Source organism: Amblyomma americanum, chromosome 9 (genome assembly GCF_052857255.1).
Source record: "Amblyomma americanum isolate KBUSLIRL-KWMA chromosome 9, ASM5285725v1, whole genome shotgun sequence".
Lineage (NCBI taxonomy): Eukaryota > Metazoa > Arthropoda > Arachnida > Ixodida > Ixodidae > Amblyomma > Amblyomma americanum.
In genome coordinates, this window is record NC_135505.1 from 92,254,709 (window position 1) to 92,326,797 (window position 72,089).

General features: G+C 45.9%; 1 protein-coding gene and 2 long non-coding RNA genes across 3 annotated transcripts; all 3 read left to right on the forward strand.

Moving 5' to 3' along the window:
- Window positions 1-1,726: 1,726 nt before the first annotated feature.
- LOC144105028 (uncharacterized) lies at window positions 1,727-7,367 on the forward strand. The gene is made up of 3 exons (XR_013308694.1): window positions 1,727-1,972; window positions 6,217-6,309; window positions 7,300-7,367. It is a non-coding gene; the product is annotated as an uncharacterized LOC144105028 (long non-coding RNA).
- An 18,632-nt stretch (window positions 7,368-25,999) lies between these two features.
- LOC144103509 (A disintegrin and metalloproteinase with thrombospondin motifs like) lies at window positions 26,000-45,732 on the forward strand. Its single transcript, XM_077636209.1, has 6 exons — window positions 26,000-26,021; window positions 26,450-26,521; window positions 32,841-32,962; window positions 39,781-39,830; window positions 41,912-42,020; window positions 45,561-45,732. Exons 1-6 carry the CDS (start codon window positions 26,010-26,012, stop codon window positions 45,730-45,732), a joined length of 537 nt encoding a protein of 178 aa, XP_077492335.1. The 5' UTR covers window positions 26,000-26,009.
- A 2,845-nt stretch (window positions 45,733-48,577) lies between these two features.
- LOC144104051 (uncharacterized) lies at window positions 48,578-55,232 on the forward strand. The gene is made up of 3 exons (XR_013308422.1): window positions 48,578-48,697; window positions 53,233-53,349; window positions 55,213-55,232. It is a non-coding gene; the product is annotated as an uncharacterized LOC144104051 (long non-coding RNA).
- The last annotated feature ends 16,857 nt before the right edge of the window (window positions 55,233-72,089 follow it).

Below are 72,089 nucleotides of genomic sequence, written 5' to 3' on the forward strand. Positions count from 1 at the left end.
GGGGAGCCTAATTGAAAAGGTACAGGTATTGATGTGTCACGAAAGAAAATCTACCCAGCGCATCTTCCTATAAAGAACTTGGGCGACACGCGAGGGTTAGTGAAACAGAAGAGCTGCACCGACTGTCTGTGGAAAGTTGCAAGGTTACAGGAACGATCACTTAAAAATTAAACGAAATCTCTAGCACTGAAGGTTATTAGGTCGAAATCACGCCTGTAATGTCAAACTTACACTTCCCCAACTGAGAAGACCAGCGAAATTCCGGGGCCCATTTATTGAAACTAACTAAATCGGCACGTGATTAAACAAAAAATAGGTTAGGTTACTAAGGGGTGAGAGAAATGAAGCGTCCGCCTGGAAATTGTAGCTTTTATAGAGTGTGCATGCTTAGTTTGCCGTTTGCGACAGTACTTCACCTTTTTCTCCTCTTTATCGAATTGCTTAGTGCCAGAGCACAATGTTTCTACTCTCTTCAAAATGGCTGCTCTTGCAATAGTCAATCTGGCAATAGATCCTTATGTGCGCAGTTCTTGAGGAGGCTTAAAACGTTTTCGAGATAGTTGATAAGAACGCACATCACATACATTGGGTCGCCATAGCGTTTGGAATGGTCACCTATCGCAGCAATCCAACAGTTCCAGCTTTCGTGCCACTGCTGGAGAGCAGCCCGCACGTAACTTAATTCGCGGTGGGTACCGGCAATGTGTGAAAATGGCGACCCATGAGCTATATCTTCATCCTCGGGAATGGAAAGTTAGCAGGTGTGAACTCTCGCACGTAGGATCGGTATGAAATCGTTAACGTATTGTGAGCCACAAGAAATTCACGAGAAATTAGTGCTCTGAGAGTGGTACATACTCTGAAACGTTCATCCTTCAGCTCACGGGTCAGTGATCGGATGACAAAACTGGCAGTTACTCCATGCATGCTGGATTCTGACGTTAGGGTTATCGGCATTGATCCATACAATGCACTAACAATGTCTGTCGACATTCTCTATGATCATTCTCTGATGCTCCAACGGCGCGAGTCGTTCAAGAGGCTCTATGCTTTCTGGGATGTAGCTCGTGGAAGGTCTAGATTACTCGTCTTCATAACTGGACACACTTTTACACCTCAAGCGCCTCTGCAACCTAAAACATTGCGTGAAGCTCAGTTTTTATTTCTTTCACGCCTGCCGAAACATTTTTGACGTCTCTAAGGCTGGTCTATCCAGTTCGACACAAAATTCTCGGCTGGATTCTTCATTCAATTGTTTTTTTTTTTCATAATTGAATAGTATACGCTACACATGTCCTTCAGTAACCACCTCAGAACAACTCCGGGCACTGCTGAAGTGATCTCCAATCAACCCTGTCTCTATCCACGTGTGCACATTCGTCTGGCGCAGTTTTTGGCGGCGTACAGAGCGATAGAAGAGATTTTATGACATACCCTTGTATGCCGTACGCGCCCAAAGAAGGTAGTACCGAGAATGCAAGGTGCGTAGTGACTCGCTCAGTTTTCCAAAGCAAAAGAAGGAGCATGGAGTGCGTATCCCAATGCGCCACAAAGCCGTAAATCCCTATGAGGTACGTTAGCCGCGAACCTCGCGAAGAGAATTGTTCTTGACATTTAGCGAAAATCGAAACCGCTCTTTTGTTGCAAAAGAAACCGCATGAAGCGCGAGTCTTATGACCTTTATTTGCGGCGGGTTAGACGACGTCCCGCCTTTTTCTGTACGCGTCGTAAGAGATATGAAATTTTTCTCCCCTCGTCAGTGCAACAGCGGTGGATGCAAACTTGTGGAGAGCATTTTGTTTATCTTGCAGGTTTTCTTGTGTACCCAAGGATTTTGGAAAGTAGAGCTGACGACGGTAGTCTGCTGTTACATATTCACGAGGGTCTAACACTAAGTCTAGAAAAGACTACGATACTGGCAGAAGACCTTACCATCACTTCATCAACGCGCTTCGGCCCTGACGAGATCATTGTAAGTTCCCTGTTATTTCATATTAGTAGATAAAGAAAGCAGTCTTTAAACACAATTTTAGGTCGTTGCACTTTGCAGACCAAACACCCGTAATATTTTTAGGATATATGGGCAACAACGCGCCAGAACACTCGTGGAGCCAAATCCTGAGTGACTCGTCTGCTTTACACGTGAAAATGGATTGTTTATGTGGAGGTTTTTAAGTGGGGATTGGTGGATCGGTATACAATATCAGGGGGTCGGAAAAAAATGCAGTGGTTTTATTGCAACCAACAATATTAAATACTGAAACAATCTTATCCTTCTTGCTAGCCTTGGCTGATAGTGAATTAATCACGGAGTTAAACATACGTGCCTAAGAAGAGCCTAGCTTTCCTTCCGTTTGGGAAGCAAACGTCATGTCTTTTATTCGTTCTGTGTGCAATACGAATGAGCTCCCAAAAAGCTTTTTTAAATCAATGGTTTGTTTTGTTTGCTATTTGGATCAGTTTTGCGTAAGAGCACTTAAGGAGACTAGTCATGTGGGTGAAGCTTGAGTTAGCCCAAACATTTATTGGTGAGGTTTCTGCTTTTAGCAACGACAATTTTGCGAGTATTTTTGGCGTGGGCTCAGCTTAGTAACGTAAGCACACACACGGACTGGCGTTATCAAGTTTTGGTGCTTGATTGCTTCGAGGTACATCAGAGGGGTGAGAAAATTCCTCATCCCTCGTGCTACACTCCCCTAAGTCTAATTTTAACCGATGTTCCTACAAGTGTTTAGGCGTCCTTACTGGATACGCTGGTACTCTTCTTAAGAAAAGTTGTTTTAGGCGACTCTTTCTCATTGTTTACATATTGTTACAGCACAAACTTCATAAATCTACTCATCTGACGATGTTCCAATTGACCTCTTTCTTTTCGTCAGACTCTGCCAGTAACTTCAGCAAATTCATTATTGTCTCATTATATGTTGGCTACGTCAGGCGACGGGCGGTGCATCCTAACTGCGAATAATTTTTGCGGCATAGTTCTCATGCCGCACTGCACTGCACTCTGGGTGTCGGGATTTACTCAGAACACTAAAACATTACCTTGTCCAAGTGGTTCCAAAAAGAAGGCAGATCCTTCTCGGCTGTCATGCAAATGGGACTGGCTATTCCTGAACTGACTCCGAAAGGAAATACCAGTCTCCCACTTGGCCTTCAACTGTAACAAGAATACTCCCAATCAGTGCAAAAATAGAACCAGTTGCCGCAAGCTAGCCTTCACCTAGAAATTGTTAGCGCTCTTAAAACCATTTTATCCGAGCCCAGAAGAATCTTATAAACTGGGGGATAGGCCAGTTACCGAGCACGGCAGGGCCTTTGATATCAACATATCTGTGACAATCTTCATAACAGGTTCTCTTGAATCGGCTGATAGTTGAATTTAAAAGTTCATTTTTCTGCTATGAAAGCTTAGTCGTTAATGTGCCTGGTTCTTTATATGACTTGAAGCTAAATGTCTTAGAAGAATTTTTTGAGAATTTTGTAATCAATGAATATGCTTGTTTTCGAGTATCAGGGTCATGAAAACCTGACCACAGGAGGGCGGTAGGGGTTGCGCTGTAGCAAAACTGCCAGACCACAAATTAATCTTGCCCCATGCGACAGATGGTGGTTTATTCCTTAGTATAGCTCAGCGCCGGCTTGCTTTTTGGCATTTAAAGAAGAAGCGGTACACGTGCAGTCCAGGACAAAAATTTGCTGCTTGTGATTCCTCGCGAAAACAGTTATTGCAGCGTTGCCTTTCTACCAAACTACCTTATGTACGTTTTGGCGGATGGAGTGTGCATTTACCGTCTTTCTTTCAGGCTTTCAAAAAGACTGGTTTTCAACAATGCCGATTTATTTTCCTAGATCATGTATGTCGAGAACGTCTGTCCTGAAATCTAGATTTCCTCGGCGAAAGTTTTTTACGTACTGTAGCTACCTTTTGAACAGATAAAGTTAACACCACCTCGAAATAATAAAATAATATCTAATTGGACTTCTTAAATCTTCCCAGGAGAGGCTGACTTTTCTCATCTTATTCTTGGTTTTATTCTTGGAGTGTTTTCACATCTCGTTGTCATCAAAACATTTTCCGTCTCAACGACATCCCGGAAATGTTCCTACGTAATTCCCGTGTCTGGTTTAGTGCCCAGCTTTATTTGGTCTTGTATAGCATTAGGTCGGCGCATCGGTCATGTGTGGAATATTTCTTTCTCGGCAAATTGCACGGTCACAGTTTATTTGCACGGCCACAGTTTTGTAGACTGTATTACGCAGTATGTGGACATACAGACTGTCAACAGCTGCATGTTTTCACAATGCACAGTGCAGCGCTCAAATATTAAGAATAGCCTCTTCAACCCCATGCTCTACTGTTTCTACAGTCCTAGGCCTATCAAAATGAAGTAACACAAAACTTAGCGCAGCCTCTAAGTAGTAACCTCTAGACACACATTCTACGGCCGAAAAAAAGGCGATATGCGAGCAAAATCATGTCACCACAACTTACCTTTCTAAATCAAATGAGAGGACGCCGGACGGGCGCAAAGCTACAAACAGCCTCACCCAGGACAGAGGTTTTCGTGAAAGATAAAAACTCGCAATAACAAGGAATCTCATAAGAGTCACTGAGCAAGCTCTAGCGGATCGTTTTCAAAAAGAGTGAAATCGGCTTTTCTTTTCTGCTTCAGTACACAAAAATATATACACCAGGAACTTTTTTCATCAGTGTGGCGCGACCATTGACCAGTCGGCCTCTCAGCGCCTTATAACAGCGCAGGGCGGTGAAACATACGAGAATAAGCTCCTATGTTACACTTATTCATTCTTCTTTCGCCGCTCCGCGCCGTGATAAGGAACCGAAAGGCCGGCTGGTCGATCCTCCCATGATACTGTTGAAAAATTCACCAGCTTTACTTAGAGTAACTAATATCGGACAACCGTGCATAAAAAAGTGCAAATTCTAACACCTCAAACAACAAGAAGCCTTCCACCGTGCGGCTTAACTCATGATGACTTGCGACCTCCAATCAAAATAGTCGCTAGGAGATGACAATATAAAACTTTGAGAGATGAAAGGGCGCTTTGTTGAAGTCTAACTTGCAGGTTTAATATTTCAAGAGATGTGTAATCATGTTTTATGGTAGCTAGTTGGTTTACTTCCTTTGTATCGCTCGGGCGCACTTCGAGCCGCACAGGACATCGTTTGAAAGCTTAGCGTCACTCGGTAAGCAAATGACGTTGTTGTTAATGGTGCCAATGTAACCGACAAAATGGTGAACGAGAAAAAAATGTAGACTACCACTAGACGCCCTTGAGGCAAAGGCACTTTTTTTTAAATCACGCAATAAGAAAGGCCACGGGAAATGCACTAACGCATGAGACACTTGCACTCCTCTCGTACTAACATGCAAGCAAAACACCACTAAGTCCCGCGGCTTCTGGCATGAACACTCTTTTCTGCTCCTCGCCGTAGGTCATTATTCCCGGAGTTTCACGCCTGGGACCAAAGTGACTTGTTTTATATATCTTAGTTTTCTAATCAAAACCTTTTTTCTCTTAAAATCATTTATGAATCTTTAATTGAACCAGTGTATATTTGCCGTATTTATATGTCCCGCCCCTAAAGTCTTTAACTGCTTGATAAATGTTTTACGGTGCCGGGACAATGCATTCTTTATTGCCTGTCCTAGGAAGAAATGTTTTTTGCTGTGACTGGGTCGCCGTGTGATAACAAATCATAATGCCTAATCGTATCGATGTGAAAGCGTGACTGCTTTTTTAAAGTTTCCTTCGTTTTAACCTAAAACACCCGTTACTTACGGTTCTTCTAAAAGATTGGAACCACGAACAGGAACAAGCCCTACGTTGTTTTAAGACTGGATTTTTAACCGCAATCCGTGTAAAGCGCTCTGTGCATGTCTCTTCCAAACAAACGCACTGCTGAGAAGTTCATTTGCTGTGCGCCCGCCATCAGCTATCGCACGTCCTCTACATTGCGATTTTCGCTTTATGTATACCGTTTGGTGCTGCATGCCTTCTGTTATCCCCATTTCTGTATTGTGAATTTTCTAGATCCACTGTTACCATGCTTCAGCTACATGCTTCTGCAGAGAGACCAGTTACTTTTGACCTCGTCAGTACATTGAAAACCAGTTTTACCTTTACTGCTATGAAAATCAATGCTTACGTTGGGTCCTTCAATATTTTTCTTTCCTTTTCCTTTAACAGCTATATGGCCGGGAACTCGAGAGCACCTTGTATCACGACCGACGCCATCAGTCCGCTCTTTCTGTTAAGGCATTGGACGGGAATTTAGAAATAGTAGGTATTATTTTTATGCAGTTAGCCTTCCGGAAACAAAAGAGCGCAATAATCAGGATTTGCTCAGCAGAACGACTGTCACTGCAACAGCTGACTAAAGCCGAGCTCTAACAATTATTTCTTATGTCATAATACGCGCATGCAGCCTTATCTTTATTCTGTTGCTCGACCGCCTTTTCCTCAACAATTATAACAGAGTAAACTTTGTGCTTACCGTTCTTTCAAAAACTAAACAATAACACAGGCTCGACACCTTCCTATATAAGTGTAAAAGCTAAATACCAAGTTTCGCATACGCTATCACTCAAGAGCAAAACGTGAGGCCTTACTCGAGAAAGCCGACACCCTCGATGTACAGACCTCGTCACCAATGTGTAGAGCGCTCGGATGGTGCCCTTCTCTGCAAACAAATCAGGATATTGTCGCGGCCGCTAGGTTCGAAGGGCAACGCTTGCGCTGAAGTAGTGCCAGATTGACCCGAAAACATAGTAAACATGGGCATTTTACCCAGAAATCAGGGGCTGCTGTCTAATATCATTTTTTGTTACCATGTGTGCACTGCTCGAGCGCTCTACATAAGGGTGACGTGGATTGTACAATCGCACTCAATATGAGCTCTAAAATAAGAGCTGCGGCTGGAGCCCAGTTCTTGAAGCATTTACAGTCCAGCGCTGCTGGTAAATTGTGCACTTACCCGTTTTTACAATCAACAATGTCACCTTATTGTTCTGCAAGATTGGTTTCCTATATAAAGACCCATTACTTTTTTATAAAGCTGGGCCATCTGCATGTTCACTCGGGACGCGATGCAAGTCATACTGAGTGCGGAAGTACATCAGCTAGTCGGTTTAGCCCGTTTTGCCATAGTAGGCTCGAACAGGGCAATTTTTTTTTCTCTTGGCTGCCCATCCAATGAAGGTATGCCGGGGTAGCTTCTAAAACCTTACGTTGAAAGAGCGACTCAAAGCCGTCGCCTTTTTATTTTTTCAGCGGGGCATGCTTAACTCTCATCTGAGGATTGCTCCAGCTGTCGGTTCCCAAAGCTCACGTGGTGCTGTACAGCACGAAGTTGTTGAAATCAGGGAAAGAACAGACTTTTCGTCACAAGAAGGTAAGCAAGTTCATCATCGCAACGGTATTTGCTTGTTAACAACAATGCAGCTGCATTAGAGTGTCTTTATTTTTGACAAGTTTACACAACCTACGAAATCAGTGCTTCAACAGCGATGCAGTATCGTAACTGTATATGTTCCTTACCGGGGGCGTCCGTGTAGACAGCAAACCAGCCAGCGAAACTCACGAACTTTACTGAGGTTTCGAAAGCCAATCAATTTGACACGCAGGCCAAACGTGTTCCGCATGGCGTTTTTATAGACACCGGAGAATCGGGGTGGGAAAGCGTCGCGCCGAACACGTCTTCAGCGTTGCAGATAACGCGCGTTGCAGACGGTAACATGCGTCCTGAAAAGATAGGTCTCTGTTCAACCCCTTTCTATGGAGAGGTAAACTCGTGTGCAGATCAAGGAAGTTAAAGTGGTAAGGCAATGCGCGAATGCAACACAATCGACCGCGCGAAAAGCAAGGATATAGAAAAAATTGTGCGCTACAAGTGACTTTATTCCACTTGCAAGTATAGCAGCAGTAAGAACTTCTGCTCAATCTGCGTTACCGATATTCATGCCGATAACAGCACATGTAGGCATTTCGACAAAGCAGACGCGATCATGAAACAGTGCGCCCGAGATTCACTTCTTCAGCAAAGTCCTTTTTCTCACACATATCGATACAGCCTAGCGACACAATGTACTTTGATTAACGTCTTCACCTAACCACAACCATGTCTAGCGAACTTCTTATGACCCGGAAGACTCTTCGTAGTCTACGTCTTGCAGTGTAAGGTTGGTCTTCTCAGAAACAAACTACATGTTACCGTCGCCTAAATATTAATAATTTATCTAGTAGTTTAGCAATATAGTAATTTAGCGTTTTCAAGAAAGCGGATGAGAACATATGCAAACCGCACTGTGCTACCTCCACTGACAGGCCGGTGCTATTTTATCAAATGCATGAAGTTATAAAAGACATTACGTAAAGACAATTATTGCACTATCTTCAGAAAGGCGCAGGCTGCAGGAGACGACTTAGACGCCTGGTAGACCAACTCTTTTTATAACAGGGGAGCAACGTCTTGTTTGTTTGTTTGTTTGTTTGTTTGTTTGTTTCCTGCAGCGACTCGGTTACTGAGCCATTGAGCCACGCAGCCAGCGCATCGGGTAACAGTTTACTATTCCGACATTTAGTAGCGCTTCAGGAAAAACTTTACAGAGAATGCTTGTTTTAATTGTAGTCACCAATACTATTAAATCCGCCTGCCTCCTTTCATGAGATCACACCTTTTGCAGCCTTCGTCAACGGGCTCGTCCGATGTGTATATAAGAAATCAATCGCGTTTTTAACCGCTAATAACGATTGCAATGGTACGGAGTTGAGGTTACCTAACATGTTCACTCCAGTGATTTCTGTGCGTCTCTGCACTGCAAAATACTCGCATTTTGTAAATAATTGTGATCTGACTTTTGTGCGTTCTCTGCCAGTGTGATTAAGAACTCTACTGAGCGTACTGAACTTCAGTCTACAGCTCACTTCAACCCCCTTTTAGTTTATTTTTGTTTCCTTAAATTTGTTCACTGCTCTGAACAGACAGCTTCAAAGTACTATGCCAGTAGTATTCTTGGCACATGTGGCTAAAAATGTATGTATCCCTCAAACTTCCTATTAGAGCAGTTATCAATACTCAATTGATTTAATCTGAATTCTCCTTAGGGCACTACTCAGTTTTATTAGTTAGCGTTAGAGCTTACCAACCACGACGCTCAGGCGATGGAAGCGAACGTATACCACACGCTGTATGCAAGCGAGAAGTGCCACGCACGTAAGCATATACTTCCCCTTAACAGTGCTTGAATATGCAGTTTTAAAAAGCGGAAAAAAGCAGAGAACAGTTCAATTAAATAAATTTTCCTTGCAGATATCTTTTTTTTCCGACAGATTTTCGATAGATGCATACACATACATCATTTTTAAGACTTGCAGTCTGAATACAACAGGCAACGACATTGTATATTTGATAACGAGGCATCGGATTCCTAGTGAACGCAAATCTAGCCAACGCGTAAAACAAGGTAACCGAGAGATTATCTATAGCCAATTAAATATATATTCCGAGCCGCCACGGTTGCTGAGTGGTTATGGCACTCTGGTGTTGGCCCGAAATACGCGAGTCGATCCCGGCCACGGCGGTCGAATTTCGATAGAGGCGAAATTCTAGAGGCTCGTGTACTGTGCAATGTCAGTGCACGTTGAAGAAACCCAGGTAGTCGAAATTTCTGGAGCCCTCCACCACGGCGTCTCTCATAGCCTGAGTCGCTTTGGGACGTTAAACCCCCCTAAACCAAAACATATTCCGAATAAACCGAAATGTACAAGAGTAATACGCATTCATAACTGAATCCCTATGTAAAGACTATAGTTAGCTTTTCGCAGTTCCTTGAAATAGATTGTGTGTTAGAGCTATACAAACAAAATATCGCTCCTGAGAGAGCACCAACTTATTCCTTAGCGAGCAGATATTTAAACCAGAGGGAATCATGAACCTTAGTGTATTTTGTATTCTAATGGATTAGGCGCTTCGACTCACAATTCTAAGACGTTGTGAATCATGGCACTAAATTTTTCGCAATAAACAGCCTTAAACCTGTATCCAGCGACACCATCAGTCAGCCTTGGAAAAGGAAATTTGGATTAGTATGATTTGATTTTTTAGCATGTAATAATATGTTTTCTTTTTGTGCGCCGTTAAAGGTAGCTGGTTGTGACAGAGCAAAAAGAAGAGCCCTAGGCGTTATTTACCAACTGGAGTCATTACGTTGATCAGTCTAATTAAACTCAAGTGAATTTTTCCATCATCTTAGTCTATAAAAACTTCTATGTAGGTTAAACATTTTCGCTTTACTATTTAAATACCATTAGCTGCAAAAGAAACGCATAGAGCAAGGCAAATACTCTGTAAGGTAAAGCAGGCACTCTTTGAAAAAATTAGGCAGCGGCTTAGCTATGGTTAAGCCTGAATATATAAGCTAAAAGCTTCAGTTGTGCTTGGTTTCACGTCATGGTTATGCTTTGTAGCTTAGCTGGTATTGTATACACTGTTTATCTATAGGCATAGACTTGGATACTCAATGGCATATGTTTACGAGTAAGACACAGAAGCGACAGTGTTAAAATTCTTTATTTATTATTGTTGGACACGTTGCCTTGCAGTTTCTCTGCAGCCATAAAGACAGCCCGGTGATCCGAGTAGTAGCCAGCGGCTGCCTCTATGGTTTCGCTGTTTTGCAGGCAACTCCCAAGCGAGTACTTCTGAATCGGACGAATTTTGTTTCTCGGCTTTTCTGCGCAGTCTAGCAGCAGCCGCACTCTCCTTCCCTTCTGTGTCGAGTGCGCACGCCTTTTCTCTGGCAAGCACACTATATAGCCTCCTTGGGCCTGCACATGACGCACACGTGCAGTAGCGCGCGGCTGCGCCGAAAGGTCAGGCGACGGAGTCGGCGGCGGCTACGGCAGCGGCGAGGAGCGACCATCTGCGCGGCGCGTGACGCCACTCTTTTTCCCGCGCATAAATCACCAGCCGCCGCCTGCGCCGTGCGTGACGTCACTCGTGCTCCGAGATACGCCGGCTCGCGCGAAGCGCGGTGTTGACTAGCGTAGTGAAGCTTTTCGCTTCAAAAGCGGTCTTTGCTCCTTTGAATGAAAATGAACTTCACTAATATTTGGTCGCTTTCAACTAAGGTGTTGTCTTTCTTCGGTTCACGCATCGGTAATCTTTACATTTCACTTCAGGTTGATATACAATGAAACGTCATTTTAGCAGAAACATTCCCTCATGCAAAATAAAAAGTCGTTCCTAAAAAAACATCTTGCTAACTTCTCAGTTGCAAAACCCTGTTTACAATGTCTTGGCACCCTTAGTACCTGAAAAATCACAAAAAAAGACGAAATTGTTCCAACAATATTTTTCCTACAAAACTTGAAATAATGTGCCGAATATATCGTTCGCATATCGAATGCAAGTAAACAGCAGTGTTTCAACGCAGCTATTAATATGATGAGGCAAATCCATAGAAGAAAAGATGACTTCAAGAGAAAGTGAAGTTAGAATCTTATGTATGCATTACTTTCAACAGTGCAACGGGTCATGAAAACTGCAATGTTTTCTAGCAAGATGAGAAACATTGAACTGTTATCTCAGCTTATTTTCATTTTTTCGCACTGTCTAGCAGAAGAAATGGAAAAAACAGAAGTCCAAGGAGAATACGACTTTTTTCCAGATAATGGTGAGGAGTTAATAAATCATACTTTTGTGCTTTAAAATTTAGTAAGAAAATATGGTACTGCTGTAGCGTCGTGAGCCGCGTCTCTGATGCATTTTGAAAGTTCGCCGAAAAAAAATTATGTGAAAGAGCAAAAATGTGGTGATGTTACAATTAAAGTTATATAAGCTGTATATTTAGCACCGCATTTTGACAGAAAGGTAACTTTGGTTTTACAGAAATCAAAGTCAAATTGCAGGCCTATATTTATTTGTTTTTACTTTTATCACATTATTTAGGTGATGAAATGCGCCCCACCGTTATGGGAAATGGAAAAGGAGAATACTACAGAGAGCTTTGCTACATGTTTAGTGTCCTCTAGTTTTCAATAAAAAATTGCACGTGGCGGTGCTACGCGTGCATGAATTGCATATCGAACTAGCCTTCAGGATCAGCGTAAATGGACAAAAAGTTGTCGCCATGCAAATTTACACACGCCATCTCTTCCGAAATTTTCAGCCGCCGCGGTGGCTGAGTTGTTATGGCGCTCGGCTGCCGGCCCGAAAGACGCGGGTTCGATCCCGGCCGCGGCGGTCGAATTTCGATGGAGGCGAAATTCTAGAGGCCCGTGTGCTGTGCGATGTCAGTGCACGTTAAAGAACCCCAGGTGGTCGAAATTTCGGGAGCCCTTCACTACGGCGTCTCTCATAGCCTGAGTCGCTTTGGGACGTTAAACCACCCTAAATCAAATCAAATCAATCTTCCGAAATTTTTCGCGACCCACGCTTATGCTCAAATCATTCGTCCTTTTTTCCGAAGGACTGAGTTTTGTATTTCTGAAGAGATCAATCGAGACATAGAAGAGCAAATGCACTCATAGCAATTAAAAATGGCTTTGGATTGAAACGTCATTATTTCAATTAGGCCTTTAAGAAGAAAATGTCGTTGCATATATATCTAGCTTGTTTATTGCGTTACCATGGTTAACACAGACATTATAGAGAATTCATAATTCGGCAGCACGAGTAACTGTAACGAATAATTAAAGACTCTTGAAACACAAATGAAGCGGCGATATTTCTTACCTTGCTGCTAAGAAAGGAACATTAGAATCATTCGCTAACAACTCCACAAAGAAATCACTTGAGGTCAAGCTCTGTGCTAGATGTCAGTATTTCCAAGCATATGAGACCCTGTGAATGTGCCACCTTTTTTCTCTGATTTTACACGTTGTGTGTAACACATCCTCAACTGCACCCAGTCGTGTTGCTTACTAGATCGGCGCATCAGTTATGCTTTTTTTTAATATTTGCTGCCGATTTGAACTAATTCTTAGCGACTCATATGCCATTGTAACCATGAAAACCATATCATATATCCTCGCCTGGGCCTTTAAAATAATATTTCATTCTACGTTTTGCGGGCAACGCAGAAAAGCCAGATTTTTTTTTATGCTGGGAGAGAAACTTCCCTACCACTGCTAGAGAGAGACTCCGAAAGGTATATTAAAATTTGTTCTCATGAGAAATGCCACGCAAAACAATAGAGAAGAAGCGAGATGCTTCGGAAACTTTGTAAATGGTTTGTCAAACATTTTCTGGTCACATGGTTGGCTTACCTATAAAGCTGCTAACGTTTTAAGTGGTGAGAATGATGCCTCTGCTGCCAATTACAGACATAATTAGTTTCGTGGGTGGTGTAAATACCCCAGTATAGTGCGAAAAAATCATACCTTATGACCCCTAAATGTTTGACACAAACTATAAAAGTGATCATACGGATACTATGCATGCAGCTCTATATGTCCTGAGTACATAAAAGTATTCCTAGCTCGGTTAACTGAGTGCGTTTTAAGAGCGTACAATTTTCTGCCACATTTCATTGGTTTATTCCTTCACTGTGGCATCATAAACCTATAGTAAGATGTGGACTAATTAGGCGACTTGACTATAGAAAAAAAACGCTCCATAACGTATGCTGATTTTCATTATCAGCATTGAAAATCTAATGAACAAATTATCAAAATTGAAACATTTGAAAAGGACGTCATTACTGCCTTCTCCGCGCAAATCTAAGTATAAACACAATATTCGTTATTTGTAAAGCTCCAAAAGCAATACAGAAGATTATTTATATAATGCTCAAAGCCCGAATTAGTTTTTAAAAGTCAGAGGCGTCAGACGGAGATCTGATTTGTAATAGCAAAATCCTGTATGTAGTGATCATGTGTTGCAAGAACAACCTGGTAATGCAGCATGTGTCCCGTTTCACGAATTTGTTTTAAAGCGAAAGCTTTACTACTCCAGCCAACAAGCCATTTCGGCTCGTCGCGCACTTCAGCCGTTTGCGCGTGGCCTGACCTTGAGCCGCCGTTGCGTAGCAACGCTGCAGCCGCGCTCCAAAAGATGGCGCCGCCGTCGAGGCCGCTGCCGTCGCCACTCGCTCCGCCTGATGCGCTCCGCTGGGGTAAGGGGAGAGGAGGTGTGGCCTCGCGGAATGTATATATATACGGTTTACCTCAGTGTATTGTGGTCGTTATGTAGAGCGCGAATAAGACAAAACAACGACAGAACGAAGCGAGGAAGAAACAACGCGCTCAAGCGACACCAGAAGAGCGCGCCGCACGATTCGAGAAGCATCGTAACGAAGATGCGGCTAGAAGAAGTCGTTCCACGTCCCGGAGTGACTCTTCAACTGCGGAATAGACCGGTTTGAGTTCTCCAGAGCGTCGGGGTGAGACGCTGCGTAGACGAGGTGCCGAGGAAACGAAGCTTTCTCAATTCAACTAGTGTTAATCAGAGCTGAACCACAATTTTTTAAACATCATGGCAGCGCAGGGAGGAGGCAGGAGGTTCTTATAAGACATCTTCATGACTAAAAAAATTAAGAAGGAATGTGATAAAATTATAGTTTACACTTGAAGCTTCTTGCGTTCCTGTCAGCTTCGCCTTTACACATCAACCGGCAGTATTAGCGACACTAATTCCAACGCATTGCTGTACTGTAATGTTAAATCCTGTGTGAAGCGAAATGCTCGTACCAAGTCTCTTTTTATTGTCGCTTAACGCACGCTGCCTAGCGAAGAGCTTTGGTCGTATCCAGCACAATTTTCTGTTCGCACTTTTTTAACACTGCAATGTTGGTTCAGTTGTCTACGAAGTAAAACGTCTTTGCTACAATAACTGTTCCACCCGTTTGATAGTTAATGCTTGCCTTTCAGAAAGTGTATCCACATTTTCTGTCAAACAGAGTTGCCCGTTATCGCCCCTTCGGTTCCCACTCTACTTAGAACCCCTTTCTATGAGCATTATGAGGAGGTTTCCATATCTCAGACAGTGAGCTCCCAACAGCGTATGCAGGTGTTGTAAAGTTTTTGGGCTCAGACAGGCTCAGATCGGATGAAGTAGTTTTCTTAACGAAGTATTAGTACACATTTCCGGAGGAGGAAGAGGAAGAACATTTATTACAAAAGTTTAATCTCGTCTTCTTGAGTGAAGCCCTCAGTCTAGGGATGCATGTGGCACCGCAATCCTGCGTGCCAACCAGAGAAGCAGTACAGGTATTGCGGGTTCGTATCGGTCAGAGGGGTTTCAAGAAGATTTCTTAGTCCATGGCCCCGTTTGCCACCGCTTTTTTTTCGGCCCACTGGATCAGCCGGCGCTTGTCGGTCGGCTCATAAATTTGCTGTCTGTGGTTTGCAGCTGAATATGCTACGTAGCATGGACACGTGTACTATCCAAGTTCATTGGTCTCCCTTTAGGTACGTGCAGGCACAGTGAAAATTATTGGAAAGGCTACGTATCGGTTGTGCAGAACTATGCACAGTCTCATATTATTCCGGTACACAGTCGCGAATTGAACAGGCCGTTGTTCTGTCGCTGGGCAGTGGACGACGACGAGGACGCTGCAGTTAGTGCTTGAGAGACGAGTTTTGCTGTTGTTGCCTTCGTGGCTTGGTGTGTCTCCTGTGTGCGACCTATTGTTTATGCTGCAGAACTATGCCCATGTAAATATGGTCTCTCAATATTCCGCAAACCTATCACCTGGGAAATGTTTCCAGCAACAAAATATTTTGTTTCGCATATTATTCACTACGTGAGTTTTTTTATTCACCACATCCACAACTGCTTTCTAACATTTGAGGGGTTCTTTTATAAAACTCGTGGGACGTTATTACCTTGCTAATTTGGCAACACCGGTTGGATAGGTTTATTTCAAATATGTACGCGGAAGATTGCTTCCGGTTATGTAGGTTTTGGGACATTTCCCAATCAATAATTCGTGTGGTTTTGGAGACATATTTAGTTCATCTTTTACCAACACTGCCTGTGTCCTTAATCTTCTGACACAGCCACTGCTTATGTGGTTTATGAACCAAGTATATTTTGCTGTCTTCTTTCTGGTAGTCGGCTTTTCAAATGAGTTTTTGTTTTCAGTTTCGCGAAACCATACGTACAAAGATTTGACTTCGGTGCATATGCCTCCTCCTATTAGCCGTTCAGTATACTATCACGATCAAACTATCAAAGGCCGCGTTTTCTCGGAAAAGAGTTAATTGCAGTTCCACCTCGCTACCCAGTCGAGTACTATGGTTGCCAGCAGATAGAGCATGAACATTCCCTCATACCTTGACTCACTTCAAGCGACTCGATTACGTAACTGTGCCGAAATAATTTTTTCGCACAATTCTATACAGTTAACTTAGGATTGAAATAGTAATTTGTATTGCCAGGACATGATATATCTGCACGAGTGCGAAAAATGCTGCTTTCAATGTGCACTGACTTACTGCTACAAGCTACGTACCAAAAAATAGCCCCTAAAACCTTGGCTTCACCAAACGGACATTTTTGTGTCGTCTCTGAATTTACGCCTCTCTGAAGACCCTGAAACAGCAGAGCACTTCTTCATCCATTGTAGCGGAGCAATTTTGTTTTTGGATGTCCTGCACCCGACCATGAAAATGCGAATGTAGTTGACTTCTCATGCCATCCGGTAATCTACCGGAGTGCGACATGTTGATGAACCCTTTCTTTTTTTTCTGACTGAACTCCAGAGCTTAGAAAAAACTTGAATGATGGACCGGCTCATTTCTTTCAAGTCGTTTTTCATCTGAAGGAAGAGCGGGAAGAGACCAATTCTAGATCGAAGAGACTCCCCATCTTGGTGGCTTACTCAGCCTTAGCTCCCGTCGGGTTCTCTGTAACTCTGACGTTTTTTAAGACTATTTTGTGCCCTCTCCTACAAGCTTTATAAATAGTTCTTGTAAATGTAACATGCTTTCACTGTGACAGATACCATGCCTATAACAAAACGTAAAGCTCCTTGGTGGCATAGAAGCAGCGCTCCCGCTTTGCCACCCAAGGGTTAGAGACTCGATTTTTCTTATTAATAATCCATTGCTTTGCTTGGTTCAAGAAGCCACCAAACATTGACGTCTTGGCTACGTCACGACCTTTTCGACCCATCGGCACCCTCGATACGAGAACTCAAAACTATGATGAACTGGTATCTGCCTTCTGTGAGCGGTGCTCTGTGATTGCGTGTAGTTGCGGCTCATTTTACCTTGATGACGTCATACCCTTCTCGACTAATCAGATATTATTGTGCCACAAAAAGCGAGCTTTCTCTCCCGAAGACACTTAATGCTATTCCATTAAAATGCCATAAGCACACATGATACCGCTCATCATAGTTACGGTAATTCACCATCATCAGCAGCCTGAGCACGCACACCGCATGGCACAGGCTTCCTCCATGTATTTCTAATTACCTCTGTCTTTTGTCAGCGTATCCCTGCAAGCGTATCCCTGCAAACTTCATAATCTCCTCCGGTCACCTAACTTTCTGCTGCCCCCTGCTACATTTGCCTTCTCTTGGAATACATTTCGTTACTCTTAAGGTCCAGTGGTTATATTGCCTTCGCATTATATTCCTGCTCAAGCCCATTTCTTCCTCTGAGCAATGTTGACGTGACTAACTTTAAATGGCTTTGCACAGATTGAATATACTTCTTAATGTACCATTGACGACAACTGCCTCCAATACGAGTGACAAGCGTTACAAAAGCCTACGTGCCGCGTCTGCGACGAATCCCCTCATTCGGCTACCAGACATGACCACAATTGAGTGGATCTTTCCGCGTGCACAATTATGAAGGCGAAAGCCTTTAATGGCTCCTCGTTCTCCGTCCGACCGCAAAATGTGTCACACTGTAGCTCTCAATCAAACGCGGTGCAGCTTTCCACCGATATATGTGAGACAGGCGTCATTTCTTTTCCTTAAAACCAATATTCATTTCATTTTCGTTCCCTCACGACGCGGTTCGGGTGCCCAGCAATATATGTGAGAGAGGCGTCATTTCTTTTCCTTCAATTTTCCAACAGTCAAGGTGTCGCGCCGATGGCGTTCCGTGGACTCCTCGGTCAACGCTGCAACACTCTGTCGCGCCCTAATGTTTAAGACGAAGCTTAAGCGTCCTCCAATGTGGAAGCAGTGGCGCGCAGCCGCGATCAATCGAGGTAAGCCTGATGGCATTGCAAAGAAAATGATAAAGCCATATGGCTGGTGAGCATGTGACGTCATAGAGTGGCGCCACCATCGCTCGAGAGGAGCGCTCTCCAGTCAAGCTTGCTAGACGCCTCCTGGACGCCGATCTGGAAGAATGTCTCCTAAACGCTCTTTGTTGTCTTTAATCAACATCTTCGCCACACATCAGTGACACAAGCAGCCATACCGCGCTGAAGGCTTTCGTCTCACCTCACTTTACGTCAACAAAGTGCCCCCCCTCCCACTCTAGCTTTTGCTTGGAGCCATCAGTTGATAAGAGAACTATTGGCTTGAGATGATGGTCCTGGAGACTTGTTATGAAATATCATGTGTATTCTTAATCTAAGCTTTGTGATACACATCGCTCTCTCAGATGGATGAACGTGACGACTGCAAGACTGTGCAAATCAACAAGAGATTGTTGCAAGCTCGTTGCGAATACATTAAAACTTGACAGCAATCGCTGCTAAGCGAGGTCCTCACAACAAATTCTAAGTATTTCTAGTTTTGGGTCTTCCTCTTTCGTGTTTACTGAGAGAGACAGTTCTCTACAGCCAGAAAAGCAAGAGACTAACGGTAATGCGCCTTTAAGTAAGCAAGACTTTTACGGCACTCACATGAAATATAAAGACAGGAGTCAATGAAAGTCCAAACTGCCATGTGCCCCTCCAACAAAAAACAATGATTGTTTCGAAGCGCTTTTGTACAGTGCTACCACGTGAACGGAGATCCTACGATGTCATGTTTTTCATGCAGTTTAGCGTGCTGTCATTGGTCGCAACTTTCTTTGAACTGCTCTGACAACGTATGTCACACTTGATTATTAACAAGTGCCCGTTTCTGCAACAACTTAGTGCACAAAAACAACGAAGGCCAAATGTCAAGTGACGACGGATATTCTTTACTCGACAAAGACGATTCTTCATCACCCTCTGGTAAGAATTTTTGAATAACGGTAATCGAATATGAGAGCAATTAGTATTTGACGTACACCCAAGGACAGCCATATGGCTGCAATGTATTCAGAAATCTTATGTATACCAATAAGAAAGGGCGTCAAGCAAGGAGACGCGATGTCGCCAATGCTGTTCACCGCATGTTTACAAGAGGTATTCCCAGGCCTGAATTGGGAACAGTTGGGAATAAGAATAAATGGAGAATACCTAAATAATCTGCCATTCGCTGATGACATTGCCTTGCTGAGTCACTCAGGAGGTGAACTGCAAATCATGATCAATGAGTTAGACAGGCAGAGCAGAACGATGGGTCTAAAAATTAACATGCAGAAAACCAAGGTAATGTTCAACAGCCTAGCAAGGTAACAACAGTTCACAATTGGCAGCGAGAGCCTGGAAGGTGTGACGGAATACGTCTACTTAGGGCAGGTAGTGACAGCTGATCCGGATGATGAGAGGGAGATAACTAGAAGGTTAAGAACGGGGTGGAGCGCATATGGCAAGTTCTCGCAGATCATGAGTGGCAGTTTACCAATTTCTCTCTAGAGAAAAGTGTACAACAGCTTTATCTTACCGGTACTCACCTACGGGGTAGAAACGGGGAGGATAACGAAAAGAGTTCAGCTTAAGTTAAGGACAACGCAGAGAGCCATGGAAAGAAAAATGATAGGTGTAACGTTAAGAGACCGGAAGCGGGCAAAGTGGGTGAGGGAACAAACACGGGTTAATGACATCCTAGTCAAAATCAAGTGGAAGAAATGGGCTTGGGTAGGGCATGTAATGCGAAGGCAAGATAACCGCTGGTCCTAAAGGGTAACGGAGTGGATTCCAAGAGAAAGTAAGCGTAGCAGGAGGCGGCAGAAGGTTAGGTGGGCGGATGAGATTAAGAAGTTTGCAGGCAAAGGGTGGATGCAGTTGGCAAAGGAGAGGGTTAATTGGAGAGACATGGGAGAGGCCTTTGCCCTACAGTGGGTGTAGTAAGGCTGATGACGATGATGATGATGATGATGATGATGTATACCAAACTTTTCTCTGTGCTTTTCTCATACCTTCACCTCTGAGATAACTTCCAGCTTCATGCACAGTGCCCCGAAAACCGTAACGGGGTTCTCGGTGTTCAGAACTGAGTTTCGGAACAAACTTATCAGATTCAGTACGCAGTCTTGTCCACAAGCCACAGATGAATATTGCGATCGACCCGAAGCTTCGTTTGTTTTGCTGTCAAAGTGCTATGCAGCTAATAACATGGGCCTCTGTCCACATCTGTATTTATATCCGAGGATATGAGATTATCATTAACTGTAAGCACTTCCCTCTATCATTAACTTGACTGAAAACGGACCGCACATCCAATCGAAGGAACGCTTACGTCCCAAAGCGGTGAGGTCGATGCTAATGCCACAGGAGATTAGTATGACAACTCACACCCAGTCACCTTCTTTGACTCTCTATTGTGAGCACGCGGTGCTATTCATGTACTCGCCTTCGAGTGGATCGTCTATCTTCTATTGAGAGCAAGACACGGTAAATTCATAGGACTAATCTACACGGTCCCGGCGCGGCGCAATGAAAGAACCCATCATGTCATCAGGTTTGAGGATAAGCTTCTTTCAGATCCAAAAGATCAGGAACTATAACAATGCATGGCTAGGCATCCTAAATTCCCAAAAGGGATACCCTTGGACTCTTTACATCTACCAGAGGCTCTGGATGTACCATTTAAGCAGGCGGAAGCGTTAAGCTGTTGTGAGCGGGGCACTAAGTAATTCGGTGATTACGCTGGCATCGTAGGTTGGGATGAAAAACTCGTATTATGCCACGTTCGTCGTTAACGGTCAGCTAAAATCAGAAAGCAGAAAGACTCCAGAAACAGTACTAAACTAGGAAAAACATGCCATAAAAACCATGGAGATAGCGCAGTGCGGTACCATAACCGGCGAGAAGTGAATGCATTGGAGCAAGTACACAAAAATTCAGACACCTGAATAAACACATTAAAGGAACACGCAGATTAAAGGCAGAAAAATGCGCACGACTTACAAGGATAGGCAAAAGCATTACAAACGAACCGTGGTGGACAGGATAACTACTAACGTGAAAGTGAGGGGGCAAGTAAACGGAAACAAAATAGTAAAGGAGAGAATTCGGAACACAGAAGCACCGAACGGAATGAGTTTACGTTCTGAATTTGACATTTCTAAATCGCTGTGGGGTGCTTTAAGGGAAGCGCTTACTTACAAGGCGAGACTTTGAGTTCAAAAATTGGGAAGGAAGCAAGAGGCACCTCAAGTGGCAAACTATGCGGCAATATTTAGTACCTTAATAAAATGCTGTGTAAATAGCGCAATGGCCATTAAGGCACGTGAGAAATGACATATTGAATGAAATACACGCACCGGAGAGAGCGATGAAGACAAAGGTGGTTGGGACCTCTGGACATTGACATATGTGCTCTGTAGAGGAAGTTTGGACTACCACGAACAACTATGAAAATGACTGCCTTGGCACAAGAAAACATTTATAAACCGTTTAAAAACCACTGCATGGACATACTGAATGCTGAAAAAGGCACATCGCATCAGATAAGGAGAGCAAATAACAGCACAATACATTCCAGAAAGTTGGAACCTTTCGAAATATGACAACATGAGACATGAGGTATCCTAGGACAATTATTTGATAACGTTGAAAACGTGTGAATAACGCATAATTAGCTCTGTGCATTGAACTGACATAAATGAATTCTCAATTTTATTTCCTTGGAATAATCGACGCCCATAATTTTAAACCGTAAGCAACCTGTCTGTGTTTATCTTAGAACATGCGATGCAGGAGAGTCGTCCATTCTTTAGTGCTCTACTTCAGGTTGTGTCGTGTGATGCTAAGCCAGTAAACTGGGCGACGATAAGAAATTACACCACGCATTGCATAACATTAAAATATTTCAAGATGATCATTACTGTACAAGAATGAATTTCAAGGGGTAATGCGTTCACATACGTTGCCATTTCATTGTTTCTTATAAGCTGCAGCCACTGAAGACGAGGACGAGGGAAGTGCAACTAATGGTGAGTTTTCTTGATAATGTAACTGTCCTTATTTATCAGTACCCGTTAAAATACGACTTGCAAATCACAGCAGGTACGTGTGTAGAGTAGCAAAGGCAACGTCTCTACACAGGCTACGAATGATCGCTATTGGCTGAAATTTACGTTTATGACAGCTGAGAATTGTATAAGGTCGTGAGAGTCCAGAATCTTATGAGACGCCAGTCAAACTTATAAATTTTTCTTACCGCCGCTCACTTCAACTGCTGTCAAAGTGGCCCTAGTACCCACAGCATACATCTGCACCGAAATCAGTGCAGGAAAAGAGTCCACATAAAATATGATTGATGGTTCATAAAAGTAGGAATGATGATGATTGATGATTATGGATTTTCATGGCGCAAGGGCAGCTATGGCCAAAGAGCGCCATGTCACAAGGTATTTTTTCTTTTTCTCAAGGTGGGGTCAGAGACCCATTTCCCAAGCATTTCACCCTAAATAAGCCGAGCACCAGACCAGGGGAAAGCTTGTACCCATTGTATCACCGGTGGGTACCCGGCGGCACTGGGGATCGAACCCCGCACCTCCCGCATACGAGGCGGATGCTCAGACCAATAGACCACCGCTGCGGTCTTATAAAAGTAGGAATGCAGAACAGCATTAAGTCATAAGCAAATCCCAGTTGTTTACAATACGAATGTTTACACCATGTGCGTTTCTCAAGGTACTGCCTGTTCTGTCGACGTGAATGTGCGTAAAAATTTGGTTTGGCTGTTAGTCCTATAGTCCGAAGCCGTCTCGTCTGTATTCACGATCTTTTCACTCTGTACGTGCATTCTGTTTGAAAGAGGCCAGCCTTGTGAACAGAAGAGCATCGTAACGGAACGCGGGGTAGACAGCAAGCAATGTGCGACAGGGAAAGACTCGGTCGTTCAACTGATAAGAGCACTGTCAAGAAAACCACCAGCACCACTTAGTCTTCACATGCGTCCCGGTTTTAACAACGGGCATTGATAAAAGAAAAAAACCCTGAATAGTGCAGCACTGCTCAAGAACTTCAGTTTCAGACGAAAATCCTTCCTCGGGGGCACAGCCAAAAAGAATACCTGGTGTTTCGGCAAATACATTCAAAAAGTTTAAAAAAAGGATTCCCGAATAAAATTCGGCTTTTGAGGCATAGTATTGCCAGTGTTGGCAGGCACAAAATTTGGCTGCATTGTGCTAAAATACATGCCCTTCAAAAACATGCAGGCAAAGCGGCCCCTCCAGTGCAGGTAGTTAGTCGAAAAAGCCACATTTTGTCAACCACCGCAGTGGCTCAGTGGTTATGGCGCTAGGCTGCTGACCCGAAAGACGCGAGTTCGATCACAGCCATGGCGGTCGAATTTCGATGGAGGCGAAATGGTAGATTTCCATGTGCTGCGCGATGTCAGTGCACGTTAAAGAACCCCCGGCGGTAAAATTTTCCGGATCCCTTCACTGTCCCTCATGTTTGAGACGTTAAACCACCATAAACCAAACCGAGATAAATTCCGTCGAGCCAAAGCGCCAAGGCTAACCGCGTTTTCGAAATTCTAAACACTGAGGTGGCTATAATTAATGGCCGGAAACAAATCTTTAATCGCACCTAGGTGCCTAAATCTATTATCTGCAGAGTTGTAAAAATTAGTTAACCAGGTTACTACTTGAAACAATTCGCCGGTTTTCCGGCGTTTTTTAACACCAGCAATGTTGCACCGAAAAGACTATGTTGGTAAATAAGAAAGCCATGTTTTGAACTTTTGTGAAAGTGTTTGCCAAGACACCCGATATATATTTTAAATGGTGAGCAGCCCAAGGAAAAATTAAAATGAAAATTCTCTCCCTGTACCGCCTGTGGCACAAGGGAATTGAAACGATTTAAAATAAATATTGACGAACGAGGAAATTAAAACATTCGGCATAGCAGCACATCTTCTAACCTGGATGGAATGAAAGCGCTTCGTTTTGCTTTTCAGAGTATCGAAGTTACAGTGTTTTTTGTTGCTGGCATCGGACAACTCATGAAATGACACTTGGAGGCCAGCCAACACTAATATTACGAGCATCCACGACGCTACACGCTAACATTATACGGACTGCTCATCATTAACGACGACACCTATCTTGCTTGCAAACCTCTCACTCTACACAGCAGAAAACATGGCTCTAATTGCGTTCATTCTCGTTAAGCTGATTCGTGAAGATGTGGTAGTGGGCCATCTGCTTCCATAAAGGACTTTCATTCGTGCTGGCTTTTCTTCTTTCAGCAATGCAAATGGTTCTGGTGATTGCAACAGAGAACTGCTTAATATAGGGGCGTAGAGCGGCATTCCCTTTTGGCTGAGACAAAACTATTTTTGCTCAGGACCGCATGCATAACATCCGTCGTGTGTGCCTCCAGAAAAGTAGCGGGGACAGTCTCATTACCAGATCGTGTTTCCAATGCGAAAGCACTCCTTCACATGGTCAAACTCAACCACGAAGTTTGTGTGAAGCTTCACCTTGAGGGTGACCTTGGCCAGTCTGCAGAAATAAAAAATGGCTGGTGGGTTACCATTGCTACTCACGAAACATTGCGTCGCAGCACAGTTTCTTGCAGGTGGAGACCATCGCCGCGTACTTTAAAGCGCAGTTGAGGTGTCCATTGACCCAGCGAGACAGTTATGCACTTCTTAAACTTTTTCATCGTAAATACCAATTTATCCAATATACTCGGTGGCCTGTGCTCTTGTGCCGCGTTTCTGCAGCAATGTTGTCAATGTAAACGCCCATTGTTCTTGTGCCGTATTGTTGCCACAACGTTGTTCACACCAACACACGCCGCGCACATCTCTCTGTCACTTGAGCCACGCAGCTCAAAGCTGCGGTTACTATTCTGGTAGTGGTATTATTTCAAGAAGTAGAAGACCTGCAACGCGCAGCGCGAGAGTGTGTTGCAGTCTAACACGAGGCACGTTCTTCTGTAGTGGTAACCAATTGCTCTCATCCAGTGACCAGCGAAGCTGGTTAGTTCGCGCCGCCGCGGTTTGAGACCAGTCACTGATATTCACGATTCATTTTAATTTACTGATCTCACTTGGCCCGAAACCACAAATATAGCAAGATCTTGCACGGCGTTTACCTATCGGATTAGTTCTCTCGCAGTATAATAATTGCCGCGTCTGGGTTTCAAACCCACGGTGGTGTGAAGAGGTCAGCTTCACTGGCCGCTGCACGAGAGCACTGGAAAACCGGCGCTGCCGGAAGCGCCTCGTATTAAGACGAAACACATTCTTACGCTGTGCATTGCACATGGTCTTCATCAACTTCCAACTGCGGCACCAACAGATCGGATTATCTTAAAACCGATAAGAGCTTAACCTGAGTCTAATACCGTCGCCAGACCTACCGACGACCCAGAAAAGCAAAAACATGTTCCAATAAGGCTGAACACATGTTTTTGCATGTTTTCTCGTTTAACTACTTTAGAGCTCTACTAATTATTATTTTTAATAAGCAGCCTACTTAGTGTGGGAAGCAACTTCACGCACAAGCATCAAATCTTTCGAGAATCAATTCCATGAGAGTGAACTGCGCTTAGGTGTTCGAAAAAGTGACCATTGGTACTCAGCCACAACTAAACTCTTCTTGCAGGAACAGAAGCCCAGAGACCAAGAAAACATCCCATGAAGTTCATTGCCGAAACCTGCTTTGTTTTAGACCGTGAATATGAGTCTGCATTTAAGACAATCGAAGAGCTTGTACTGTATCTTGCCGCTATGTTAAATGCGGTAGGCATCTCCTTTTTATTATTTAAGTATGTGATAACGAGTCTCACGTTTTCATATTATTATCTATTATATAGTTTAGCGAGGACCTCTGTTCGGTCATGTTTTGATGTCATAAGCAGCACAACAAATTCCTCGAACAGCCGCCGCCCTAAGCGTTCGATGTGGGCGGCAGCACCTGAAATACGTATGTCATAAGGAGCCCTTCATATCCCCTTGCCTTCCTCTGCTGAATACCTTATTAGTGATGGCATTCGCCTCTGTTGCAATGCACGTGAAATTAGTAAAGAAAGTTTCATTTATGGCTTTATGCTGAAGAACTTTTGGGTACGCGGTTGTACTCGCGTAATCATGTCCGAATTCTCAACAAGATATATTTAATAGAAAGCTCGCAGTGCTTTTTTGAAACTCTTTTCTTCTTTTGAGTGAAGGTAGCCCTCAGGTTCCTTGACATGACTCACCCGAAGCTACGGTTCCAACTTAACAAAGTCATCAGAAATATGGTAAGTCAACCTCGCCTGCAATCAGCTTGCCCGGAGAGCAGTCTTGCGATAAATCTTACAAAACGTTTCAGCTTGCTAACAGCCTGCAAAAATTATGTCGTCTCTAAGCTTATCAAGATGGCTGAACAAAATAGTCTACTATTCTGCTGTGAGATCAAAGCTCGCATCAAATTTTTACGGGCCGAGGATTTTTTACCGCCAGCATTTTTTACTGGCAGAGGTGGAAACAAGCTTGCGCTTCAGACAGAAGTTTGAAGCAAAACAAGCACACAAATATTTCATAATAGTTGGTTCATGAACTTTAGTCTAAAGCACCAGCATGCTTCCACCACTACCCAAAAATTTTAAGGAAGTTAGTGCCGAAAAACGTGGATTCTGCCGTGATAAACTAGCTCTACTCCTCGAGTCCTGTACAATTCCGCGCTTAAACCTCAAGCATTTGACAACAGATGCGTTACTTGTTGAGGCCTATAGGCGTAATATAACGATATCGCTTTTAAGACAAAGCTCAAAACGACAAATTAATGAAGCGCAAACTGTGTCACTTTTCATATCTTTCTCTAAATTGGCGCCTTCAGGAAAACTTTTTTTTCTAGCGGCTCACTAGAGTTATGTTCTCTAAACAACATTGACGCTAGGTGGCGCCGCCCTGTTTAGCTGGCTGCCTATCGAGCTCCGCTTTCACCTGCCCCTGGCCTAATCCAGGGCTTCGCCCGCCCCTGGATTTCCTCTCCATCGTTTCCGGAAGGCTTCCGAAGCACGTGGATACCATCGGCATCACGGCCCGCTGCCGGGCTGGCCCTTCAAGCGCCTCCAAAAGTCTGAAGCGGCGCGGCGCCTCGCTAACCCTAACGCGCCGCGCCTGCACCTCTGCAATGCAGCGTCTCACGAAGCCCCTGCAGCCCAGACCCACTGATGCCGCCACCGCGGGGCCTACTCCAACCGCCCACGCCACCGCGCAAAATCCTGTCGCAACCAACACTGTGAGCGACGCTGGGAGCTCCGGATCGACGGCCGCGGCGCAGCCGGCAGCGTTCGTCGTCGCCGCAGCGTCCACTGCTCGCCAACTCCACGCTGTAAGAGACGTCAACACCTTTGTGCCCATAGACGCGTCGCAGCCGCCTGCGTTCGTCGACGCCGCCGGTGCCGCCGCGCCTACACCAGCCACATTACCCGCTGACACCAAGACCTGCAGCCCGGCACCAGCGTCCCAGATTGCGCCCCAGGCTGACGATTCGTCGGCAGACATGGACTTCATGGCGTCCCCGGTAGACGACACTTCATCCCCGGAAATCGGCTGGAGCACCATCGGTGCCAGCCGTAAGCCTGCTTCCGCCACCCGACCCCGCTCCGAGCTCATCACTGTTGGCATACAACTCCCTCCTGGTACCCTCAATCCCAAGCTGCCTCTCTACGACGTGCTCGCCGCAGTCACCTCCGCTGCACAACTTTCCTCCAAGACCAGTGCAGACATCACCCTTCAGGCCAAGCCAGCCCAAAGCCTTGTGTTTTTAAAAACTCATTCTCCTCTCAACGCCCACCTCCTACTTTCTATCACGCACCTTCACCTTCACGGTAAGCCTGTCAGCATCAAAACTTATTCCCCCCATCCTCCCATCTCATGCCTCGGCGTCATCCATAACGCCGGTGGCCACTTCACTCCTGATGAGCTCATGCATGAACTAGAATCTTTCAAAACAGATATTCTCGCTGCACGCATGATGGGATCCACTCAATCAGTGCTCATAACGTTCGCTGGTACCGTCATCCCCCACTTTGTATATTTCAAACGCGTTGCCTTCCGGTGCCGTCCTCATAAACCTAAGCCTCCCACCTGCACCCGTTGTCTCACTCTAGGCCACCGCGCCCACCAATGCCCCCAGCACAGCGTTCCGGCAAAGTGCCGTCGCTGTGCTGCTCCTCTACCCGCTGACCCTTCCGCTCATGTGTGTGCCCAGCCCTGGTGCGTTCATTGCCAGGTGAATACCCACCCTTCCCTCGACCCCACTTGCCCCTTCCTCCTTGCTAAACAACGCGAGTGTGCTAAAGCTGCATACCTCCGACGCCTAGCTTTGCGCCGGGCCACTCAACCCACCACCCCCTCCTCCTCCTCCTCCTCTAATCATGAATATCCATCAGCTCCGATCACGTCACCACCAGGCTCCTTCGCCGCCATAGTTAAAGGATCCTCGGTGCCAGCGTCCCTCTCTTCCACTACACCACCCTCTCCATCCTTGACTGACGCGAGCCGCTCCTTCGACCTCCGGCTAGCAATGCTCGAACGCCAGCAGCGAGAGCAGCAGCGCATTTCCCACGATCTACAACAGCAGATACATGCCTTGACTCAAACCCTCCAGACAACCACCTCCTCTCTTACCTCCCAGCTTAGCAAGCTAAATGAGCACCTTGCCACGTTCCCCACTCCCTCCTCCAGCGCCCAGGTCGCCCCTTTGGCTGACCTTGTCGAAACCACCACACAGGCACATCACACTCGCTTGGTTCAGCTGGAAACATCGGTTCTCCAGATTCTTACCACCCTCCAAGCACAATCAAAGCAATTGGAATCTTTCACATCTATGCTCCAATCCGTCCATGAGTCACTGCCCCCGGCAAAAAAGAAGGAACGCGTACCATCGCGTTCCTCTCCACTCTCATAATGGCGTTTGGCGAGGACCTCGAAATTGTGCAGTGGAACTGCCGAAATCTTTGCCACAATAAGACCCCCCTCCACCAGTATCTACTCACCCGCCCCTCTCTGCCTCATTTTCTCCTTCTCCAGGAGACCCGGACGGCCCGCAATGTCCCAGGCTACCGCGCCTACCATGCCACTACGGCCACGCCACTTGCGTCTATTTATGTACGCAGTGACGTGCTCGTAGAGCAAATTGACATCCCCTCCACCCTCCTTAAATATTTCGTTTGTGTGGTTTATTACCACCCTTCTTCCCGCATCTCACTCGTCCTTTTGTCTTTTTACAACCCCCCTGTCACTTCCTCTTTATTCTCTGCTCTGGGCAAATTCCTTCACTCTCTTCCTTCTACCTCCCATCTCCTCTTTGGTGGTGACTTTAATGCCCCTCACACACTCTGGGGCTACCCACAAACCCTCAAACCCGGCCGCCTCCTGCATTGTCTGGCCCAGGAACGCCACCTCACCCTTCTTAATACTCCTGGCTCTCCTACTCGAGCGGGCATTGCCTCACAACGCTCCACGACACCCGACCTCACTTTCTCTCGGGGTTCACTTTCCTTTCACTGGCAGGTGACAGCCGAAACTCTTCTAAGTGACCACTTTCTCATCCATATCACCACCTCTCTTTCCCACATCCCTCGCTGTCATCCGGTTATTCACACTGACTGGCATGCTTTTCGCACAAATCTCGCCTCCGACTCCTTTCAATCCTACGAAGACTGGACGTCGCGCATCTCTGCAGCGCTCACGTCCAGTAGCCGTCGTGTTCGCTCTCGTTACCCAATCCAGGACCCAGATCCACACCTTATCCGTTTATGGCGTCGCCGTAAACGTCTTCAACGCTCCTTTCGCTCCCAACCACACAATGCCCAACTTTCCTCCCGGATCACTGCTCTGCGGGCTGAGATCGTCGCCCACTGCGCCTCCCTCGAGCATTCTCGTTGGAGTGCTCTTTGTGATGGCCTTGATTCTGCATTGCACTCGCGATCCGCATGGTCTCTCTTTAAATCCCTCCTTGGCAGTAAGCCTGCCCTTGCTCCCACTCTAGCTAAAGCCCTCACTCAGGGGACTCCCTCCGAAGTTTTTGATCAACTCGCCTCTCTCTACCTCCCGCCCCCTCTGGCACCCTCCTACCCGGTGTACTCAGGTGGACCTAACCCCGATCTGGACCAATGCTTCACTCTCCGGGAGCTCGAATCTGCTCTGCCTGCTAATTCTACACGCTCGGCTCCCGGTGAGGATGCCATTACATACACCACACTTCGTAACCTTCCTGACTGCGCCAAAGAATTCCTCCTTCAAACCTACAATGAGGCCTGGGAGAGCGGCTGCTTGCCGAGCTCCTGGACATCCTCCCTTATTTTTATGATTCCAAAGCCGGGCAAACCTCCCTCTCTCTCTAACCTCCGCCCAATCTCCCTGACGTCGTGCGTTGGTAAGACCCTTGAGCGAATGGCTCTGACTCGCCTCTCTGATTTTCTTGAGGCACGGGAGTTCTTCCCCCATTCTCTCATTGGCTTCCGACGACGCGTCTGTGCACAGGACATGTTTCTGATTCTCCAGCAAACGTTCCTGTCCCCTACACCCACTCAAATTTACGCACTTGTGACTGTCGATGTTCGCAAGGCCTTTGACGGTGTTTGCCACGATCACATCCTTTCTCAACTCGCCTCTTTGGATTGTGGCTCCCGCATGTACTCCTATATCCGCTCATTCCTCTCTAAACGTGTGGCTCGCTTTCGAGTAGATACCCACTTGTCTAACCCACACCACCTCACCCGTGGCACTCCTCAAGGTGCTGTTCTCTCTCCTACCCTTTTCAATCTCGCTATGGCCCCTCTCGCCTCCCAGCTAGCTGAAATTCCCGACCTGCATCATATATTTTACGCCGATGACATCACTCTCTGGTGTTCATCTGGCTCTCCCGGTCACGTACAGGACACCCTGCAACGTGGCCTAGATCTCATCGACTCCTTTCTCACCACCGCTGGCCTCTCTCCTGCTCCTGAGAAATCCGAGCTTCTCCTTCTCAACCATTCCTCCTACCAGCGCTCACACAACCACTTCGTCTCTCTCCACCTTTCTGGCTCTCCCATTCCTGTCGTCACACAGTGCAAAGTTCTTTGCTTCCCTTTGCATGCGGCTAAAAATGTGCAAGCCCTCCACCGCGCTGTCACCACCTGCCACTCTGTAACTCACCTCCTGCGGCGCGTGGTCACTCGACGCTCAGGTCTCCACGAGGCTCACGCGTGCCGCGTTGCCCACGCGCTGGCCCTCAACAAAGTCTTGTACTTTGCACCCTACGCTTCCTTCAATCAGACTCAACTTAACGCTCTCGAGACTGCCCTTGTGGGCCTCTACAAGGCAGCTCTCAACCTCCCTATCACTACCTCTACCACTAAGCTCTTTGCCACAGGCCTCTTCCATCCTCTTCGTTCTCTTCTCAGTCTCCATCGTGACTCACAACTTGCCCGGCTTTCCCTTACCCGTCAGGGTCAGTGGTTATTGACTCAAGCGGGTATCTCGCCCATTCCAATCTCCCCGTTTACCTCTCCTATTCCCACCCCCGCTCCCAATCTTCGTATCCTTCCCCTCCCGACCAACATGTCCCCCGTCCTGCACGCCGGACGTCGTCATGCGGCCGCACAGCACCATTCCCCCCTCTTTGATACCCAGGGTGTAGCTTACACGGATGCCTCCTTCGTGGCTCCTCGAGGTTCCTGCGGCTACGCCCTGTACCATCCACACCTCCCTTCTCCTGAAACCCACACCAGCGGGCCGTATCTACACCCTCCAGACGCATTGTCCCTCGAGGTCCTCGCCATTGCGCATGCCCTCCAGTCATTTGCCCTCCTTCCCTCTCTCCAAGAGTACACAGTCTATTCAGACTCACAAGCCGCTATACACCACATACAGAAACGCACCCTGACCCCTTCTCTCCAACAGGAGGTCGAGCGAGCGGTCTCCGCACTGCAGCCTTCCATCGTTTTCCTCCGCTGGGTCCCTGGGCACTCAGGGATTGACGGCAATGAGCTGGCCCATCAGCTCGCCCGCGACACACTTTTCCGGGCACCGTTGATCCCCTGGCCCAAGCCCTCGGAGGACGGTGGGAGGCTCACCCTTCGCCGCACCATAAAAGAGGTCTACCTTGAGCTCCGCCTCGACAAACGCCTTTACCCTCCTCCTCATCCATCACTCACGGTGCCGGAGTCTCGCCTTCTTCGGCACATTCAGATGAATGCAGTTATCACCCCGTCCCGCCTCTTCCTCTATCGCTATCGATCGGACCCTTCCTGTCCCAACTGCCCCTGCATCTATGCGGACCTGGCCCATTGCCTCTTCTATTGCCCGGCTGCTCAGCAGTCGGGTTCCTTCCCCCCACCCTTTCTATCCATCACCACCTGGCTCGACTGGCTTGGCGCTGAAGGGGAAGAAGAACAGCGGCTTCTGGTCGCCCAGGCGGTCGACATGCTCGGCCTATAAATTATGGTCGAATAAAAGTCTTTACTACTACTACTCTTGACGTACAGTGCCTTCCCTGTGCATTGGTATTATTCTACTTGTCTTTCTGTTTGCCGCTTTTCTACATTTTAATCAATATTCCTTACCTCATTATTTTCATTGTAGAGTGATATGATCATCAACAGGACGAGTGATGGGGTCGACGTGGAGGCGACATTGGATAATATGAAAGAACTCGCACTTCAAGGTGCTTTTAATCACTGTGATATTGCCGTCTTCCTGACCAGGTATGGCTACTCAGTCTAAAATTCTGCCATTGGCGCTTGGGCTTTTCGCAAGAAATTTTTGGTTTCATGCATTGTTGAATCAATTTCTAAGGCAACTGTGACTTCTGTGCACAAAACCATTAATGCCTAAACGCCGTTGCGGCTGCCTTTGTTAAGAGGTTGTAAGAAAAATATGCCTGCGGGACGAGTATAACAAGATGCTCGAGCACAGACTCTTCCGCACAGTTAGGAAACAAAGTCTCTTTTGTTGCCCCGACTCACTCACCTCACCCCATGATCGAAATCCTCCTCCTCCTACCTGGGCCACCTGGTTGACGGACCCCAACAAGGACCGAGAGCAAGCCATGTTCGCAATAGATGTTCTTGGCGCCTGTATTAAGACGGCCAATTAAGACATTTTTTTTTCTCCTCTTTCTTAGCAGTTGGCATTCAAATAATTAAAACATCTGCCAGCCATTGGGGCACTATAAAACTACTGACCGTGTTTATATTTGGCGCCTGTCCTTATGAGGCAGCGGGACGGGGTCCGTTAAGGGGCTGGTGGAGTTGGTCTTTGGTCTATATCTCGGCATTTCATCCGCATGTGTCACAATGTATAAACAAAATACGGGAGTGTTTATTAATTTGTGCAGGTGTTTTTTTTTTCTAAAAGCAATGAAGAATAGGAAAATATGGTCTTTGCATGTTGATTGCATGGCATGGCAGACATTATCTTTGTTGTTATACGTTGTTAAAATAATATTCATTCGCTATTATTACCTTACTAACTTTCTAATTTGTGGATTTAGAGCACAATTTTATATTGCAATAGAAGCAGTCTTTAGTGTCAAGGTGAACGCATGTTTTAAAATTTCTAAATCGGCATAGTGGTCCGTGATATGGAAAACGGAAATATGCGCGCAACACAACCCGATACCAAAGACCGATGCTTGACATACGCAGGAAATGGTTTAGCCCCACTGCAAGCGGGGAGATTTTGGCCCACCATAAAAGCACGCCCACATTCTAAATCATGATAGACGCACTCCTTAATCGTAGAGTTGCTCGTTAAGTGCTCGCGACTCGTCCTCTTGACAAGGAGTACTAATGCAGCCCCATGCTGCACGGTAGAAGATACAATGAAAACGGCACGACGAACAAAGACAAAAGTACAACACACAGGACAGGAGCAGCGCCAACTTGAGTATTTTGCATACGCCCCTAACGTGTACAGAAGCTGGCTCCAAAACACCGAAGATAGACTGTACTTCCAATGGCAGGTTTTCGTCTCCAGCAATGCGACACCACTCGAGACTGGCAGGTAGAGAGAGCCATCAGGTTAACACGCAAATTGGCGGGATCGGTGCGGAAACATCGATGATCGAAAGCGCCCAATGTGGAAGAAATATGCTCAAGCAAAACTCATGCTTGGGCTAGTTGGTTCATGCTTGGCGATTTAATGAAAATGGCTCAGCGAACGAGGACAAAAGTACAAGCAGAACGCTAGACAGACGCTGGTCCTGTCGTGTGTGTTATAGTTTTGTCCTCATTTATCGCTCTGTTTTCATTGAATCTTCAAGCATGAGCCAACTAGCACAAGCATGAGTTTTACGTCTGCTTCATGCGGTTTCCCGGCGTACGTTCGTAGTGATATTAAATCGGAGAAGGCATTAACAGCTAGTAATCGCGCCTGTCGCTTTATTAAGCGAACCCCGCCGATGCAGTTTCGCTGCGCCGTGCTGCCACGCAGTACACTGCGTAATTCTCGTACATTTTTGCTAAAAAACATCGCAGCGTTTCTCCGGCGCTGCGGCTCTGCGCTCAGAGCGTAGACTCTATATTAAGTACTATTTGTTACCGGCGAAGCTGAGAGCGAGAGCGCTGTTGGGCCCGACACCCAAGGAACTTTGCTTCGGTTTTGGGCCTTTAAACAAATCCCCCTGCGTGTGAAACGCGGCTGTACAACCTCCGGCGCTTCTCGCCCGTTAGTTGAGGTATGGGCAAATTTTCCGCGCTTAAAAGCCTTCAATATCTAGAACCACAACGCTGATGTAGACATTGTAAAAATTGAATTCGCCTTTGAATCTGGATGCTCCTGATTCCGCCCAACAATATGTGCCCTAAAACCAAAAATAAAACTTACGTCATTTATTAACAAATGACTGATCACATTATAATTGCCTACTACCTTTTAAATATTTTCCGCCATGCCGTACGATCCTGCTGCAACAACCTCGTTCCCATATCCCTCTGGGTTTTTAATGAATATTTTTTGACATTAGCAAAAAAAACGGTATCATTCTCTGCATTTCCCCTTAAGGCAATAGTCCTCTGTTCCCCCATTGTAGACAAATTGCAGTGGGAAGTAAACCTGCTACCATGAGCATCGGCATCAGCGTGACTACGCGCACTGCAGAGTACTGGCCATTCCCATATCTGTACATATACACCGTCGTGTGCCAGCAGTGGCCACGTTATCCCCGCAGACTTCCTCATCTCATCCAGCCACTCAAGCTTCTGGCTCCCTCTGTTGAGCTTGGTTTCTCTCACAATCCCGACCGCTACCCTTAACGGCCATCGGTTATCGTGCCTTAGCATTGCATGCCCTGCGTAAGTTTATTTCGCCTCCTTAATTTCGACTTGACTCGCGTTACCTCGCGTTATATCCCTAGCCCAATATGATGTTTTCCTGCAACTTAACGATGTATCAATCAGTTTTGTTTTTATACCTCGATGAGTTGTCCACGATTTAAATTCAAACACTTTTCTTGTTTGCCTCCATGTGTCTGGCTCAATGTTGAGCACCAGCCAGAAATAACTAATATATAAATTGGCACTGAGTCATTCAAGGTCTACACTGAAAACGGTGAACGCTAGCGGCGGTGACAAAACCTGCGATAATCGCCCTACCTCAACAATGGCTGTGAAAATTATGAGGATGGAAGGCACCGCGAAACGCGAAGGACGAGCACAAAAGAGCGGCTATGCGAGGCGCTGAAGCATGGCTTGCCTGCGTCTTTGTGTTCGCATTTCCAATTTCACGCTACCTCCCGTCCTGATGCAATCTGACTAGGAAGCACAAGTCAAAATTCCAGCTCTTCAGACCATGAAAATCACCTGCATATCAACACCGATGACTTTGCTATACTGAGCAGTGATGCTCTGAGACATATGTAATCCCAAGCCTGTAATGTAACTGTAATCGGCTGCCCTCTGGTGAAATACGCTAGTTTGTTTGTTGTTAAATTTATGCAGTCTTCAAAAAAATTGAACAAAAATGGCGTACCTATAAACAGAGTTGAATATGAACAGTTTCGCAGAAGAAGAATTTAATACGAACCGAATCGAAAACGGATCAAATTCTCATGTTCAACATTCATGGATAAATTTTTTTTAATGCTGGGAAATTGTAAAGTAGTCTCATAGAAATATTGAGGCTAATGGTCCCTTCTGTCGATATCCAGCATAATTTTTCTTTTCAAATGTTTCCATCGCTCGCATAGAGCACTTAAAACTGCCATTGAGAATCAATAAGAAATGCTTTTGACGATAGTAAAAACATTAACAGGGAAAAAAAGTAAGCCTGTCTAGTGCAGATCTCCAGTTAAATTGTTTGTAATATTGAAACTTTGCAATATAAGATAAAATAACGTTCGTAAACTCTTTGGCCTTCAAAATTGTTTCTTCTCAATAACTGTTGGCTATGTTCGGGTATCAATAGCACTAGAAATGTGTAATACAATAGTTATTTCGCACAACGTTTCTCGTGCGTCATCTCGAGCGCCTGAGTAGAGTTCGTCGGTTCCACTTCGGCGCAAACCAATTGCGGGACCCAGTATGACGAATGTTCACAGGTGACTGAGCGCTTGAGTCGAATAACGACGGCACCTTACGATGAACACGATGGAGTGCAGAAAAAGCGCTAGGGCACAAAAGCGCGAATGCAAAGAACATAAATCCTGAAGAACGACAACTCGAAAAGCACTACGCGCTATCATGCGTTGGCTGGCTCTACTTGTGTGAGCGCTGCCCATGTTATAAAATATATTCCTTTGAAGAAGACTAAACAATCCTCCTTTTTTAATGCACATTATGTACGCGCCAATTCTGCCGCCAATAATTGGGAGAAAAATTAAGATTACGGTGCTTATGATATATGCGGCATATAGACCAGAAAAGGAAGTGTAATAATGACTTCCCCAATGCAGTTGGGTAACTGTATGATGATTATTCTGAAAGGGTACATAAAAATATTATGAATGCTTTTTACTGCTTTTATTGAAAACAGCTGTGAACCTGAATATTTTTCTTCTTTAAGCAGCGCGAAACACAGCACGCAGTGAAAGAAACAAGAGACGACACAAGGTCATGTCATCTATTGTTTCTTCCTCTACGTGCTATGTTTCGCGCTGCTTAAAGATGTATTTTATTTATTTATTTATTTATTTATTTATTTAAGAACCCTAAGGGCCCGGCTTGGCATTACATAGGGGGAGGGGGGGGGACAGCAAATAACATAAAACTCAAGGATTCACTTCATACATATTACAGAGTGAAAAAAAGAATGAAAAAACAAAGTGTTAATTATGAAATTGAGTCGGTAAAGCATTCCACTCTCTTATAGCCAAGACAAGCGGGGAATCCTGATATTTCTTTATGCGAGCGAAAATTGTTTGAATTTTATGCGCATGGTGGGTACGAGATGATATGTGATGTGCTGCTGTGATGTGCCTGCGTGCGAAAGATGACTGGTTGTAGTAAAGGGAGTGGAACAACAATAGGCGAAAGAATTTCTGTCGCATGTTGAGGTCCAGAAGTTTTAGAGATTGTTTTATTGCTGTAACACTCTGGTATGGAGAGTACGACCGTAGAATAAAGCGTGCTGCTTTATTTTCCACTGATTCTATTTAGATGGATAAGTTGTTTTGGTGGGGATGCCATACTACCGAACAGTATTCCAATGATGCCCGAACTAGAGTAGTGTAGGCCAGCAGTCTGGTGTCAGGGTTAGCTAGAGATAGACGACGTTTAAGAAGGCTTAATTTTTTCAAGGATTTGCTAGTGATATACTCTATGTGGCTATGCCAACTTAGGTCCGGAGAAAGAACAACGACTAAATATTTGAAAGTTGATGAGCGCTCAATGATACTATTATTTATAATGTAGTTGTTTACTGGAGTTTTAGTGAGTGAAGAGAAAGTCATCTGTTTGGTTTTACCGGTGTTTATTTCCATCTGCAAAACACTGCACCAAATACTTAACCTATCTAGATCTGTTTGCAAGGCAACAACGTCGTTAGGATTCGCTTTTTCTCTATAAATGATACAATCGTCAGCGAAAAGAAGTATGACAGAGCTAATGTCTGTAGCGTTGTCATTAATATAAATTAAAAAGAGAAGTGGGCCTAAGACGGATCCTTGAGGTACACCTGATTTAACATGTTGAGTTTGAGATATGATGTTGTTAGCAGATATGGAGTGCTGCCTGTTAGCTAAAAATTCTGCAATCCACATTGTAGTATCATGTCCAAGCTGCAAGTTATACACCTTTTAGATGAGGCGCTTGTGGGCTACCCGATCGAAGGCTTTTGAAAAATCGATAAAAATTGCGTCAGTGTACAAGGCGCTGTGAATTGTACAATAGATATCCGTTACTAATTCAAATAATTGGGTTTGACATGAATGCCGGTATCGAAAACCATGCTGATTTTCAAGTAGCAGGCATTTGCATTAAGGTGTTTCATGATGTGGGTAAATATTATGTGTTCCAGTAGCTTGCAGCACACTGAAGTAAGAGAAGTTGGTCAGTAGTTGTTAGGATTTGCACCATCCCCAGACTAAAATATTGGTATAATGAGCGCAGTTCGCCAATCGTCTGGAACACAGCTACTGTTAAGAGACTGCTGCAATAAAACTGATAAAAATAATGCCGACACGTGAGACAGCCTGAGTAGCCTTTCTGTATGCCCTTTTTATCGTGTTCAGATGCTTCCTGATTTCCTTCGTGAACCAGGGAGCATCAACTCTTGTCTTGATCTGAAGTTTTGGTCCGCAGACTTCTTCAATTTCTTTCAACCTGTCGCGAAACATTATCCTGTTTTGATTTCTGCTGCGTTCCTCGAAGTTATGATGGAACGCGGCTTTGAAGTCAGCCAGCATTCGGCTCATTTTGTTTTGGTCCGCTCTGGCGTAGTTGAAGATATATTTTTAGCGGCTGTTTTTGTGTGAGCCTGTATCGGGTGTAAACAGTGTACAAAACTGTGAACGCTTACACATTCTAACACGTGCACTTCCGTATTGTGAGGCTGATTAGTGAAGATCAAATCCAAGATATGTTTCCCACGGGTTGGCTCATGCACCAGCTGAGTTGAACAAGTCAAGACTACTGCGAAAGTTGGAACAGTGAGACAGGCTACCCTGGGAATCTCCAAATGATGTACGCCAGTCAATAGCAGGGCAATTAAAATCTCCTCCTAAAATAAGGATGCAATTCGGGAATTTGTTAAAGGTGCACTCAATGGCCCAGTGAAAAGAATCAACAAAAATTGACCAACAGTCAGGTGGCCGATAACAAACACCGATTATGTAAGTGATACCACTAAACCGTACCGTCACAAACAGTAGTTCAAGGGCTGTGTCAAGAGGAAACAGAGACGGCCGATAGTCGCTTCTTACCGCGATCATGACGCCTCCTCCTCTCGAAGTCAGTCTATCTTTACGGAATATTGATAAATGGCTTGGGAACGATAGTTCCAACTATTCCCTTTCCAACATGTCCAGTTTTCCTTTCCAACTTGCCCAGTTTTCTGTTCTTGTTAACCATATTTTTCTTGTCTTCAGCGATGACCTAGTGCTCGCAGGAAATAACACAATAGGAAGTGACGTTGATGGTAAGTTAAAATTTTATTTTATACTCGCACTTTCTAAGATCCAGTAATTTCTCGGAAAATATTTGCTTTTGCCAATCCAAAACGACGTGACGTCTCCTCATGAAATTTGGCACCATTTTACAGTATAGATGCTAGTATTCATTCCCCTTCGTTTGTTGCAATACGTACTTCTCGAAAATCAGTTAATACAGAGATAGAAACTAAGCATCCCAAATAACTTCCTTGAGTTCTTTGATCTTGATCGATCAATCATAAATTATTGTCTTACACACTTTCTGTAAATCCTGCCGTAGTTCTTCTTCCTGCTATAATGTCATAACCATAACGTATATGTCATACCACATTATGCAACGTCAATGAAAAAAGGAATATTGTGGCACGTGCAAGTTAACTGCGGAAGAAAGACATTACAACCAGTTGCCAGGAGGCGAAGTTTAACTTTGTGGGACCTCACTTTCCTTGTTCACATCTGCAGCATTACATAACAGATAATTCTCAGTATTTTGACAACTATCACAGAAATTGATACAAAAAACGGCCTATTGTACATTACTTTATGGGGACTTCCATCACCGAAGAAGCAATAAGATAGGGAAATAAATCGCAGCACATTTGACACTTAAAGCTCACACATATGTAATCGTAGCATTACAAACAAAACACTAACATAATGAACACAAACTTCAGTAAATGCAGCATAAGTCTATTTGCACTAGACAAAATGCCAGTACAGCCCCCCCTCTCTCCCCCCACTGTTCGGTATCCTCTCTTGTCTTGCTTTTGTATCGTCTGATTGTTGGCGCTAGTGGTGCAATCTATTACCTGTTATGACTGACGTGTGATACGTAGGATTATGGTACCTGTCATTACTGACGCGTGATGCGTATGCCTATGATAATGACGCTAGAAAATATTTATTGGTAAAACAAAGAAGATGGTCCAATCCGGAAGGGACCGTCAGTCCAGGGCTCCTGCAGCGGCTACTGTAGGCATGGCCCGGTAGACAATGCCGCATGACAATGGAAAGAGGTGCAACTATGTGAGTATGACGTCAGGGGACAAAATGGCGACATAGTTGCGGTTTCCCGAATCCAAGACGGCGGCGATTAAAATTGGTTGTGCCCTCCCATCCCTTTCTCCCCTCACCGCCTCCCCTCCCCCCCAAAAAATATCATATAACGGGTAGGAAAACTGTCCCGTTACGGGAGCGGTATACATGTATACATTCGTTCCGCTATATATACTCCGACATTAACGGGCACCCATCCGGGAACAGTTGTATACCGAATGTGGTAGGCAAATAAAACACGGTAGACAATGCCGGTAGACAATCAACTAATGAAGCTGCAGACCATCAGATCCCCCCCATTTGCTAGCAGGGGTTAAGAATGCAGTATGGTATGTAAGGTGCTTTTCACAGAAGGCACCAGGAGCCTATTAGGCTCTACTTACCTAAAATTTACACTAGTATAAGTGACCTTGAAATAGCAGCTACGCACTTCCACTCGCAGTTAATGTAATCAGTACAAACCCAACTCGAAAAAAAATGAAACACAAGGTGGAACACAATATTCGTACAATATGAGAATAACCCAGTCATTGTTAACTGAGGAATCTCCCCTAATATCTACTTTGAATCCCTATGTACAGCATATGGGGAAGTCAAATTTGGGCTAGCTTAGCCGATGCCCCATAAACCTGTATCATTATAGGCAAAACCAACAGGGTCCACACTTCCGAATTCAGCCTGCAGCGTCCCTCTTTCGTACTCGTGAAGAAAGTACAGACGATGACGTGAGCTCGATGCAGCAAATGCCTCCGCAAGCCTAAATGGCTCCTCTTACAAGATACCACCGTTGGTGTTACATTTGCTGTGGCGGCGCTCTGAGACCCATTCAATAATTCGCTAGGTTGTCGAAAAAATATCTCATGCTGGCACTTACTCTGGCGTCGAGGTAGACATCAAATGTTCTTTGTATTGAAAGATGCAATATTGTAATACCTGAACTAGTTTCTCAGTACAACAGAAAAAGGAAACAGTGCCAGGCTGATTATTTTGCTGCTTCAAAATATTTTTTCAGGTATAGCTTTTGTTGGTGGCGTTTGCGGACCTGAGAAAGTCGCACTTGTAGAAGATAGACCGCCCACATATGAAGGCGTCGGCCGACTAAGTCATGAGATCGCACATATGTAAGTAGTCAAAACATTTTACGTTAAACAAGCAATAGCAAGACATAAATAAACACCATTTCCGATATTGTGTGCAGACAATGCGTACTCAGCATTCGTACCTCCCGCAAGCGAGGCTGATGCTCAAATGTCTAGGCCGTCGCTGCGGTGCTTGTATTGCAGATCCATAACGAAAATTACAAGGAATGTGCGGATTGTACTCTTTCAAAAATAAATCAACTACGAGTAGTGTATATTTCTTACAAATAAAATGCGAATAAGTGTAAATATAAACCGAATCGGACTCAATTTCAATAATAACAGAACGAAATCGAATACAAATCAAACAATTTTACAAATATTCGATAGTAGTGTGAATATTCGTACTAAAATAGTAATCGTGCGAAACAACGTAGTCCTAGCGGCAGCAGTGCGCTAATCAATTCTGATCATCGCCAGGAGGCCCATAGCACTAAGCCAGCACAGCCTATTAACTCTATCGCCGTCAGCCGTACATATAGAAAAATTTCAGTTTGCTCTTTATGACGACACCAATTATCTAGCGCCAAACTTTATTAGATCAGAGGCTCGAGAGATACCGATAAAGGAATGGCCTACGAGGTGGAGCGTCGAGGCAACAGTTTGCTAAACCTCCCAGGGCACTGCCACGTTACCCAAATTGTTAAACCATGTGAGAAAGTTATGAATGCTGCCACAGGAATAAACTGAGTCGCGGAGACAAATTCTTATTATCGCGAAAATCGATCGCAACAACACTGTCAAAAGCTAGGTCCACTCCGGCTCCTCACACAGTGTTGTTAATAATTATTATTATTAACAACACTGTGTGAGGAGTCGGAGTGAACCTAGCTTTTGAAGCATACGATTAAGAAGACTACGACATGCCTTATTCGATCTGTGTGTCAATTATATGAAAATAATTCTAGAAGACGAGATTTCAATCGATTCTTATGGAATAACTTCGCACATGCAGCATTCAGTTCTTTCAGCGAATCAAATATGCGAACGTTACAATCGTTATTTCAAAATTTTGAATATTCGGACACCCAAAAATCAATATCCCAATCTGGGCCGCGGAAAGATGGGCTGGTCGCTTATGGTACGTTTAAGCATCGTCAAAGAACAAACTATTGCTGCCCCCACAACGCTTGTTGCTTACCAATTAAACGCGACTGTGCAGAATACTCTAAAAATTGTTCAAGCGAGTTGCGAGGTCCCGTGAGCACGCAAAAATGCTACGTTCCCTCAGACAACACAACTGATATCTCAATTAAGTACAGATGATTTCGAGGAACGGGCAGTAGAACTGGCAAAAGTCGATTAGAATGAAGGATTCGAGGTTCGGTACGCTGATATCCTCGCCTTCGGGGCTGGAACAATATCACAGAATGGCAAAGAAAGAATAAGAATAACCTCCTTAAGGCGCAGGCTCGTCATTCAACCTCAGCTTCATATAGGGAGTGGCGTGGACAGAGGCAATTATTGCTATTTATTTTTACAGCCTCAGCACAAAACAATAGCATACCACAACTCTGCCCGCTATAAATTGTCATACTATGGGACTAAGCCACTCAGGGCGCACTTGTGTCTACGCCGAACGCGTGAGCTGCTTCAAATAGTTCACAAAACCTGAACGGTCCAACCATTCTACGAATATGTGTTGAGGCAAAATTAATTAGCTTGATGAATTTCACGGTATACGCTCATTGCTACTTGGAGCTTGAATACGTTTGATGTCAACATGTTCTCAGCACTCACGACATTCCTGAGAAAATGTTTTACGTCACTGAGAGCAAGCTGTGCAACCGAACGGGTGCCGCTAATGTCCAACTTCCAGCCAGCCACATCTCTCATTTCCTGACAAATGTTGCGGCAAAACAAGGAAAAAATTTGGTGTATAAAAACTTGTTTACAGTCTCCGGGTCTTCGAGTTGATTCGAGGCCTGTGGCTCGGCCTTTCACAAAACTTTAACAAGGTGCACAAATTGAACCAAGTGTTAATTGTTGCTAGTTGGTAACTTGATTACAAGTTCAGCAGCACTTCCAAAGTTTTTTTACCAGCTTTTCAATGCAGCTACATCAGCTAGCATAATGCGAAACTGATCAATCTTTTCTTTGACTTCGTCACAATTTGAGTAAGAGGGGTTGCCGGCACAGGGTAGCCTGCCCACGACTAACGTATTTTGATACCAACGAGGTGGGCTGCAAGACCCACTTTTCGAAGCATTTCACCTCTTGGCTTTGCGCGAAGTGAAATCAAAACCAAAGATAAAAGTTGCGACAAACATGACCATATAATAGTTACAGGAGAGCAGCTCAGTACACGGCAAGGGAAAATCGTACACTCATTGGAAAACTTATAGGTGCCAACCGGCGCAGAGAATCGAACCCAGAACCTTCCACATACGAGGAGCATGAAAAGACACACCATTTACAGCTGCCATCACTTTGAAACGTAGATCTGCAATGGTGACGTAAAAACCATGGCTCTAGGTGTCTTAACATTATGGTTCTGCAATTTTTTCTGAACTCAGATAATCTGTAATGTAAATTAACGTTGCTTTGAAACGCCTTATTTGTACTGACCTGAACGCGCCGTCGAACACCTTCGAAGTGATGTCGATAGGTATAGAGGCGACTGTAGCAACACCAAAAAGCAAATAAAATCAAGAATTAATCAGGTGAATCTTACAGACCCAACAGGCGGCACTGGTATGGTTTTTGGTTTAGGCTTATGGGGTTTAATCTCTCAAAGCGATTGAGGCTATGGACGACGTCGTAGTAAAGGGCTCCGTAAATTTCGGACACCTGCGGTTCTTTAACGTGCAGTGACAACACACAGTCTAGCATTTCGCCTCCATCGAAAGGCGACGGCCGAGGCCGGGATCGCACCCGCGTCTATCGGGTCAGCAGCCGAGCACTATAGCCACTGAGCCAACGAGGGGGCTAGTTTTTATGGATGTGGATTCACCCGTTAGTCTTCTCCGTAAATCAGGGGCAAACTGTGCTTGAGATGGTAAAATAAAAAAGCACTTGCTAAAGAACTGGACAGAGTACAAAAATGCGTCTTTTGCAAAGCTCTAGCCTTAGTTGCAAAGCTTTAGGTGGTGTAGAAGCTGTCTATAGAATATCTAAAAAAAATTTTGTAAAGGCTCCAGTCTTTTGAACAGCATAATGTTCACCATTGACTGGCATCAACATTACCATTGGAGTTACTTTTTGGTTAAAAAAGCCTCGTCCTCGGTGAAGAAGCGAGAGACAAAAGAGGGGCTATGAAAGCTTTGCTTCCCGTGAGCGCCACGCATTGTTTCTCTATCAAAACGTCCATCATGCGATCCTCACAAGCTTCAGTCATGAAAGGAGCACTGCAAGCGTTGAATTTCTCAACAAACAATATTTCCTGCACGTTCAGTGAAAGTGCACGCGCCAGCAGAGTTCGTACGATCCTGAAGTTTGCTCTTAGAACAAAATCTCTCGGTACATTTTAAATCATTTGCATTGTCTTGTATACTGGAATACCTTCTTCTTGGAATGTTTCAGATTGGGAGCCAGCCATGATAACACCAGCGCTCTTGACAAGTTTCCAGGCTATCCCGGATCGGAGAATTGTTCCTCGGAAGATGGGTACTTAATGAGCTATCAAGATGGCGGTAGAAAAAAGTACAGGCTATCCAACTGCTCCAAGGATCAAATACGGTTTATCTACAGGTGAAATATGCTCAGCAGCAGTTCAGCGTCAATTCATATATATAATATCCGCTTACGTTTTCACTTACGAAAATATTTAGTAGGTGTATGTGCTGAAATGTTTTTAAAAAGTTGAAGGGGCAACTAAGCTCAACCTAAAGCGTCTGACGTAATGGGTTAATTCCCAGATACGCAGGATGTAATTTTCTAGTTGACATTCATGGATGCCTGGAAGTCGTCATAGCCCCGCTGCCGCTGTGGTGGAGCGGTTAAGCGATGCGCCACTGCCCTGACACGGCATGTGCTCCCAGCGATGAGCCTTACTTGTACGACCCAGGTTGCTATACTTTAGCGACCAATCATTAATTTATCTGGCACCTGCTAAAGTGGGCAGTTTACTCACTATCCAGGAGGAAAGTTGTGATGACGCCGTAAAATAACGAGACCTAGGTGGCCTGGCTACCCCCTAGGTTGCTTTCTAGGGACCACCTTCCATAACCATGCCTCGATTTTTTGCTCACACGCCGATATCACATTTCTTAGAGAACGGGGCCTATAAAGCTATCGCGTTAAAATTATAGACGATCAGTTCATTGATGCGGAAGAGGATGCGTTGTTGTTACTGTTCTCTCCGGACGGAGCAGCCACGGCCGCTGGTGGATTCCGACCGAGAATTCGGGTGCGTGGTCCAGACCGTCGAGTACAGGGTTACGCGCCACACCCCCTCTCCAATCTCCCCCACCAGCCACCTGTCCCCACCACACACTCTTCGTCCTCCTCAGCCCTAAGAGTGGAAAGGATATTGCACTCTCTCTAATGTGAAAGCAGTCCCTTCGTTATGACTGGGAAACTTCACCGCTTCAAATACAGCTTTAGGGGGCCAAGTTCCTCAAAAAGTTCCTACGGTGGATTAGCCCTTGCAACCACCAGTGTGAAACACAATCAACGGCTGGAAAACGGCTCGCCTCTAGGTCAACTCTTTGCGCGCCCCCGTGCAAGCGAGGTCTGCCAAGTTTCGTAATTCATTAACGTGAAACTCAGATTTAGCAGGCTGGAGATGCTGCTTGCATGAAGCTATGCAACGATCGTCGTGCCGGAACTTCACGAGATTCATACGGAAACTTTGTGGCGTCTGGCTTTAATATAGCCTTATCCGAAGTGCCATTGTCTAGCCTCGGAACTGCTCAATATATTGCAGGTCCCAAAAAATTAGTGTTTCAGCTATGCCGCATAAATCGCACGCTCACCGAAAATTGCGCAGTAATAGCATCTGCCTGTTCCTTACGCCTCACTTGTGCATTTCTCGTTGTCGTTCCACCAGCCTGGCATGTACATACATATCTTAGCGTTGAGAATAGCCTGGATTAGCACCCCACGATGCTGGAGCATGCAATACCTTCACATGGGCTCCCTGATCCGATCGCACTGAGAACCCGCGCAGTGAGCCCCACTTCCAGCAATTTCGAGTGGAATGCACTGAATCTGCGAACTCCCATCCTGATTGAGCTACCAAACTGCCATATCCTCTCTTGCCTAGAAGCTACCAATAGCCCCTGCTCACCTGCATGAAGCTGTGTGAAGGGCTGTGTGAAGGTTGCGTATTGCGCGCGGCGACGCCATGGCAAGCGGAATAACCGCCATCCACTGGATGCGCAGCAATAGTAAACTCTTCGCAGGGCGCCCATCTTGGGCGCTGCGAATTTATTACGCACTTGGTACTGTCCACTTGGGATTCCTTTGCAGAAAGAGCTCCTCCTAAAAATTATAGAAGGCATCATCAGCACCATTCTGTGCCGAAAAGAGGCGGCCTCCGTAGCATTTTATGAACGAAACGAATTAGTCATAATTTAATTTCTGAGAGGAACATATATCAATTGCGAATATATGACAACCAGCTGGGATGGCTCAGGGGGTTTGCATTCGGCTGCTTACCCCAATGTCGCTGGTTAGTCTCCCGAACACGGCCGCCGCTGCGCTCCAATTTCGATGTAGACGAATTGCAAAAAATGCCCTTTCGTAATGGAATGTCAGTGTACGTTAAACAAACTCATGTGATCTAAATTACACAAACTCAAACAAACTCAGTTGATCTTTCCCTAGCTGCTGGACTGATGCGTGCCGCTACGACTGCGATTAGCGCCGCCACGATTTGAGCATTAACTGAAATATTCTAGCTGCAACTCCCATGCTTCATTGGCTGCAAATGGGGACTTTTTGAAACTATTGTATGCAAATGCGGAGACAGTAGGCGCTTCAAGTGAATGATAACACCCGACCGCGTTGTCTGCTGTGTTTACTTGTACCACGTTAGTAGCCTGGTGTGACTTCCTATGACTCTGCCAGCTGGTTGTAATCGCCTGGCTCTGGCAATACTTGGCACATGCTAGCGCCCTGTTAGTGAGTGGGTGATGCTACGCAGACATCAGAGATTTGACTCTACTGCAAACAGCTAGGCGTATGCACACTGGGAGAAAGAAATTCGAGTTCTACAGTTATTATTCGGAAAGGCGCAATTCTAGTGCATTGTGAGACGGGTACTCGGCCGCTTTTCGTAGGTGCTGTGCGGCTTCTTTCTAAAGGTGCACGGATCACAAAACTAACCACCGTCTTTTGAAGCAGTTGCTGATTCTTCAAATATGAAGCAATCAGTACCTGCAAAAGTACAAAGCGGTGATGAAAAGATGCAACTGTAATTATCATATTCCACTGTAATGGTGTGAAAGTCATACTTTTCAGTGATTTTGTGCGGTCCAATGATGCGAGTTATACACACGGAAACGTGCCCTTAAGAGCACAACTTTATTTCCAATGTGCAGGATACTGCAGTGCAAATGGCTATCTTTACTTTGCGCAGAAATTTGTCTCGGTCTTGCATTAACGTGAGCAGAGAAGCCTGCTACTCAAGTGACTCGTACCCTGGCCAGAACATGACGCGCAGAGAGTTTTGCAAGCTGCTTCACCTGGGTGAACCAAGCGCGAAGCCAGCACGTGTACGTATTCTTCATAGAAATTATGCTCCATTTCCTGAAATTTCTTTTTTGGCCGCATGTGTCGCACAAAAATTGTCGTCGTTTTGATCAACAGGATTGCATTTCACTGCTAGCTTCCCTTTCATGGTGGGTGCATATGATAGTGCTTGATTTTAACGGAAACTTCAAATAATGAAAAGACTAGGGCTGATTTACTTTCAGTCTTTGACATTACAAACTTACGCTTTCAAACGGAAAACGAAATGTGCCAGTGGGGCTAACAACAATTGTAGTAGGCGATCTTAGTGCTCAAAATGGCAAAGATGTCTGCAGAATGGAGGCATAACTTCGATATATTCCGGCATGACCGAAACACGACGGCGCATGGGGCCACTAGTTAGGTAGGGGGACCAGTAATTTTTATGTAAACAATGCAAAAGGTGACGACAAGATAAGTAGGTTTTCAGTGTTGATAACAGTTTTCAGAGTTCGCAATACTTGTATCCAATATTGTCTCTTTCCGAGATTAATGTCATGTTCAAGTTGAGATAGTGCAAGGTAAGCCAGCTTGTACAAACCGGTGTTGTACGTTCCCACAGGGTACATATACAAGTGAGGCCAATTCTTTTTTTACAGTAAGTGAGTTAACAAAATTTAGGTAATTCGTGCAAGAAACCTCTGGACTGTCACCTACTGAGATTCGGTCACTGTTCCTTACAGATAGAATAGGGCACGATAAAATTAAATTTAAAGACATGAAAAAGTTTCCACGCCCGTCAAAGCCATCGTGAGCTGCTAATAGCTGGAACTCTATCAAACGTAAAATAAAATCTAACCTGTTTTCAGACAGGAAACAGACTGGCCTGAGGTACCGGCTCAAAAAGAGAGAGCACTTCGTAATAACACTCAGTAGTACCAATAGCGAAAAAGCAACCAGATTGTTGAATGCAAATGTCATAACTGGCAAGTTTCTTAAGCCGCGAATCAAATTTATGCCTTTATCAAGCTATACACGCACTCATACACTAGTCCAGCGAGCACCCTGGACCGAAGAGAGGATTACAAATTCAAGCTAAAATTATGAGCTCATTTTCAAGGCACACGCGAAAGGCCATTTGTAATAAGATGAATACCATTAAATACCGAGGACTCGCTTGTTAATAGCTCCGAGTGTGCAAATTTATTATTTTTGTTTCTATACTTACAACTAAGAGAAGATATTGTTATCAATTCGGCAATATAACCGTTTTTCTACTCGTTCCACCTACAATGCCTGCTTCCTTCGCGTTCTCCAGGCTCATATCGCTGGCAAGTGCTTCTGGATCCCATTAACGCTACGGCTACGCGACCACATACACTGATTTTGTTTCGGCCATGCTTCATATAATAACGGAATGCCTGGTGCATCACTGCGACGTGAAGTTTTAACTTTTGTTGGCAAAAGATTCTGAGCTGGCAAAGGACTGCACAGCCATCGTTTTCCAATATTTTTAACAAACAAAACATAAGAAACCCCTTCAGCCAAAAGTACCCAAAGTTATAACTGACGCATTGCTCTGTCAGAGACGGATGGGAAAAAATTGGAGCGCACACTTAAGCCCCACCTTAAGGATATATGATGCGATAGGTTTGATGGGTTAACGCCCATATATGAAAAATTGATCATTCACTGCTTAACATTCACTGATCCCCGGGAGTTCTCATACTACTCCTGGTGCGGTGATGCAGCGGTTAAGCGGTGCTCCACTGGCCTGAAATGGCAGGTGCTGCCACCGCTGGGGCCTGTGCGACCCAGGTTGCTCTTCCCGTGAAACCTCTCGAGACCAGTATTAATTTAACTGCCACCAGCTGGGGTTTTCTCACAATCCGGTTGAGAGGCTTTCATGACGCCATAAGGTTACGCGACCCAGATGGCCCTATCTGCTCTAGGTTGTTTCTCTGGTGATATTTAGCGAATTTTTCACTCACGGTCGACAAAGCCGACGCCTGATTTTCCGCAACACGAGCTCTTTAACTCTATCACGTCAATAAGTTTTCCTATAGTTAGTGATTAATTGCATGTTCCTGGGCATGCGAGCATTTCCTATGACTTCCTGCTGACCCAGAAATGTCTTCAGTCAGCTAAATTTATTTTCACACTATTATCCAGAAAGTCTTCACAAAATACAGGTTCAGTAAATCGTTCATGCATTTTCATTGACTGGACTTTACAGGGTTAGGCATGACTATGAACATTAGGCAATATGGATACCCAACTTCTGAAAAATACTCGAACGACATAATGGACCGCACGTGATTCGCACCGATGCGCTGAATAGCTCATCCAAGGAAGAGGACAAAAAACGATAAGGTCCAGCATTAGCGGTGATAAACAAGACAAGCCGTTAACAAAGAAAGGCTTTAAGACAAGGAGAGAATAATATTTTTATTCGACTATTCGCTAGAAACCTGGGAAACTACGCAAGCGTGCCGCAAGTAACTGTTCATCCGATGACCTCCACTGTTTGCTAAGCGTTTTCTACCTTGCTATTGTTATCGACTCTGATACTGCTAAAAAGGCCCCCCGCCTCACTAAACAACTGTACATTTTGAGCAGGGAAGTCGCTCAGAGCTACTCAGCCCAATCGCTGCCATTTTCACGATAACAAATCGTGTGATTTTTGATTCCATGCAGAAACTATATGCTCTGAGCTGACCGCTAAAAGTGCCAAGGTTGTTCAAGATGCTTTCGTCCATTTTGCTTTTCTGCCTAGCTAAATTATTAAAACACTTCCAAAAGATCTATTTCTCTTGGAACCCCCATTAAGCATAATGAGGTATAACATAGACAATATACTTATAAACAATGAGAAGGTGCAACCAACACTTCGTTGTCAAAGCGACAACGGCTACTGCAGAAAAAAAGAGGTCGCCACCTACCACCATTAAACATGCCACGCAGAGTTGTAATTGTTTATTTGCTCTGAAGCAGGCGGTTTTCCCTTCTAGGAGAAGCTTTATCTTTTTGAGCTTTGTCTAAATGTTTCGCAAAGCGCGTAACGCAAACTTTTGAACGTCGCGTGTGCACACCACGCAGCGCGTGACCTCGCAAAGCATCTTATACTAAACCTAGCTTTATTAATATAAGTGCGCTCTCGCGATTCTTTTAACGTAGGATATGCAGTAGGTTATGTCAGCATATCAGAAAACATCGCTCGACAATAAACCCTATGTGAAATTTCGCACTTGTACGCTCTCGATCATAGTACTCTGCGCTAAACTATGGTGGTTTTGCTCTGTGTGCCGACTGGCCCAAACGAAAGTATTACTATGTAGAACAATCCACCATAGCACACTTACACTAGACGCTCACAACTTCTAAAGACTACAAGATGACGCATAGAAAGCAAGGACAAGCCCAAGTGCTAACTATCAAGGAATTTTGTTTTGTACGCGCACTGTCTGCGTACAGAAATAACGTACGAGCGCAGGCCAATCAACGGTGCAAAAAAACTGATAAACACCATCACAACCGCCACAGTGTTGATGTTCTTGTTTTGGTCTGTGTCTAAACATGTGAGCGAAAATATCGGGAACGGCTGTGGCAGGGAGCAACGTAGGAGACATGTGGGCCACCTAGGTCACGTAACCTTCCGGCGAAATTACAACCGACGTCATTACAAGTGAGAGTATTGGCCATTGTGGCCGGTAGCAGTTTAATTAATGATTTGTCGCTCAGGTAGAGCAAACTAGGCCGCGCAAGGCTCACTCGTGGGAGCACCGGCCATCGCAGAGCAGTGGCGCATTGCTTAACCGCAGCAGTACTGTCCCAGGAGGGGTATGAGGACTCCGAGGGATCTATTAATATAAAGCACAAAATAAACTTGTTCATACACGGGAATTAACCCATTATGCTATCATGGCATACCCATTATGCGGAGCTTCAGTTTCCTATCCGATTTTGTATATATTCTGCGCTTTTGCTAAACAGTTTGATGTTAGGGAGCAGTTGGTACTGTTCCTCCTCTCTGTATGTCGTCTTACTCTGGCGATGCGGGCTGGCAAATACCTTTTTGGGTCTTTCAACTGCACATTCCAACTCTTTGCGTCTCTTCTTTCCCAACGATACAGAAGTGGTGCGATGAAGAGCCTTCCCTCCAGGCCTTGCCTGTCTATGTGTCTTGTTTCTTGCGCTTATCATAATCATCCCTGTCAACTCGTTCAAGCTACCATCTGCAAATTGCATTCCTGCACATTGTGTAATTGATTACATTAATGTCGCCTTTTCATTATTGTGCGCAGTGCGTGTTGTTACGAGTGTGCCCGAAGATATCTTTTGCTCCATTTACCCAAAATAATACTCGTACTGTTTCGGCGGGTTCTATGTTATCATTGCTTTTTCTTGCATGGAACTATGAAGAGTAAATTACTGTAATGTGGAGATTTTCAGACACAAATATATATACAAAATATGATACTCCTGTGCCGTTTAACAAGCACTAATAATGTTTTCGTCAACGCTCCCCTGATTTTCGGCATAGTTTTCTATATATAGCGTTTTATTTCGTTCCGCACAGAAAAATGCAACAATCCACTTGCGATGCCAGATTCAATGCTGTTGGAAGGATGTAGTTTTTGGCCTTACTTGTGAGTTTCACAGCATGGCAGAAGGATTAAAATGTGCACCCGGAAAGGTGAGTGTATGTTTTTAATCATGAAATTTCGTCAACTGAAGTCATGGTTCTCATGGATTCTTCAGGCTCTCTTTCTCTCGTCGGGCATAAATGTCATATATAATATAGTTCCACTGTTATGCGCCACACTTCCCCAACCACCTTTTAACCCCCATTCCCTGGCTTAACCCATATCAAGGACCACATTCCGCACAGACCAAATATAGAACGAGTCAAGTAAAGGGAGGAAGTGTCGTTTTCCTGCAGCTGCTTTTTGCCCAAATTGTAACCCGTCCTAAACCCAGCTCGACCTCAATTATACGTTAGAGATAGCTAGTCATAGGTACGAAATAACATGTATGCTAAAAAACACTGGTTCCTGATGAAAAGCTATTAGTTGGGTAAAGTAACAGAAGACAGAGCTTTACAATTAGTCGGAAAAGCGTGGATGCAACAACTCATCCTCAACTCCTCCCCATCCAAGGCCTCCCCATCAAAGTGGCCTACGTAGGCCACTTTGAGCACCTACGTAGGCTTGAGCACCTACGCATCTACATAGGCTTGAGCCACTAAAGATGGTGCGTCGTTGATAACTTCTTGATAACTTTATTAATTGAGTACCTATGTAGGCTCAATCACTAAAGATGGTTCGTCGTTCATAGCTTCTCCCCCTTCTCCATTCATCATCAAATCCTGCTTTACTCACGTGAACACATGTTCCATTGTCTAGAGAGCATAAACCCCGCAGCCCTAATTCTATATGTGTGTATAAATTATAGGTTTAGAAAAGACCAGTTGAACGCGTCCTTTTTCTTCTGTCGGTGAACTCGACGTGACGAACAGCACCGTGTAACTTAGCGAAACTCCTCTTTAGAAATGTCCCTACAAAGTAGGCACCGTCATTGATGCAACGGGCTCGAGCCTTCACGCTAGGTTTTCATACCTGACATAATGTTTGGTTCATGGTTCATTGGGGTTTAAAGTCCCCAAGTGACTCCTGCTATGAGAGACGCCTTAGTGAACGGCTCCGGAAATTTCGGCCACCTGCAGTTCTTTAACGTGCACTCATGTCGCACAACACACGGGCCGCTACAATTTCGCCTCCATCGAAATTCGACTGCCACGGCCGGGATCAAGCCCGCGTATTTCTGGTCAGCAGCCGAGCACCATAACCGCTTAGCCACCGCGATGACCCTGATATAAAGTCCGTACAAGCTAGCTTACATATGCTTGAGGGCAAAGGCCCAGAAAGAGCAGCATAAACAGCGTCAGAGTCGTAAAGTGTGTGTTATTGACCACTTTATCCCAGCAGAATGATCTTTCTGGGGCAATTGTCTCTGCCACTGATCCTGCAAAATCCTTCTAACTTTACTGAGTAGGCCATTACCAAAAACAATAAACATGCTTATGTCAGATAGCAATAGTAGATGGCCTTGATTTGTCTGCTTGCTGATAATCTGTGCCTCAGCACGCTCTCTTTAAAGCTGCACACTACCTGCATACTACCTTCTAAGCGGGTCATATCAATACCCGTTATTACACAATGAGCAATCTCTAAAACTGTGTTTGTTGTAAAGCTTAGTGGCTTTGTCGTTCCGCTGCCGATCCCAGTATCGCGGGGCGAATCCCGACCTCTGTGGCCGCATTTCTGTGGAGTCGGCAACCACAAACACCCGTGTGCTGTGCGGTATCAGCGCTCGTTAGAGAGCCTCAGATAATATTAATAATCTGGAGCCATTGTCAGCGGCGTTCCTCAATGCTCATGACGAGAACACAATGTCTGTAATGTAAACATGTTTTTATGTTAACTCATGAATTTCGGCACATTTCCGCCGGTTAGAGCCCTGGCCATCAACAACTTGCATGTTATTCTTTTTTTTGCAGACATGTAGGCGCGGTGCTTGCGCAAAACATAAATGGAGGAGGAGCAGACTGTCTGCAGAGCCTAGGCCCAAAATCTTGCCAATCATCTTACCTAACAAAGCAGCATAGCAGCAATATCTCCCCACAGTGAACGCAGTGTGCCCGCTGATAACAAACCGCAAGGATTCTGCCAAGATTCCAGCTCAGGTCTACAAAGCAGCAGGGCCTAGACGTACGACGTACGCCCTATTGAAAACTCAGTTCTATCAAACCAAATAAATGTCCTTTAAATTACAAACTGCCAACTATTCTTCTGGGGAAAAACGTTCTTATATTCGAACGGTGTGTATTGAACTGAAATATTATACTTATCTCCTTTTCGAGGTAAAGCATGCCTGTTCACTCTTTCTTTCTGTTCACGGTAGCTTTAACAGCATCAGCGCCTCATTTATTAAAAACAAAGGTAAAATGCAGACTTCTGAATTCAGGAGTATAATATGCCAAAAATAGAGAACAACCGAATACCTTGACTGTGCATTCACAGATTAAATGAATATAAAATAAGACCCACCTGCCAACAATAACCGCGATATTACGTGCCGAGAAAAAGTAAGGAAACATTCAGCATTGTTTGCTTGCCCGACAAAAGTTGCGATCGATGTGTATAAACAACCTAGGTAGAGATACCCGAAAAACAAGCTTCACTTCAGCAAATCGGATGGGTAAAGATTGGCACCTTTATTTCATGTCAGTTATCAACGTCTCCAGATTCTTTTATTTCAATGGTTGCGCGATGTTTTGGACTAACCGCAGTTGGCATAGTTTGCGGAGTGGTATGGAGATTGGTTGCCTTCTGCTCTCAGGTAAATATCATAAGAAAGAGCAAAGGGGAAGCTGCTGCATGTCAGTGAAGAGCGCGGGTGCCTCTTCATTTCGTAAGCAACAAGGTCAGCATTTGAAGGCGTAGTAGAGGAGTAGATGTGCACGCCTATGCATGCTGCTACTCAAGGGTCATAAGCTGTGTAGCCTAATACATATGGCATTGAATCCCATATTAATGAATTCTCTCAGGTAGGTTTTCTCACGCAGAATAATGTCCAGCCTTACTGTGAGAACCACTCTCCCCTGAAGTCGTTCCTCTCCTACTGGCACGACCAGTATACGAGTGGAAAAAGCTGCTGTACCACTATCAGTCGCCATTGACGCGGAACAAACAGCTCTACTCTATACAGGAAACAATTTGAGCGTGTAAACCAGCTAGAAAAATTGGCAGGGACACTTAAGCTCTGCCTTAAGCGCATGACGCGATAGCGTAATGGGTTAATGCTCAAATATGAAAAATTGGTCATTGTCTACTTACCATACATAAACCTCTGGGAGCCCTCACAGCACTGCTGTTGCAGCAGTGCAGCGGTAAAGCGGCGCGCCACTTCCCCGCGATGGCATGCGCTCTCACCGGTGGGTCTTGTGCGGCTCAAGTTGACCTTCCCGAGCAACCTCTCGCGACCAGTCATTAACTGCCAACTGCCACGGTGCGCAGTTTGCTCACAATCCAGTGAGCAGGTTGTTATGACTCCACAAGGTCATATGACCTATAGGTGGCCCACCTGCCTCCTCGTTTGCTTTTCTGAAAATTTTTTCTGGAATTTTCGTGGACATCGGATTTCTGTGGCACGCGCTCCTCAATACTATTGTCTTAAAATGTACAGTCTAGTTTTTTTTTCTTCAATAGATATTTTTTTCTCGAGCGCACCTTTCACAATATGACCGCAACGCCCTATCAACTAGGTCAAAAATGGACTCCGATAAGGTTGGGATGGCTCGCCAAAAATTGATCATTAAAGGGCACTTTAGTCTTCGGTTCAATTGATTACACTGCAGAATTAACTGAAACAGACAGGACGCATGTACAAATCACCAGAAGCGTTGCTCAATTTGCATGCTGCCGAGACGGCCAACTGGACGCTTTCCATTACATCATATCTGAGCGCCCTTCACGTTACTACCGACTGTTGAGCCAGGCCTTACCATGAAGCGCTTCATGGCAAAGCTGCATGGCGGCAACCGCTGGTAGTAAACACTTTAGCGGGAATTCGTGTAATCGGCGTCAAGATTCATGTTTTTTTTCTCATCGGCTTCAAGTAAAGGCTAAATCAAATAACGTCCCATTATCGGCGTTTAGTGCAGTCGCAATGCAAGGAGAAACTCGCGTACGACTGCAATTTCAAAGTGATGCACTGACCTTTCCGCGATGCAGGAATGTTTGCAATGTTCCCTAAAATAATCTGTCAATCTAGCGCCGCTTCCGGTTTCGGTAGATTTCTCCTTTGCGGATGATTCATCCTCTGTTGTACAAAATACGATGTAACCAAAGCCTGGAGTACACCGACTTCAATCAGTTTTCAGTGGTAATGTGTTTTTGCGCTCTACTACATTTTGATCCGTTTCAGAAGATGATTGCTTATGTTAAAGCCATCCTTGCTTCATATTTCTTCAGGCTGGATGATGCGCTTTCTAAACATGCACGAGAAGTGTCTCTTTCAGATTAAGCTGTACTTCTGTCTAAACAGGCAACACGCAGTTGTCTGACATATGTATCAAAACAGTGGTTGTTTCGCAAGTTCCTCAGTTAGGACAATCCACCTTGTATGTGATCTCTGATGTCCGCGCGACAACTTCGCTGTTATGGGGAATCTGCGCTGCCAAGGTGGCACTGAAATTGTTCCATTCGGCGACTCAGAACTGCTTTTGTCAGCCGCTTGGGCGGCTGCAAACGCGAGAACACATTCTGTGCGATTAGATACCCGCGTTTGGCTGACACCATTCATTGCCCAGCTTCTCTCGGCGTAGCCCAGATATCTGACGCACGGCACGTGCGCCTTCGACAGAGCGCTGAGGCTCACGCCAATAAGCGCCTGAAGGTGGCGCGGAAAAGTACTCAAAGTACTACCCAAAACTGCTTGCTCTTCTCGCTAGTCAGTGTGTTGTGGCGCTGCAATCGGCACCGCAAACTTCAGCGCTAATTCCCCGTACCCTGCTAGGAATCTTGGTGATCTACAAATACGCTCGTGTAAAAAGAAAAATAACCTACGATTTACTTCGTCAACCTAAATGCGACGTAGGTGCGACAGCGCAACATCCATGTGCCCTTCATATGGTTTACTTATGACAGTTTTACAGACAGTATAAGCGAAGCTACCGCGAACACAGTTTACCACAGTTATACTAAGATGCAGCAGTTGCGATGCCCACCGTTCCACTTGGCTGCAGATGGTGTGCTAGGATTTGGTTCTTTCCATATGGTTATAGCTGCCATGAATCAAGTTTTTCTCCTTCACTAAGACACCACCAGGATTTACCAGGACGCATAATGGCTTTTCCACTTGTGACCCAATGTCACAAGAAAGGGAAAGTAAATAAGAAAGAGAGCAAATATCAAGATTGAAGATAAAGCCACTGAAGATACCGAAGAATGTTTGCAGATTGAGAGAGGAAAATGTTAAATGCATAGAATGTTTGGGTCGGCTCTCATTCCGGGACCCCATTGGCGTTTGTCTCCGCACTTGCCCGGTTCACAAGCGAAAGCTAGTCGTACGAAAGTGAGCTGGACAGCGCCCTGAATGTTGTGAACTTGGAAGAAAGCAGCCAGATGAAGAGAATAAAGAAGCAGGTGGTTTAAAAGCATCCCGAGCATTTATTTCATTTTCGTCCATAAAAAAATCATTCTAAACACTCTCTAGGAACCCAATCTTGGCCGATCCCCCTCTCTTGTCATGTGCCATTTTATGAGGCTAACAACAACAATATAAGCGCTGACTTGAACCTGGTGCAGAACGTTCCAGTCGTCTTCTTGTTGCGTGGCTGTCAGCAGGCGACGTCGTCGGTTCCAGTGCCCTCTCGTCCGGGCGTAGTCTCCTCCGGTTCCGCGGGCCATGATAATTTCGCCATCTACGGAACGAGGGCCCTGGACAGAAGCGCTGGGAACGGCGACGCTGCCGGTTTGGCCTTGAGTTGAGTTGAGTTGGTGTATGCTACACGTACGATTAGCCTTGCTTAGTCTGCCGGCAATTGCTCTACCGCAGCGTCAGTTATATGTTAATAACGACCTAAGACCTGTCGGATCTGCCCAGCTATGCGGTTTGGTCTAGTCGGACCTTCGTCTACGGAATGGAGGCCACAGGCCACCCACACCGAGCTACAGGCGGCGTGGCACTGGATATCCGCCACCTCCTTCGATCCGCCACGACCTCTGCCACCCACCGGACTCCCTCAACAGCACACAGTACCGTTAACATCGAAACGCGCAACTCATATTAGCGCTTCGCTGAGTAGCGTCTCTTCAGCTCTGCTTGCTACTGTGATTCCGACCCCTTGGATGTAACGTTGGCGTGATGGATCGACAACCTTTCCTTTTGTGTGTGTGTGTGTGCGCGTATAAGGATTCTGTCATAAGTAGCGTTTGATCTCAGTTTTTTATGTCTCATCGGTTGCGTCCTTGTTAATGCTGTCGTGTATAAAATGTCCTTTTTCAAGTGCAGCCTCGGAATACATCCCTAGACCTTTTAGCCGCGCACACGCAGAAGACCCGGACCAGCCGTCCGTGTGACACCCACCTAGTGGTAGCACAAGAAAAGAAGGGGTATGAGAGAAGAAGATGGGGAATGAGTAATTACTTGCTTATTACAAATCTACTACACCTTGGGGGATTCGTCTAAACATTTGACCAAAGAAGAAGGGGATTTCCTCTTTACACTTTTCCACCTGCAACCTGTTGCCTTTCACTCTGTCTTTTTTTCGCCTCTCCTCTTAAAGTGCACAGCGGGAATTCTCTTTCTTTACTTTGCCTCCTGCGAAAGATGGCAGCTGGCAGACAGTAGCTTCACTACGATACACAACGGCTTTTTCGCTAGTGACTCATCTAGTGTTTGCGCATGCCGCCTGTCAACCTGGCAGGTGGCACCTGGCTGGTGACGGCTTCATCCCCAGACAGGATATAATTTGAAGTGATAGCTACATTACGATAGCATTTCAAGCCTTCAGCGGGGCGGCGGCGTGGCGGTGGCTGCGCTGCCACCCTGTGGCTGCTCCACCACGCTGTGCGTCATGCTCTTACGTGGTAGGTCACGTGGTGCGGAGCAGCTGCTGGCGGCGTGGCGTCGTGGCTGATCACGTGGTTCGTCACGTGCTTGGTCACGTGATCAAGTTCCACTCGGCCAGCTGTAGCTATCGCGTGACTCCAGGTATAAGCCAGATTTTAACCACCACCAATTTTTTGCTAGCGAGGCAGCTAGTGCTATCGCACTAAAAAAAATCGTAGGCGAAAAGAAGACCAACGGAAAAAGGCACAACGCCCAAGAGGCAACCATCGCACTTATACGTGCCAGCCTATGTCGTCCATCGACAACTGCGCACCAAGGTACTCATTCTAATTGGGTTAAGCTTTTCGCATCTTCTGCTGAAATAAAATGCAAAAAATTATTGCACACTAGCTCTTCCTTCAATTTCAACATTACATTCTATCGACCATTTATTGCGAACCCTATATAAACCGATAGCATCAGGGCTTGTCTGTAACAAAGCGTGCTATGGCTGAGAACGAAAAAATTTAAAAAAACAGTGTACATGAATAGGACTTTTAGCAGTTCCGCATTCGTTCAAAAAGTGTGACAGTTCTCAATAGAGCATTACAGCTTAGTTACCACTACCTCTTGTTTTACTAATTCACCGAACTCCTAGCCTGAAATCATGCGGCTAAATGTAAATACTTCTTACTTGATGTGTCTTCCCTTATAATTCCAACTGTCATCCTAAATGCTCATCACAAAGAAAACTGTCCAGGCTTCACAAAGGACGCAGAAAGGGAAGACGAGACAATCCTAACTGATTGTGTGCATGCTCAGCAAATTTACATTATTTGCTGCTCGACATTTCTTTGCTAAAGGTTTAGTTTTTTCAGCAGCCCACGAAGTCTTTTCCTTTCCCACGCTTCGTACCAAAAACAAGTGAATATGTGCTTGTCAGTGCCCCAACGGAGTGAACCGGAAAATACTTCACTCTCTTGATCAAGAGTTGGTTATCCTTGCGTAAAAAATAGCGGTGGTTTAGCTCTGGTTAAACCTGGAGTGGCGCGATAGCTACAGCTGGCCGAGTGGAACTTTATCACGTGACCTACCACGTGACGAACCAAGAGATCAGCCACGGCGCAGCGCCGCCAGCAGCTGCTCCGCACCACGTGACCAACCACGTGACCGCGTGGCGGTGCAGCTGCGGTGGGGCAGCGCAGCCACAAGGTGGCGGCGCCGCCACCGCCACGGCACAGCCACGTTGAAGACTCGAAATGCTACCGTAATGTAGCTATCGCTACAAAACGAAATCTGCTGAGTGATCCACAACACCGAGCCAGAATGCATTGTTCTATTCGCTCCTCCATACTGATGACCGTGCGTCAGTACCTGTAACCCTATTTACTGTTACTTCTCCTAACTACTTTACCCTGTAGACGATAAAGATGAAATATATGTGATTTTACGTGAATCTATGGCAATGACTGGCTAAATAATGCAATGTTTAGAACATGCTCTGATACGTCCGAAATACCTTGTACTCTCCCTCCTACCCTATCAAGCTTGAATATCGCCGAAGAAAGCAAGCAGCATATGTAAGCGCTCACGCCGGGTATTGGTTACCATTTGTATGCATTATAGAACTTATAAAACTATGAATACGCGCAAGATCATTGCCATATTCTCCAGATTAATCACTTAGCTCTCAGAAATATCGCCACCGTCGTCGTCGGGAAAGCCCAGTGATCCCGCCTACGAGCCGCTTTAATCTTTAGGATTTAGCGCAGGGGTTTGAAGTGGGGGTTTTGTAACACTCCAAGAACATATCGGCACTAATTTATGTGAGTCGATGCTCAAGCTCGAGGTCCATGACGTAACAAAAACACCAAAGTTCACAGACAGAAAAGTCGATGCTAAAGATGCTAGCTAGCCTAAACAAGACAAGCGCTGAGAAGCGACCCTCCCATCTCGGCAACCGGACGTACACAATGACGACATATTTGTGGGTTGGGGTCGCCCTAGCTCCTAATCTTTTTTTATGAGCTGCCTCTGGCAAGGAAGTTGAGAAGGAAAAGGCAGAAGGTTATTTTAAACACCGATATTTCGCACATCTGAGATATTCGAGCTGTTGCAAATGGGTCGCAAGCCCCAAGGGTAGCGTTGGCCTGGCAGCCTGGGGCACAGCTGGAAACATCCGAAGGTCCTGGCAAAGGATGAGTCGACTGCCAACAGAACAACTTGTTTATTCTAGCATCGCAAAAGAGCAGCCGGTCAGGGCGACCACGTTACTCGACGGAAGAAATCGAAGTCTCTCTTTGGCGTCCGGGGCAGCTGCCTTTATACCCTCGGAGTCGAGGGCAAGAAGGAACGGCTCGGGATGAAGCGCACGAGACGGCGACGCACGGACATGTTGAGACGTGACGTGTCGCGTCCGCCGGGCCGGCGCCGGTCAGACCTCCTCGCCTCCCAGTTGGGGAGCTCCTCTCCCCGGCTGCCGCGCTTTGACAAGCGTGGGCACCAACATGCACACACACACACGCACACACGAAGACACGTGGCATTGAAACCTGCCTGGACGCGCTTGGCGGGAGGCGTTGCGGCAGCACTGAACGGGCCAAAATGACCGCCACTTTGAACGAAGCCCCGGCGTCCGTTGCATCCGCGCCGGCTATACCGCGCGTCGTAGGCGAAACGTAACAGAGCCTACTGGATTTCCGCGCTACATAAAGACATGACGACACTTCCTATTTACATTTTACATCCTCCAGCGCCTCAATGATGGAGTTACCACTGAAAGAATACCATCTCTGCCTGACGGGTTCCGCCACCACTGAGCGACACACTATGTATGGTCGGCGCGCATTTCTAGTCATTTCTTTACCAGCATAAAACAATGATCTGACTTAAAGTTTCAGGAAGAGTGGTTTATGCTGGTAATGAAATGAGTAGCGATTCGCGCCGACCGCACGGAATGTATCACTAAGTGGTGGTGAGGCACGTCAAGCAGTGATGCTATTCTGTCAATATGAATTGCATCACTGGGACGCCTGATGATGTTAAATGTAAATAGGAAGTGTCGTCATGCCCTAATGCAGCGCGGAAGTTTAGCAGGCTCGAACATCTGGCTTCCAGAGGTGGCAAGGCCACGGCTTATTCCGCCTTGCTCCTTGTTCTGCAATTATTCGTCGTGGTGGCTCAGTCGTTGAGGCGCTCATCTACCGAGCCAGAGCACCTGGGCTCGATCCCGACCACGGCGGCCGTGTTTCAATGGAGGCGAAACGCCAAAGACGCCCGTGTGTTGTACGTTGTGAGTGCACTTTAATGATCTCAAGGTGGTCGACATTATTCGAGAGATTTCCACCAAGGCAATGTTTTCTTCCTTTTTTATTTCACTTTCTCCTTTATTCCTTCCCTCAGTGCACGGCTCGGATGTTCACTGAGCTATGCGAGACAGTTACTGCGTCATTAATTTTCATCTACATCAATTCTCTTTTTTTTCATTTTAGTCAAGACTCTCAAAAAAGGGTCGAAGCAAGTCGGCGAGGAAAATTCCGAATGATGAAATGAAAACTGATGAGGCGAAAAAACAGTTCAGAGGCCTTGATATGGATGCCAGAGATTGAAGCGATTGTAGAACAGATGTAACGTTGTTACATAACTTCGCCGACCAAGCATGCACTCTAGCTTAGCTTACCAAGGACGACCTGCTTAATTTTGTGAGCCTACGCACAAAAGAAAATGAGGTTTTCTCAATCTAAAAAACTTACATGATATCGCCTGGTTCACAGCGTTGTGACGGGGCAATTTACCATGCCATCGATTTTCTGGAGTCGAGGTAATCACGGTGGTGCGGCAGATATTTGCGGCAGGTGGACCGGTTTCCACGCTATGGGCGGGCCTGCTGGGAAAAGACGACGATGAAGTTAACAGACGTTAACAGACAGACATCATCACCATCATAACTGATTGAGTGGGATGCAGCAATGACACAGAGGTAGAGCACCCGTCTCGCGTGCTAGAGGACTAGGGTTTGAATCTCGGTGCCCTGCATTTGCGACTATACTTCAGCCGGAAGGCTGAGATACGTGGAGTCATGGAATTCTATACTGGTGCCATAGCGTAATCATGCGTAGCATCGCAAGAGCAGGAATGTTACACCTGCTGCATGATTCCCATCAAGGTATTTTGCTCAATGAAGCGGCTTAGCCACTCCCTGCTGTGTAATCTCGGGATTGACAACGAAATTGAGAACATGGTTAAGTTGTGTCCCAGTTGCGTCCAACCAGCATCCAACCAAGAAATCCGCGGTCGCATGGCCAGAAACGGGCGAGCGTTAGTCCAGGCTGCATATTGACTTTGTGGGGCCCATCGATGGACACATGCTAATGATCGTTGTCGATTCACATAGTAAATGGATCGAAGCAGTACCCCTGAAAAGCACTACCACTCACGCCACCATAGAAACCCTGCGCAACTTGTTCGGCATGTTCGTATCGCCCCAGACGCTGGTTTCTGACAATGGCCCGCAATCTACAAGTGCTGAATATAGACAGTTTATGAAGCTGAATAACAATACATCTCTGGACAGCACCGTATCATCCGCAGTCCAACGGGCTCGAGGAACGCGCCCTGCGAACTGCTAAAGCGTTTTTGAACAAGAACATCCATATGTCTTTGAAAACACGCTTGGCAAGGATTCTGCACAGGTACCGAAGGACGCTGCAGGCCGGGAGCAGTACCCCAGCGAAGCTCCTTATGGGCTACGAGCTCCATTCCAGGCTGAACAACGCAGTGGCACCACGTGGGCCTCTCGCTCCGCAGTCTCCAGTTGACAGCGGTGTTCCTGGTGTGTTGCGGCCGGCGGAACCTGTCCGGGTAAAGAACTTCGCGCGATGCGAGCCATGAATCCCAACCAGAATCACGTCATCGGACGCCACTCGCATGGTGAACGCCGATGGTTCAGAGGGGGAGAACATTCGTCGAAGCACCGGCCATATCAAGCCACGTGTGGGGGAGCGTGACATGGACGACGGAGCCTGTGACCCTGAGCGCCAAGATAAAACCGCCAGCCCCCAAGTAGCTGGGACACCAGGACAGGGGCCAGGAATATGCGAGGCTGCCCCAAGCACTCCGGCGCCCGCACTTCGCCGGTCTGGCCGGACACGAAAACTCTCAGACCGCTCTGTACCGTAGGGTGAACGAGATGCTACATCAGAATGACGTCACGCCAGCGTACGGGAACAGTTATAACCGCTGTCTTCTTCCTCAGATTCCATCTCTAGCCGTTTCATACAGCGCCTATATTAACACGAATCAAAGCAATAAACGTTGCCGTGGCCCAGCTACCGCTGTGCATTGTGCGGATTCTTCAAAAGGCAAAATAACCACTGGTTTTAACGTTAAATGAGCGGATTCCAAGAGAAGGCAGGGTGAAGCAGATGGTTAGCTGGGTGGATAAGATTTAAAATTTTGTGGGAGGGCCACAGCTGCCAAACGACAGGAAACGAATTAAACGAACATGGAAAAGGTTTTTGCCCAGCAGTGGGAATTCTCAAGCTGATTATGATTATGACAATGATACCCCTACAATTATGTAAAGGAATTCACTGGTGCAGGTCAGTAGCCTGTTTTGAAGCCGTTTTTTGTTTATATTAGTGAAACAGTTTTTATCTTACCTACAAAGTTCGGTTTTATGTTATCGACCGTGTCATATACCACGTCGCTAAGAGTACCGCTGGTGCCTTAAACTTTCAGCAACACCTGGATTTTGTTCAGAGGTTGTCTACTAAGCACAGATTTCTTTAAGATTACAAAATTTTTATTTGTAAATTTCAGCTGAAAGAATTCCTTAACTGCAACACATTACTCAATAAATGACGCTCACCTGCATGAAATATCGAAATATAAATATGTGTACATTTATTTCACGTCAAACCGTACAAGGACGACGCTCTTTTAGTTTGTTCCCTGCAAAGCCTGCAAAACGCTTCCTTTCTTAAAGCGTAATTTCCCAAAAACAGAGCCTAATGTCAATCAATTCCTGTTTTTTGCGTCATCGTCATCATCATCAGCAGCAACAGCCTGACTAAGCCCACTGCAGGACAAAGCATCTTCCATATTTCTCCAGTTAGCCATGGCTTAAGCCAGAGTGGCCGCTTCATTCCTGCAGACTTTTTAATCTCATCCGCACACACAACTTTCTGCCACCCCTGCTACGCTTGCCAACTCTTGGTATCCAGTCAGCTACCCTTGCCTTCAAGTTGCATTTCTTCCCTAAGCCATACTGCGCCATTTCCTTTCCCCCAAAAACCAATTATATATATAATATAAGCCAATTTCTTGTTCTTGATTTTGGTTAGGATGTAATTATCCTCGCCTCTTTTCTCTGACCCACTCTGCCCGCTTCCTGTCTCTTAACGTCACACTTATCGTTTTTGTTTCCCTATTTCGCCGCGTTGTCCACAGCTTCAGTTGCATTGTACCAATTCGGGAACATGCATGCTCGGGGGCCTCGAAAATATTACTCCAATATTGCAACTCATCATCATCACCATCATCATCAGCCTTATTACTCCCACTGCAGGACAAAGGCCTGTCCTATGTATCTCCAATTAACCCTGTCTTTTTCAGAGTCATCCACCCTTTGCCTGCTAACTTATTAATCTCATCCGCCCACCTAACCTTCTGCTGTCCCCTGCCACGCTTGCGTTCTTCTTGGAATCCACTCCGCTACCCTTAAGAACCAGCGGTTATCTTGCCTTCGCATTACATGCCTTGCCCAAGCCCATTTTTTCCTCTTGATTTCGACTAGGATGTCATTAACCCGTGTCCGTTCCCTCACCCACTCTACCCGCTTCCGGTCTCTTAACGTTACACCTATCATTTTTCTTTCCATGGCTCGCTGCGTTGTCCTTAACTTACGCTGAACTGTTTTCGTTAGCCTCCATGTTTCTACCCCGTAGGTGAGTACCGGTAAGATACAGCTGTTGTACACTTTTCTCTTGAGGAAAATTGATAAACTGCCATTAATTATCTGAGAGGTAAATTGTGAGGGAATTCATAATCTGAGAGGGGAAATGAGAGGGATTTCATGATCTGGAGGGAAATTGGTAAACTGTCATTCATGATCTGCCATTCATGATCAGGTTCTCAACTAGTGCCACGTCTCTGAAAGACCAACTCGGCTGTGCATTTTAAGCTCGGCATAGAAAGCATTGCTTGTTCCATATAAGTTATCGCATCTCTTCAGGAGAGCTCGGCATCAACAAAGACCGGCGCCTGCTTGAACCTTACTTTTATATAGACGACTAAAGACAGTCGAAGATATAAAGATTAGAATAGGCTCCCATCTGGAGTCCCTGAGTCCTGCACGGAAGATTCTTTGCGCGCCTGTTTATCTGATATGTGACGTTCCGCGCAGTTTTCTCCCCTTCGTCTGTTTTTCAGCACGTTAGTTATGGTATTTGTGTAGCGCAGTGGTCTTATTTTGGTGCATTTTTTGCCATTAGCACTGAAACAGATAATTTTTATTGCTCTCCTCATGTCCTTACCAGCAAATTTCATTTGTCATTTCCCCCTGCAATAATGTCTTCAGGAGCTGCAAGACACAGTAATAAATGATTAAATATTATTCGGGGGGTAAGCTAAGCAGCAGACGCGCCTGGCCGCAGTGAGAGATCACTAAAAAGCCAGGTCACCCCAGCACATGCTCACTAATTGCATCGTCCCCGTCGTGGTCTACAGCACAGCGACAGAACAACGTCTTTTTCGTCTCATGACTTTATGCCGTAACACTACCTCCTCCGCCCCGCAGAAAAAGCACAGTCCCTCTGAGGCCTAATGTGGTGGGCGCGAATGGAAGGGCGTAAGACTGGCGACGTGGAGGAGCTGTGCAGATTGGGCCGCGGGAGAAAAGTTGGAGTACAGGGGCTTGATTTCGTATAGGTCACATTGCTAAGTTGCCTCCAGGTGCGGCAAGGATCGACGTAAAGAAGCAGTAGCTTCTCACACAGGCTTACATAGCGCGTACGGAACCACAGCAGTACAAGGGAGCCGGAAGGGTAGGTGCATATCGATGATGCAGGTCGTAAGGACGTTTTTGTGCAGTCTAGAGAACGTCGAGGCGATCCCAAGCAATTTGGCCGGCAGCGTCAGCACGGGCAACGGCGTCACAAGTGTAACTGCTGCTAAAAGGGTCATGAGGCAGCAAGTTGTCAAAGGGTGTCAAAGGGTAGCAAGGGGTCGAGACAGAAGAGTAGGTAGTAGAGTTAGTATCCGGTGGTATTGTGGGGTGAGGAATTGTAAGCCAACGGCACGGAAGTCAAACTGACGCCCCATTCACAATAGCGGTCCCAGACACGTTGACAGCATATCCGTCAGGGCTAGGTTAAATTCTCAGTATGACGATTTATTTGGTAATGGTATGCGGTTGTATACTTGTGACGAGTGGAGCATGAGCGCAGAAGGTCGTTGACCACATTGTAAAGAAAGCACCGTCCTCGATATGTAAGCAGTTGATAAAGAGCACCACGAAACAGGACGACGCCATGGAGCAGTCAGCAACATCGAGGCACAGCCCGTCGGGGTAGCGTTCCTTATAGCCTACCGGTTAGTGTAATCGGTTGCAACGGCAATCCATTTCCTTCCTGAAGTTGATGTCAGAAATGGCCCAAGTACATCGAGACCATTACATATAAATTGGCCAGTAGGAATGTCGATGGGTTGAAGCTGGCCATTAGACGGAAGCGGGGACGTTTCCAGCGTGGACATTGATCGCAAACGCCAACATAGCCGTGTAAAGAGCGGTAAGGCCCGGCCAGAACCGTTTTGGCCCCCTGTCGTACGTGCGTGATACGCCGAGTTCTCCTGCAGAAGCATCATAAAGTAGAGCACGTACATTGGAGCGGAGATGGCTCGGCACGACGAGCAAGAGGTCGGCGCCATCCGGGTGCATAGTGCATCGGTACAGAGTATCTTGAAGCAGCAGGAAGAGGAACAGAGCAGGATCGGAGGGTTCGCTGCAGAGGCGGTCGAGTGTTGGCCGCAGAGATGGATGACGGCACTGCTCATCTGGGATGTGTAAAAGTCCGACCAGTAAGAACCGCAATTTCTGCATCGCGGTTGTGGGTGTTGGGAGGATCGGCAGGATGGCAGGACAAGCAGCTAGCCTCTTTATGCAGCTGGCCCGACTTGTAGGCGACATAAATGTGTATTCGTGCAAGCTCCAGGCCCATCGACACAGACGGCCTGTGCTGGTGGTGGTCAAAACTTTATTTAGCGAAGATCAAAAAGAAAAGAAAATTATGATGCCATCCCTCCACGGGTGGCCTTCCGGCTGCCAGTCGTGGCCCCCATGTCATGCTTGGCGGCGACTTCCACTGCCCAGGTCGTAAGCCGTAGTTGAATATATGGACCGCTTGTAGGGCCTTTCAGAGAGGTCAGCCAACACAAGGCGTGGTTGTCTGTAACTAAGCAGCAATTCCTCCCAAATAAATGCGGACGGAATGACATTAGTGCAAGGCACTAACGCTCTGTAACAGATTAGTTACGTTCGGAGGGAGAGAGCAGACGGCTGAGCGATAGTGCTTGTGCTGGTGTGGCGCTAGCAGAGCGCCAATGCAATGAAATTGACCATCAAAGGCGGAGCAGTGAGGGCCACAAAAAGTGCTGCGAAGGTGCGAGCTTAGTCAAGGGCCCAGGAAAAAATACATATCCTTCCTCAGGAGGGTGATAAAAGGGCATGCCGGGCCGGCGAAGTTCGAGATAAGCCTGCGGAAATATGATCAGAGCCTGGGGAAACTGCGCATAACGCTAGATGAACGGGGAGGGGGGGAACTAGCAAACGGCACGAACTTTGTGGGGTCGCGCTTGACACCAGAAGCAGCAACCATGTGACCGAGGACCCTGCACTTGAAGTTCACTTGGAGACAGGCGCCGTGGCAGACGGCAAAGAGAGCACAAAGGCTGTTGAACGAGGTGTAGAAAACGACAACCTGAACTAAGTAGCACAAGCACGTGGTCCATTTGAAGCCACGAAGGAGCGTGTCCATCATGCACTGGAATGTGATAGGAGCGTTGTAGAGACCAAAGGGCATAACTTTGAATTGGCGCAGGCCATGGGAGGCGACACAGGCAGTTTTCTCACCATCTCGTTCGTCAACGGCATTTAGTCAGTAGCCTGAACTGAGATCAATAGAAGAAAATTAGCTGGCACCACGCAGGCAATCTAGGGCGTCATCAGTTTTCGGAAGCGCCAACTCTCACTTGCTTTGTGACCAATACTACAGGGGGCGGCCAAGAACCGCTAGGAGGCTCTATAATATTGTTCACCGGCATCTTGTCCGACTCTGTCTGGGTGAAATGGTGCTCAGGAAGCGAGGCACGGTAGAGCCTTCTGAGTATGGGGCTGGCAACGTCCGAATTGATGCGATGGGTCACGACAGTAGTTTCGCTCAGAGGACAATTCACTAAATTGAACACGTCCTTGTAGGAAACTAAGACGGTTCAGCGGACGCTGGCGCTGTAAGGTGCCAAATCCGCCGCGATTATTGCTGAAGTGAGGTCAGGGCGTGAAGTGGCCGAGCAAGGAAGTTCATGAAGCCCAGACTGAGGCCCAGCAATGAAAGTATAAATGGCGCATTCAGTCAGATAAAACAGTTAAGCGAATGCGATGGCACAAGGCAAAGAGGCTTACGTTCAGATTCAGAAGGCAGGTGCGGTTACCGATGATGGTCTGGACGGTGCGTGGAAGGATGATCTTACGCTGAAGGACAATGTCCTTGACTAGGCAAGTGAAGAAGGCACTATCAGGAACGGGGGAGAACGGGGACATTGGGATATAGACTGCTGCGTCGCGCGTAAGGCGAGTAAATTTTGTGGCACGTAAACGGGGCGGCTTGGAATCGGTGCTTTAATAGCAGAGCGGCAGGTCGAAACGAAGAAGGCCAATGAGGCGATCAGTTAGCGTCACGTGGGTCGTTACCAGGTAGATCCCGAAGATTGCATCGTGGTGGCAGTGGTCGAGGACAGTGAACAGGAGAGGAGTAATACGACCAGCATGTGATAACACGTGGAATGCACATTCCAACGATGACAGCAGCACTTCCGTCGTCGACTCAAACAGCTGAGGAAATGTCGGGAATCCCAACCTGCGTGACATCACGTCTAAAGGAGGAGCCCAAGGCAGAAACTTGGGTGCCAGTGTCAATAACAGCGGTAACTAGTGCAAAGTTCACGCGGATATCAGGACGATTGCTGCGGCGACGAGAGTCAGGAGAGCATTTTCGGGTTGGGTCGTCAATGCATCGTCACCTCCAAGACCTGCATTAGTTATTTTCCGGACTGAGAGCCAGAAAAGAGTCGAATGGATGAGCGCTCAAGTTGAAGCGAACGGGAGCAGCGGACATAAGGTGAGGTGAGCGGCTGAACCTGTGCGTGGTCGGAGTGTCGTTAGCATGTGAGAATTCATCACGGAAAGACATATGGTGCGCTCCGTGGTGGGCACGACAATAGTAATTACAGCTAGTTCTGTAGCCGGCACGACGATCGCAATTAGACCAAGATGCAGTAGGGGAAAACCAACGGCTCCGGCAGTGGCGCGAATTATGGCCGACACGCGAACAGGTGAAGCAGATTGGCCGATCGTCCTAGGTTCGCCAATCCGCAGTATTACGGTAGCGGCTGCGCGGCGTAATAGTCGGACTCGGTGAAGCAGAAGCAACCATCGGAATGGTTGGTGGTGAACCGGGCGACGCAGAGGAAAGGCCAGAAATGAGGCCGACGTTCGCGAACTCCTGGCGAGCAACGGCCTGGATAAGAGCAATAGTATCGTTGGCC

Bases quoted from the DNA above. Each gene is read 5' to 3' on its own strand.
- LOC144103509 (XM_077636209.1), top strand. The intron at 26,522-32,840 runs GTAAGTCAACCT...TTTTCATTGTAG, and splicing joins ACAAAGTCATCAGAAATATG to AGTGATATGATCATCAACAG. The intron at 42,021-45,560 runs GTAAGTAGTCAA...GGAATGTTTCAG, and splicing joins AGTCATGAGATCGCACATAT to ATTGGGAGCCAGCCATGATA.